This window comes from Ailuropoda melanoleuca, chromosome 12 (assembly GCF_002007445.2).
Source record: "Ailuropoda melanoleuca isolate Jingjing chromosome 12, ASM200744v2, whole genome shotgun sequence".
Classification (NCBI taxonomy): Eukaryota; Metazoa; Chordata; class Mammalia; order Carnivora; family Ursidae; genus Ailuropoda; species Ailuropoda melanoleuca.
In genome coordinates, this window is record NC_048229.1 from 30,763,482 (window position 1) to 30,835,018 (window position 71,537).

Genomic DNA, 71,537 nt, shown 5'->3' on the forward strand with positions numbered 1-71,537 from the left:
GGGTGTGAGTTCCCCTTTCTGGCCTCCAGACTCAATTTTAGTGTGGTTACCCTTTATTATTCACAGCTGCAATCCCAGTAGGTTTCTCAGCTCTCTGAAGTTAAAGTCCATGTCTGTCTTGTTGGACACATATTTAAGGTCTGGGTAGTAGTAGGGGAAGCTTAAATAAGCACCAAAAGTTTGAAAGCAAGAGAAATGACCTGGAAGAACAAGCTTCCCACCTCACCCTCATGTCTAGGTCATTCGGGGCAGTGGAAGCAAAGTGCATGCACCAGCCCAGGGATGCGGCTAAAAGCTTGGCCTCAGGGGCGCCTGGGTGGCTCAGTCGTTAAGCGTCTGCCTTCGGCTCAGGGCGTGATATCGGAATTCGGGGATCGAGCCCCGCATCAGGCTTCTCTGCGGGAGGCCTGCTTCTTCCACTCCCACTCCCCCTGCTTGTGTTCCCTCTCCCACTGGCTGTCTCTCTCTCTGTCAAATAAATAAATAAAATCTTAAAAAACAAAACAAAAAAAAGCTTGGCCTCAGCAGCGCTCGCAGGGTGTTGAGCGAATGGTCTAAAGGGGCAAGGAAGCAGGTAGGCCAGGGCGCTTGCGCGGAGAACAAAGTGGAGAAGAGGGCGTGCGAGCGCATGCGCAATGTAGAAGGGCGTATTGGGGTAGAGGGGCGGAATCCCCCGCTTGGTCAGTAGAGGGTGCGCCCAGGCGGTAGCGCATGCGCAGAGGGACAGCGGGAAAGGCTGCCTCTGAGGCGGAGCGCGGAGCCAGTCGCGAGCTGGCCTGACGAGGCCTGACGGGGCCTGTTCGGTAGGCTTCACAGTTGAGGCTTTTTCACGTTCATTTTTTTTTTCCCCTAGCAGAACACAGAATTGCCCGGGGCCTCCAGGCTGGGGAGAGGGTGACAGCTCCAGGGAGGCCTGGAAATTCATAGATCCGGGGTGTGCGAAGCTGGGCGTCGCTCCTGAGGCTGGGGTCCCTGGAGGCCCCGGGCTCTGAGGAGCCGAGGGATCAAATAGGCCCGAGAGCCCCTCCTTTTTGTCTTTCCCAGGACCCAGCAAACTGGTTTCGGCCCCTTTGCTGTCTGAATCTGACTTGGGGCCTCGGCCGTGGGTCCCCGCCCTACGGAGAGGCCCAGCGGGTCAAGTGCCCGGGCAACGGAAACCCGGGCCAGCGCCATCTTCCCTCGGCCTGTTAGGGACAGTTCTCCCCTGCCCCTTGACGAATCTGACCCCGGCTCCCCCCTTTCCTCCCTAGAAGTGGTAGTTTCAGGGAAGGAGGTACGCCGAGGGGACCCCAAGCCCCCCCTCCCGTGAGGGCATGGGTCTGGGAGGGCGGTTGCTGGGAATGGTGATGCAGGTGGTCACGTGTGGGGCCCACCAGTGCCGCTCAGCCTGGACGGAGGGTCTGCCGAGGGTCCTCGGGCTGTGTAGGTGGCACAGGGGGCCAGTTCGTGCCGTCTCCATTTGCCAAAACTCACTCCTCTCACGGAAGGGTCAAATTTATTACCTGTTTGCCAGAAAACTTGTTTTAAGGAAGACCCTTTCGGAATGTGTTCAAGAAACGTGGCTGTATTTTTCATGAATACAAATTTCCTTCCCTCCCCCAGCAGAACGAAGAGTCGGAATCGGTGTTAACAACACGCGATTGTGAGAGTCAGAAGAGCTCCTTGTTATTTTTGAGGTACGTTACATTTCAGCTGCGGGCAAAATATCTAGTAGTAGTGAACATTTGCGCTTAGGTGAGCTGCCAGCTGTTAACGTAAATGTCTCCAGCTTCCTCAACTTGGTTAACTTTTGAACGAATTGAATTAAGATTTCTGCTTTTCTGCTTACTTCTTCAAGTGTGGGTATTTGGGTTACGGTAGACTTGTAAAATGGTTGGGAAGTGTTTCCTCTTCTGCTTTACGGAAATGACTTATATAAGGTTGGTGGGTTGTTGTTGTTTTCCAATATTTGATATAATTCACTAATTGAAACCATTTGGGCCTGGAATGTTCTCTGTGGGAACGGTTTTGATAAGGAATTCAACTTATTTAGTAGATATAAGACTATACGGGTTTCCCATTTCATTTGATATCAATTTTGTTAAGTTGCATTTTTAAGAAATTTTCCCCATTTCATCTAAGTTGTTAAGTCTGTTGGCATAAATTTGTCATATTTTCTTATTCTTTTAATGTCCATAGCATATTTGGTAATAACCCCACTTTTATTCCTAATATTGGTGATTTACATATCTTCTTGTCTTAATCTGTTTAGTTTACCAGTTTTGTGATTATTTTATTTTATTTTTTATTTTTTTTAAAGATTTTATTTATTTATTCTACAGAGATAGAGACAGCCAGTGAGAGAGGGAACACAAGCAGGGGGCAGGCGCCCCTGTGATCATTTTAAAGAACCAGCTTTGGCTTCTTTAGGCTCGATCCCACAACGCCGGGATCACGCCCTGAGCCGAAGGCAGACGCTTAACCGCTGTGCCACCCAGGCGCCCCTGTGATCATTTTAAAGAACCAGCTTTGGCTTCTTTACTTTTTGCTATTGTCTGTTTTCTACTTCATAATTTCTGATTTTATATTTATATTTTCCTTTCTTCTGTTTTGGATTTATTTTGTTCTTTTACTGAAACCTTTTTGTATGACATTGATTGAACCCCTTCTTTTGTAGGGCCTCCTGGGTGGCTCAGTCGTTGAGCGTCTGCCTTCGGCTCAGGGTGTGATCCTGGCGTTCTGGGATCGAGCCCCACATCAGCTGGGAGCCTGCTCCTTCCTCTCCCCCTGCTTGTGTTCCCTCTCTCGCTGGCTGTCTCTCTGTCAAATAAATAAATAAAATCTTAAAAAAAAAAAAAAAGAAACCCTTCTTTTCTAATAACAGCGTGTAAAGCTATAAAATTCTCTCTAAAATTGTTTTTGCTACATTCCACAAATTTTGATATCTTGTAGCTTTATTATCCTTCAGTTTAAAATATTTTGTAATTTCTTTGTGATCTAGTCTTTGACCTATGGATTGTTTAATAATATATTCTTTAATTTCCAAGTATCTGGAATTTTCTTACACATCTTACTGTTATTGATTTGAAATTTTCTTATATTGTAGTCAGAGAACAAACTCTGTGACTTCAGTGCTTGTAAATTGATTGGTACTTGTTTTATGGCCTAGCCTATGGCATTAATGAAGTATGTATATTCTGCAGTTTTGGGGTTCTGTAAATGTCAATAAGGGCAAGGTTGCTGATAGTGTTTTTGGATCTTCTTTATCTTTACTAATATTTTGGTCTTCTTTTTTCCCATCAATTGCTGAGAAAGAGTGTTAACTTCTACCATGATGGTCGGATCAGTTGATTTTTCCTTTAGCCTTTGTAAATTTTTACTTCATGTATTTTGAGATTTGTTATGTTTGTATACATTTGTAAATACTGGCTTCATGATGAATTGACCTTTTTTTTAATCATTAGTAAATATCCTTCTTTATATCTGGTAATACTCTTTACCTGAAAGCCCATTTTATGTTACATTAATAAGCCCTCTATAGCCTTCTTATGCTTAATTTGCAAGATAGATCTTTTTCTATTCAGTTAATTTCATTTATCTGTGTTTGTAAACTTAAGGTACATCTCTCTAGAAGCTAATAGTTGGGTCTCTTTTATTGATAGACAATCTTTGCCTTTCAATCGGAATGTTTAAACTAAAAACATTCTGTGTAATTATTGATATGGTTGGATTTGGGTCTCCAATTTTATTATTTTTTTAAATTTTCTGTTAATTTTTTGATTTTAGTTCTCTTATCCTTCTTTGGATAGCTTGAACCATTTTTAGTATCCATTTTAATTTATTGTCTTGGTAGCTATAACTCTTTTCCACATTTATTTAGCAGTTTTTCTAAGGATTACAACTCATACTAACTTTTTATAGTCTATTTAGTGTTAATATTTTATCAATTCACATAAAAATGTAGACATTTTACAACCATGTAAGTCCAATATTTGTACCACCTGCTGCTTTTAATATGTCTTACATCTAAAGTTTAGTATAAGACCTACAACATAATTTTTGTTTTAATATTCATATGTTTTAGAGAAATTAAGAAGACAATATAGTTTTCTATATTCACCCACATATATACCATTTCCTACTCTTTATTTGTTCCTAAAGATCCAAGTTTCCCTCTGATGTCATTTCCCTCAGTCCCAAGAACTTCTTCCATTATCATTTTTTGTAATGTGGGTCTGCTGGTGATGAATTCTCTTTGTTTTTCTTTATTTGCTTAAGTTTTTATTTCATCTCGTTTTCTTGAAGGATATTTTTGTTGATTACAGAATTCTGATTGGCAGGCTTTCTGCTTTTCTTTGCTTTAAAGAAGTTATTCATCTTTCTTTTGGCCTTTGTAATTTCTTTTGACAAGTATGGAGCATTTGATATTGTTCCACAGTATGTAATCTGTTCTTTTTCTCTTCTGCTTTCAAGATTTTTCTTTTTATCTTTGATTTCTAGCAGATTGATTGTGCTCATGTTAGACATGTTGCTGTTTGTATTTATCCTATTCTTAGAGCTTCTTTAACTTGAAATTTATGCCTTTCACCAGATTTGGGGACTTTCTGCCGTTATTTCTTCATATATATTTTTCTGACCTATTTTCATCCTCTCCTGTCCTTTTAGGACTCTACTTATCCATTGTTAGGCCTTTTGATTGGCCTCCTAGGTCACTAAGAGTTTGTGACTTTCATCCTTTTTCTCTCTTTCAGAAATTGGGTGATTTCTATCAGTCCATCTTTAAGTTTATTGACCCTTTACTGGGTCCTATCCATTATGCTGTTTAGACCATCCTGTGAATTTTAATACAGTTATGCCCAATAATTTTAAATTTATTTTCTGAAATACTATTATGAGTTGAATTGTGTCCCCTCTCCAAAATGTTGAGGTTCTAAGCCACTGTAACTCAGAAAGTGACCTTATTTGGAAATAGGATTATTACAGATGCGGATAAGAATGGGTCATACTAATATAGAGTGGGCCCCTAATCCAATATTAGTGGTGTCCTTATAAGAAGATGGTCATGTGAAGATAGAGACTAGGGAGAAGAGCAAGTAATGATGAAGGCAGAAATTGAAGTTATCCAGCTGCATGCCAAAGGAATGTCAAAGATTGTCAGCCAACTATTAGACATGAGGAAGAGGCAAAGAAGGATTCCCCTATGTTTCACAGAGAACATGGCCCTGCAGACCTCTTGATTTTGGACTTCAATCATCCACAACTGTGAGACAATAAATTTATGTTGTTTTAAGCCACCTAGTTTGTGGTACTTTTGTTATGACAGCTCTAAGAGACTAAAGTAAATACTGAATCACAGTATCAGGAATGGGAGTTGTGAGTTGTCCGCTTAGTGACTTTGATATGGTTCTATTTAGAACTTACTTGGTTTTTGACAGGATGATGGGACCTTAGTTTCCAGAAGTGTTGCAGATTTTCCCACATTTTAAATTTTTATTTAATTTTTAAAAAGATTTTATTTATTTATTTGACAGTGATACAGACAGCCAGCAAGAGAGGGAACACAAGCAGGGAGAGTGGGAGAGGAAGAAGCAGGCTCCCATCAGAGGAGCCTGATGTGGGGCTCGATCCCAGAACGTCGGGATTACCCCAGCCGAAGGCAGACGCTTAACGACTGAGCAACCCAGGCACCCCCACATTTTTAATTTTTAAAAATTATTTACTTGGGGGAGGACTGTAGTATGACTGGACACTTTATACTCCATATAAATGCTGGGAATAGCAAAGACTGGAGGATACACTAGGAACATAGTGTATCTCCTCATTTGTTCAACTTTTATTTCTTTCGACATATTTTTGTATTTTTAGTAAAAGCTTTGTACATTTTTAGACATCTTTTAGTCACATAATTTTGGGTAGCTTTTTAGTTTTGTTTTGAAGTAACTACATTTACAGAAAAGTTGCAAAGATAGTACAGAGAATTCTCATATAACCCCTTGTCCATTTTGTCTGCCTTAATGTTATCTTACATTACCGTGCTACATTTGTCAAAACTAAGAAACCAGCATTGATACATTATCATTAACTGAACTGCAGGCTTTATTCACATTTCACCAGTTTTTTCATTGATACCATTTTGTGTTCCAGGAGCCAATCAATGATCTTACATCATATTTAGTTGTTGTGTCTGCTTAGTCTCCTCTGCTCTGTGAGTTTTTTAGTGTTTCCTTGTTTTTCTTGACCTTCACAGTTTTGAGGGGTGCTGATCAGATAATTGGCAGAGTGTCCCTCAATTTGGGTTTGTCTGATGTTTTGTCATAATTAGACGGGAGTTAAGGGTATTGGAAAAATACCACAGAAGTGTGGAAGTGCCCTTCTTATCACATCACATTAGATTGAAATTCTCTCTCTCCCACTCCCTCTGCCTCTCCCCGTTCTTTCTAAAATAAATAAATATGTATTTCAGAAAGCACGAACAAGTGGGGGGAGCGGCAGAGGGGGAGGGAGTAGCAGGATCCCCACTGAGCAGGGAGCCCGGACTCGGACTCGGAACTCTATCCCAGGACCCCGAGATCACTACTCAAGCTGAAGGCAGACACTTAACCAACTGAGCCACCCAGGCGCCCCATCAATAAATAAATAAATCTTAAAAAATAAAAAGAAGGTACACGATAGCCACATGACATCACTGGTGATCTTAACAACGATCACTTAACTTAGGGAGTGTTTGCCTGGTTTCTCTACTGTATGCTTTGCAGGAAGTTTTCCCCTTTCTATGTATATCTCAGGTTTTCAAGTTTTATAGTATAATGATTATCACTGATGTTTTATGCAACTCTTTGGACTGAGTCAAGGGAAGAGGCTGGAAACAGGGAAGTCCAGTTATATACTATGGCTATTGTAGTAGTTCAGGTGAGAGATGACAATCATCTGAACTTATAGGGGCAATAGCAGTGATGTATGGAAGTGGCAATGGAAGGATGCATTCAAGCATTTATGGGCAAATGGGTGGTTTATGGTAGCCTTAAAAGAAACAGGGCAAATCAAAGCCACAGTGAAGTACTACTTTACACCCATGATGATGACTATAATAAAAAACTCAGATAATAGCAAGTGTTGTTGAGGCTATAGAGAAGTTAGTATCCTTATATACTACTGGTGGGGTTAGAAAATGGTACAGCCACTTTGAAAAACTGTCGGTTCCTCAAAAAATTAAACATTTTTATCATTTGACACTGTAATTCCATTCCTAGGTACATGCCCAAGAGAAACGAAAACATATGTACACACAAAAGCTATACACGAACGTTCATAATAGCATTATTCATTATAGCCAAATAGTGGAAACCACCCAAAGGTCCACTGACTGATGAGTAGATGAACAATATATGGTATAGTGGAATATTATTTGGCCACAAAAAGGGATGAACTACTGATACACGCTACAGTATAGATGAACTTTGAAAATATTATGCTAAGTGAAAAAAGCCAATCACAAAAGATCCCATATTACATGATTCCATTTATATGAAATGTACAGAATAGGCATATCTCTAGAGGCAGAAAGTAGATTAGTAGTAGTGGTTGCTTAGGGCTGGTAGGGTGAGTAGTGGTAATGGAGGGATTAGGCCATGATGAGCAAATGGTACAGAATTTCTTTTTTGGGGTGATGAAGATGTTCTGAAATTGATGGTGGTTGCACAACTCTGTGAATATACTAAAGGCCCTTGAATTGTACAGTTGAAATAGGTAAATTGGATATGTGCTGTATATCTCAGTAAAATTACTACAAAAAATCAGGGAACATATGGCAGGGGAGCTACACTAGTTCAAACTGCACCTGTTCAAATTGAAGTGCTGGTCAACATCCAGGTACAGATGTTGTGCAGCTGAGAAATGAGTTCGGGACTAGACATATGGTACTATAAATCATTAACAAAGTATTCATTCAACAGAAAGCAAGATAACCTATTCATTTGGTCCAATTTACTAAACACGGTAGCTTTTAATATTTAATCACACTGAGTTTTCAGTGTAACTGAAGACTGATCCTTTATCTGGTATTTAAGACAACAGTATGTCATTGGTGCTACCTGGTGTCCCTCGTAAATTTCAGTTGAATTTCAGTTCAGTTGAATTCAATAGGAAGTGTTGTCCCTTCCTAAAATAAAAGCCTTTACTATAAGCTGCTCTGACAACATCCCTTAAGTAATTTGCAGAGTATTTGGGGATGATTGAAAGTTGAAATTTAAGGTTATAAAATTATTTTTTTGGTATAATTTACAATCTTAAGTGAATTTGGAATTAGTTTATTTCCTCACTGAAGGTAATGAGTCAAGCCATTAAACCTAACTGGCTATATAATTCATCACAGTTATTCTGCATTGCCCTCTATCTATACTTGTCACATCCCTCCCTATCCAAGCCCCAAATTACTTGGTGGTAAACAGTAATTCCACAGTAAGGAAAATGACAGTTGAAGAAAAAAAATAAATGATTCCAATAACTGTTTTAATGATCATGTATCCCCTTTTTTTTTTTTTTTTAATTTGACAGAGATAGAGACAGCCAGCGAGAGAGGGAACACAAGCAGGGGGAGTGGGAGAGGAAGAAGCAGGCCCATAGCAGAAGAGCCTGATGTGGGGCCCGATCCCAGAACGCCGGGATCACGCCCTGAGCCGAAGGCAGACGCTCAACCGCTGTGCCACCCAGGCGCCCCGATGTATCCCTTTTTTAGCATTAGTAAATGCTCAGTTTTAAAATCCCCCCAAAAAGATACTTCTCAAATTACAGAAGATGTAGGACTCTGTTTGCTCTTTTAATTCATCAAAATGTATATTTTTAAAGTAGATTCCACACCCAGCGTGGAGCCCAACAAAGGGTTTGAACTCACAACCATGAGATCAAGATGTGAGCTGAGATCAAGAGTAGGATGCTCAACCGATTGAGCCACCCAGGCGCTCCTCATCAAAATTGTTTCTTGTAGGGAGTGTCAAGAAAGTAATTAATATGGCATATTGTGAGGTAGCGAGTAAATCTTTAATACAGTTGATACAAGGTTTCATTTGGTAGGTCTAAGACCTGACCTTATAGCTATGAAATTCCAAGTTTGTGCTTGAATACATGCATGAAAGAATAAGAATGAATTGACCAATAGGATGCTACCATTTTAATTTTTATTAATGAAACAGAAAACCAAGCTCAGAGTTTGGTTTGTTCTTGCATCTAGTTTGACCATATACTGGAGAAAGGATTCTTTATAAGACGACTTAGATGAACACTGTCAATACATCAGTTCCATCAAAAACTACAGACTGGAATATCTAAAATTAGGTAAATGAAATTGTAAAAGAGAGCAAATTAAATATTAGAAACTGTAGAACTCTCTCCCTCAAAAATCAGGGTCCTTTTTTAATAGTCTTGAAGGTAGCTCATTCACACTCGTAAAAAATTAATCAAGATCAGTTGTATTGCACAGCCCCCAAAGGCAAAAACTGAGGGAACTCATTGGGTAATTTTTACAGTTTCACTGTAAAGTTCAAGAGCAAGAGGATGGCTGGTTATCTTCTTTTTAAACTGGACATAAGACACACACATGATAGTTGCTTTGGCTGTTAGTGTTCCAACTAATTCCATGATTCCAGAGATTTCTTCATCGTGGGGCTCTGTCAATCATTGGTACTATTTTTTTCCGGTGGGTGAATCTTTTCCAAACTTCCAGCAAGACAAACGTGCCAGTTGATGAACTGAGCTAGAATGCTGGCATTGATGCATTGATCCACCATGATTGTGGTACAAGCTGTAGCTGGTTTGAGTAGGGTTTTAAAAATATTATATTTGTTGCTAGAAAGTTTAGTAGACGCTGTCTAAACGATTTCTATTAGTATTTTTTTGTGCTTATCACCAGGCCATTTATATCCTAATTATTATTTTGCTTGATATCTTAGTTAACTCTGTGATTTTTTTTTTTCAGGAAGAGCGAATGTGCATTAAAATCCAAATGTTTCTTTCTTTTTATTTGTCTTTGACTGAAGACAGATTAGTCCTACATTGCTTCTGGTCTAAAATTTGTGTGGCATTACATTTCTTTTTGTACTGCTGTTGATCATCTGATTCTTGGTGTAGAATGCTCTTCTCAGATCTTAAGTCTGAAGGCTCACTAAATAGATTTATATTACTGTTGAGTAATTTAGGTGCCTGATGGAGAGTTGAGGGGGGTGGGACCATGACTAGACTTAACTCTTCATCTCTATAATGTTTCCCAATTTTTTTCCTTTTAACTAAAGATATTGTGCCAGAGGCTGGCTTCTTTACCTAATTTTTTCTTCATCTCTGAACAGTTGTGGTTCGCTCCCTCCTAATGCTGTGGCAGCAGTTTGTCTAAGGGAGAGACCTATTAACTCATTCACTTGTTCTTTGGAATGGCTCACACATCTTTGCACCCTCTGGGACACAGCTTCTGGAAGCTGTTGGTTAACTGGAACAGAAGGGCTCGAGAGAGGGATTGTTTTTATTTCTCCAACAAGCTGCCTGGAAAATTGTAACTTACTTCCTAAAACATTGAACAACTTTATCAGGAAGGATAGATGTGAATTAATCCCTTAATGACTACAGTTTGGTCCTATCTATTGCGTATGTAGCAGAATTTTCTCCATTTTTGTCATGAAGATGGGAACTATTTTTAGAAATGATGCAGATATCCCCATTTTTTAAAAAAGATTTTATTGGGGCGCCTGGGTGGCACAGCGGTTAAGCGTCTGCCTTCGGCTCAGGGCGTGGTCCCGGCGTTATGGGATCGAGCCCCATATCAGGCTCCTCTGCTATGAGCCTGCTTCTTCCTCTCCCACTCCCCCTGCTTGTTGTTCCCTCTCTCACTGGCTGTCTCTATCTCTGTCAAATAAATAAATAAAATCTTAAAAAAAAAAAAGATTTTATTTATTTATTTGAGAGCGTGAGAGAGAGCATGAACAGGGGGAGGGGCAGAGGGAGAAGCAGACTCCCTGCTGAGCAGGGAGCCCAACTTGACTGGGGATCATGACCTGAGGTGAAGGCAGACACTTCACTGACTCAGCCACCCAGGTGCCCCAGATATCCCTATGTTTTAAAATATTTTAAAATCATTTACTTGTTTTTTAGGGGGCATAGGGAGATGGTGGGTAAGTGTGGACATTGGTGTTCATGTAGCCAGGTCTCCTAGAAGGCACTTCTTTTTGTTTTATGGTGAATGGTAGGAGTGGCAGGGAGCTTGCCAGTACTTTTTTTTTCATATGTAAGACTTTATTTTTTTAGGGCAATACAGTATTAGGTTCACAGCAAAATTGAGAGAAAGGTACAGAGAGTTCTGATACACCCCCTGTGCCCACACGTGCATAACCTCCCCCATTAGGAACCTCTCCCCACCAGAGTGGTACATTTGTTACAGTTGATGAAGCAAACTGACACATTATAATCACTCAAAGTCCATAATTTACATTAGAGTTCACTCTTGGTGTTGTTCATTCTATGGGTTTGGACAAATGTATAATGACATGTATCCAGCATAACCGTATCATAGCAGAGCCTTTCATTGCCTTAAAAATCCTCTGTGCTCCAATTCTTCATCCCTCCCTCAGAAACCCCTGGCAATTACTGATCTTTCCACTGTCTCTGTATTTTTTCATTTTCCAGAATTTCATGTAGTTGGAATCATACAGTATTTAGCGTTTATGGGTTGGGCTTATTTCGCTAATTTGCATTTAAGGTTCCTCTATTTATTTTCAGGCTTGATAGCTCATTTCTTTCTAGTACCTAATAATATTCCACTTGGATGTACCACAGTTTATTTTTTCCAACATAACGAAGGACATCTTGGTTGCTTCCAAGTTTTGGCAGTTATGAGTAAAGCTGCGATATATTCATGTGCAGGTTTTTGAGTGGGCATTAGTTTCAGCTTTCTAGGATAAATACCAAGGAGCACAATTTCTGGACCATATGGTAAAAGTATGTTTAGTTTTGTAAGAGACTGCCAGACTGTCTTCCAGAGTAGCTGTACCATTTTGCATTTCCACCAGCAATGAATGAGAGTTCCTTTTGCTTCACATCCTTGTCAGTGTTTGGTGTTATTATTATTTTGGATTTGGTAAATCTAATAGGTGTGTAGTGCTATCTCGTTGTTTGAGTTTGCATTTCCTTGATGACATATGATGTGTGGAACATCTTTTCATACTGCTGTATGAGTATCTTCTTTGGTGAGGTATCTATTGAGGTCTTTGGCCCATTTTTTAATCAGGTTGTTTATTTTCTTACTGCTGAGTTTCAAGATTTCTTTACATATTTTGGATAACATTCCTTTATCAGATATATCTTTTCCAAATATTTTCTCTTAGTCTGTGACTTATCTTCTTATTCTTTTGATAGAATTTTTCACAGAGCAGGATTTTAGTTTCAGTGAAGTCTGGGTTATCAGTTATTTCTTTGATGAATTGTATCTTTGAATTTGTATCTGAAAAGTCATTGCCATATTGTCAAGGTCATCTAGATTTTCTCCTGTATTATCTTGTAGAAGTTTTATAGTTTTGCATTTTACAATTAGGTCTGTGATCTATTTTGAGTTAATTTTTGTGAAGTGTGTGAAGTCTGTGTCTAATTCTTTTTTTGGCTGTGGGTATTCAGTTGTTCCAGCACCACTTGTTGAAAAGACAGTTTTTGCTCAATTGTATTGCCTTTCCTCCTTTTTCAAAGACTAATTGTCTATGTTTATATGGACGACTGTACTCTCTATTTTGTTCCATTGATCTATTTGTCTAACCTTTTGTCAGTACCTTTTTTCTTCTTTATAGTAGGTATTGAAGTCAGATAATGTCAGTCCTCCAACTTCATTCTTCTCTTTCAATATCATATTGCTTATTCTGGGTCTTTTGCCTCTCCACATAAGCTTTAAAATCAGTTTGTCAGTGGCCACAAAATAACTTGCTGGGATTTTGCCTGGGATTACATTGAATCTATAGATGAAGTTGGGAAGTACAGACATTTTAACAATATTGAGTCATCCTATCCATAAACATGGAATATTTCTCCATTTATGTAGTTATTTGATTTTATTCATCAGAATTTTTTAGTTTTCTTCATATGGATTTTGAACATATTTTGTTAAATTTATTTCATTTTGGGGGGTGCTATTGTAAATGTTATTACGTTTTTCATTTCTACTTGTTCACTCTTGGTATATAGGAAAATGATAGAATTTTGCATATTAACCTTGTATTCTGCTACCTTGCTTTAACTGCTTATTAGTTTCAGGACAAATCGATTCTTTTGATTTCTCTACATAGATGATCATATCATCTGTGAATAAAGACAGTTTCACTTTTACCTTCCAAATCTATATGTCTTTTATTTCATTTTCTTGTTTTACTGCATTAGCTAGGACTTGCAGTATGATGTTGAAAAGGAGTGGTGAGAGGGGACATCCTTGCCTTCTTCCTGCTCTTAGTGGTAAAGTTCCTAGTTTCTCACCATTAGGAATGACATTAAGGGCGTCTGGGTGGCTCAGTCAGTTAAGTGTCCAACTCTTGATTTCAGCTCAGGTCATGATCTTAGGGTCGAGATGGAGCAAGCCCCTAGTTGGGTTCTGCTCTCAGGGGGAACTGCTTCTCTTTCTCTCTCTCTGCCCCTCCCCCTGTGCACTTGCACAGTCTCTCTCTCTCTCTCCCTCTCAAGATAAATAAAATCTTTAAAGAACGAATGACATTAGCTATAGGTTTTCTGTAGATATTCTTTATCAAGTTGAGGGAGTTGCCCTTCTATTCCTACTTTACTGATAGTTTTTTTTGCGTTAGATTTTGTCAAATATTTTTTCTGCATCTTTTGATACAACTGTGATTTTTCTTTTTTAGTTTGTTGTTGTGATGGATTACATTAATTGATTTTTGAATGTTGAACCAGCCTTGCATACTTGGGATAAATCCCACTTGGTCATGTTGTGTAATTCTTTTTATACATTGTTGGGTTGGATTTGTTAATATTTTGTTGAGGATTTTTGCTTCTATGTTCATGAGAGATATCGGTCAGTAGTTTCCTTATCCTGTAATGTCTTTGTCTGGTTTTGGTATTTGGGTTTAATGCTTGTCTCATAGAATAAAGTAGGAAGTGTTCCCTCTGCTTCTATCCTCTGAAAGAGAGTATAGAGAATTGGTGTAATTTCTTCCTTAAATATTTGATAGAATTCACCAATGAATGCATCTGAGCCTGGTACTTTCTGTTTTGGAAGGTCATTAATTATTATTTTTTTTTTGGAAGGTTATTTTTTTTCAATTTCTTTAATAGAGACAGGCCTATTCATATTATTTCTTCTTGTGTCAGTTTCAGAAGATTGTATCTTTCAAGGAATTGCTTCATTTCATCTAGATTATCAAATTTATGGACGTAGAGTTGTTCATAGTATTCCCTTATTTTATTTTTATATAGATATATATATTTACTTATTTATTTATTTTTAAAAGATTTTATTTGGGGCGCCTGGGTGGCACAGCGGTTAAGCGTCTGCCTTTGGCTCAGGGCGTGATCCCGGCGTTGTGGGATCGAGCCACATCAGGCTCTTCTGCTATGAGCCTGCTTCTTCCTCTCCCACTCCCCCTGCTTGTGTTCCCTCTCTCGCTGGCTGTCTCTGTCTCTGTCAAATAAATAAATAAAATCTTAAAAAAAAAAAAGATTTTATTTATTTATTTGACAGAGAACAAGCAGGGAGAGTGGCAGGCAGAGGGAGAGGGAGAAGCAGGCTTCCTGCTGAGCAGGGAGCCTGACACCGGGCTTGATTCCAGGATCCTGGGATCATGACCTGAGCAAAAGGCAGACACTTCACCGACTGAGCCACCTAGATGCCCCTTTATTACCCTTTCAATGTCCATTAGGGAGACTTTCTGGGGATCTATAGTGATGTCCCCTCTTTTCATTCTGATATTAATAATTTGTGTCCTCTTTCTTTTTTCTTAGTTAGCCTGAGTGTAGGCTTATCAATTTTATTGATCTTTTCAGAGAATGAGCTTTTGATTTTAATGATTATTGATTTTCTGTCTTCAGTTTCTGCTCTAATTCTTGTTATTTCTTTTCCTCTGTTTACTTTGGATTTAATTTTCTATTCTTTTTCTAGTTTCCTAAAGTGGTAACTTAGATTATTGGTTTTAGAGATTTTTAAAAATATTATATACATTCAGTACCATAAATTTCCTTCTAGGCACTGCTTTTGTTACATCCCACAAATTTTGGTAAATCTTGTTTCATTTTCATTTAGTTAAAAATATTTACAGATTTCTCTTGAGAGTTCTTCTTTGACCCATGTATTATTTAGGAGTGAGTTGTTTAATCTCCATATATTTTGGGATTTTACGGTTATCTTTCTGTTAGATTTCTAGTTTAATTCAATTGTGGACTGAGAGCAGACATTGTATGACTTTTTGTTTTTTGAGTTTGTTAAGATGTTTTATGGCCCAGGATGTAGTCTTGGGAAAAATGTGTATTCTGGTGTTATTGGATGAAGTAGTCTGCACATGTCATTTATACCCAGTTGATTGAAGGTGTTGTTGAATTCCACTCCATCACTGATTTCTGCCTGGTGATGTTCAGTCTTTGTTGTCTTTGCTTTTTAGTTTTGGAGGTTTCTATTGAGATATCCTCAAGCTCGGTGATTTCTTTCCATGTCCAGTCTACCTAGTAAGCCCATCAAAGGTATTCTTCATTTCTGTTACAGTTTTTTTTTTTTTTAAATATCTATCAGTGCTTTTTGGTTCTTTCTCGGGATTTCCATCTCTCTGTTTACATTGCACATCTGTTCTTGCATGCTGTCTACTTTATCTGTTAGAGCCTTTAGCAAATTAATCCTAGTTCTTTCAAATTTCCAGTCTGATAATTCCAGCATTAGTGACTTGTCTGGCTCTGATGCTCACTCTGTCCCTTCAAATTATGTTTTTTGCCTTTTGGTTTGTCTTATAAGTTTTTCCTGATAGCTGGACGTGTTCCTTTAGAACTGCTATAAACAGGCCTTTAGTAATGTGGTGGTGTCAGGGAGGGCAAGTGTTCTATAGTACATCTCAGTCTTGTTAAGAACACAGTGCCCTGGAGTGTTTCAGTATGGTTCCTTTTTCCTCCCTCTGCTGGAAGCATGAGGGGATTTTTATCTGATATTCTGTGAAAACCTGGGCAAGCTCCTGGAAGTAAAACGAGAAAGTGCTCCACCCCCATGACTGGGTCTCCCTGAAGTTTTTAACTCTCAAATTGTCCACACTGAGATTGTCTACACTGAGCCTCCAGCAATTTGTCAGTTACAATTGAGGTTTTCCTACTCTGGCGCTAGTTCCATGGCAGTTTCTCCTCCTGAGTGTCTGCTCCGGTAATCAGTGAGTCTTTGGATTTGCCATCTGTCAATCTTGAGGGCAGTGGTTTGCCCCTACCTCCATTAGGGATCCATGAAGAGTTGTTGATTTTTCAGTCTGTTCAGCTTTTTACTTATCAGGATGGAGTGGTGACTTCCAAGCTCCTAACATGTGAACTAGAAGGTGAAAGTCCAACCCAGCTGTTTTTTAAGTTCCAGTATTACCTTCTTATTTTCATGTAGTTTCAGACTTACAGTTGTAATTTCAACCTTGGCAGTTCTTCCGTCTTTCCTTTTATTCATGACTTTGACATTTTTAATGAATACAAGTCAGTTATTTTATAGAATGTCCCTCAGTTTGGGTTGTCTGATGTTTCCTCATGATTAGATTCTGGTTGTACATTTTTGGCAGGAATATCACTGTAACGATGTTGTGTTCTTTTCCATGCATCATATCAGGAGATAAATGGTATCAGTAGGCTTTCCTTACTTGGTTTAGGTGGTGTCTAACACATAGAGGTACTATTTTTCTATTTTTTGGAGGAGATACATGAATATTGGGCAATTATTTGTCCCCATCAAACTTTCTTGCGTTAGCAACAATTGATGATTTTTACTTGAATTAATTACTGCTCTCAGTGGTTTCCAAATGATGACTTTCTAATTCTATCATCATTCCCCATACATTTATTTGTTTGCATTTTGCTGTAAGGCAGAAATTTTCCTTTTGCTTATTTATATCACTATGGATTCATGGATTCCTATTTTATTCTATGGGTTCTCATCTGTTACTACTGTTGCTTATTTATTTATTGAGAGAGAGAGAGGGGGCACACAAGTGAGTAGGGGGAGGGGCAGAAGGAGAGGGACAGAGAATCTCAAGCAGACTCCACACTGAGTGTGGCTGAGCCCAGTGCCAGGCTTAGTCTCCCGACCCTGAGATCATGACCTGAGATGAATCAAGAGCCAGTTGTTTAATTGAATGAACCACCCAGGTGCCCCATATAGTTATCTATTTGATGCCTTAATTGCCCCATATATGGATGAAAGGAGCTCCTTCAATCTGACTTCTTTGTCTGGTATCATCTTTTTATTTTTAATTTTCATTTATCAATACATATTCTTCTTGGTTTTTGAAGTAATACTTCTTTTAGGCAATTTAATAAAATAAAATCAGAAAGAAAGATATAAAAATACCTGTGTTCTATTATCACCTATGTATTGACATATTTTCTTTCAGCCTTTGCTTTCATTGCACTTTTTTTAACAATTAAATATCTATATTTTTAAGTTTTTATTTAAATTCTAGTTAGTTAACACACAGTGTAATATTAGTGTCAGAAGTAGAACTTAGTGATTCATCACTTACATGTAACACCCAGCGCTCATTATAGCAACTGCCCTCCTTAATATCCATCACCCATTTAGCTCATCTCCCTCCAGCCACCTCACCTCCAGCAGCCCTCAGTTTGTTCTCTATAGATAAGAGCCTGTTTTATGGTTTGCCTCTCTCTTTTTCCGCCTATATTCATCTGTTTTGTTTCATAAATTCTGGGGCGCCTGGGTGGCACAGCGGTTAAGCGTCTGCCTTCGGCTCAGGGCGTGATCCCGGCGTTATGGGATCGATCCCCACATCAGGCTCTTCCTCTATGGGCCTGCTTCTTCCTCTCCCATTCCCCCTGCTTGTGTTCCCTCTCTCGCTGGCTGTCTCTATCTCTGTCGAATAAATAAATAAAATCTTAAAAAAAAAAGTGTTTGTTTCATAAATTCTGCATATAAATGAAATTATGTGGTATTTGTCTTTCTCTGACTGACTTATTTTGCTTAGCATAATAAACTGGCTCCATCCACATCAATGCAAATGGCAAGATTTCATTCTTTTTGATTGCTGAGTAATATGTATATACACACAGTGGAATATTACTCATTGCACTTTTATTTTGTTTTATTTTTTATTTTTTTTATTTTTTTAAAGATTTTATTTATTTATTCAACAGAGATAGAGACAGCCAGCGAGAGAGGGAACACAAGCAGGGGGAGTGGGAGAGGAAGAAGCAGGCTCATAGCAGAGGAGCCTGATGTGGGGCTCGATCCCATAACGCCGGGATCACGCCCTGAGCCAAAGGCAGACGCTTAACCGCTGTGCCACCCAGGCGCCCCTATTTTGTTTTATTAATTAATTAATTTTTTATTATGATATGTTTAGATTTTAAGCTAAAGACCATAGTTAGAGATACAGAAGGACACTATATTATTCTTAAAGGGTGTATCCAACAAGAGGATCTAACAATTATAAATATCTATGCCCCCCAACAGGGGAGCAGCCAACTACATAAGCCAACTGTTAACCAGAATAAAGAGACATATAGATAATAATATGTTAATATTAGGGGTCCTCAACACTCCATTCTCAGCAATAAACAGATCATCTAAGCAGAAAATCAACGAAGAAACAAGAGGTTTGAATGACACACTGGACCAGATGGACCTCATAGATATATACAGAACACTTCACCCTAAAACAACAGAATACTCATTCTTTTCAAACGCACATGGAACTTTCTCCAGAATAGACCATATACTGGGTCACAAAACAGATCTCAACTGATACCAAAAGATTGAGATGATTCCCTGCATATTCTCAGACCACAATGCTTTGAAACTGGAACTCAATCACAAGAAAAAATTTGGAAGAAACTCAAACACTTGGAAACTAAGGACCATCCTGCTTAGAATGTTTGGGTAAACCAGGAAATTAAAGAAGAACTTAAGCAATTTATGGAAAACAATGAGAATGAAAACATATTGGTCCAAAACCTATGGGACACTGCAAAGGTGGCCCTAAGGAGGAAATACATAGCCATCCAAGCCTCACTCAAAAGAACAGAAAAATCTAAAATGCAGTCCTTATACTCACACTTTAAACAGCCGGAGATGGAACAAAAGAACAGGCCTAAGCCATGCACGAAAGAGCAACTGATTAAGATTAGAGCAGAGATCAATGAATTAGAAACCAGAAATACAGTAGAGCAGATCAACAAAACTAGAAGCTGGTTCTTTGAAAGAATTAATAAGATCGATAAGCCACTGGCCAGACTTATTCAAAAGAAAAGAGAAGGGACCCAAATTAATAAAATTATGAATGAAAGGGGAGAGATCATTGCACTTTTAAATGTAGTAGAGATAGAACTAAAGACAGAGATTTCCATCTCAGTTTTGTTTTTTGTTTTTTTGTTTTTTAAAGATTTTTTTTATTTATTAATTTGACAGAGATAGAGACAGCCAGTGAGAGAGGGAACACAAGCAGGGGGAGTGGGAGAGGAAGAAGCAGGCTCATAGCGGAGGAGCCTGATGTGGGGCTCGATCCCATAACACCGGGATCACGCCCTGAGCCGAAGGCAGACGCTTAACCGCTGTGCCACCCAGGCGCCCCTTGTTTTGTTTTTTTTTTTTTAAACTTGTCATTGAATTATAAGCATTTCCTGAGCTACAAAGAATTCTTTCAAAACAGTATGTCTCATAACTGATTATTCCTGTGACCCAGATGCACCAGTGCTGCCCTGATGCCTACCTGTTGCCTCTGCTTTTGGATGGCATGCTCCTTCTCCCTCTGAAAGAAAACTCCAGGTCCCTCTCTCTCCCCCTCTTCCACATCCAGTTTTCTTTTTTCTTTTCTTTTCCAGCACACTCCTTGTCCATTCTCTTATAGAGCATTTGAGGAGCCAGCAAAAGGTCAGAGTGGCAGAAGCACAGAGAGCAGAGAGGAGAGTGACCCCAAATATGAGGTAGAGCACTGTCCTCTTGCTAGGGATAGAGCAGTTGGTGGTGGGGTGGGGGCAGAGACAGACAATAACTAGATGAAAAATCAGTAGATAATCACACCAGGAGGTGAAAAATGCTATGAAGAAAAATGAAGGGGAGTAGGATGGAGAGAATATTGAGGATGGGTAACCGCTATTTTATTTTTTAATTTTAAGTTAATTTAATTTTAAAGATTTTATTTATTTGAGAGAGAGAGAGCATGAGTGGGAGGAGGGACAGAGGGAGAAGGAGAGAGAGAAGCAGACTCCCTGCTGAGCGTAGAGCCCAGTGCAGGGCTGGATCCCAGGACCCTGAGATCATGACCTGGGCTGAAGTTGGAAGCTTAACTGACTGAGCCACCCAGGTGCCCTGGTAGCTGCTATTTTAGATAGGCAGGCAGGGAAGAAATCTCTGGTAAGGTGATATTTGAGCAGAGACCTGGTGTTTTATAGATGAGAAAGCTCAGAGAGGTAAAGCAACCTTCCTAAGGTTATAAGGAAAATGTGGTATTAAATTTGTGGGGTTTTTTTTAAAAGATTTTATTCTTTTAAGTAATCTCTACACCAACGTGGGGCTCAAACTCATGACCCCGAACTTAAGAGTCACACGCTCTTCTGACTGAGCCAGCCAGTCACCCTTAAGTTTGTTTCTTTGATTCAAAAGCCCACTATAAAGGGTACTTCCCTCTGTAGGGAGTATACCTCAGTGTTTCCAGAAATCCTTTGAGTGCGATTCCCAATTATTAGCTTGGCTATTTCGACCCTCATCCCTTGCACCAAAACATTTCTAAGAGGTAAAACTTACGTAAGAGATTTTGTGTGCTTTGAATTTCAGTGGTGGTAGGAACAGAAAAGTTTGCTTTATGTATGTGCTGAGGTTGGTTTGGAAGTCATTTCTTAACTCTGAAATCTAAATCTAGGTTTTTGTGTCTTTAAGGTCTACTCAGGAAGGTGAGTACCCCCTAGAAAAAGCTGGAGCTGCTCCAGAGAGTCTGCCTGGAATGAAGACAGAGGCCCAGGTTTCAAAATCTTCACTGACAAAAGCCTTACCTCCTGAGATAGAGCTTTCTGAGGCTTTACGCAGAAGCCAGACTTGGGAAGATAAGAGAACAGCTAATTGGCCTCCGATGGTCTGGGTTTCAAAATCCGAGGATTTGAAGACCCGGATGGCGAAGGCTCTGGCCTGGGAGATTCAGGCTGGTGAGGCCCAGTGCAGAGCCAGCCAATGCAGGCCAGTTGATGTACTGGAGGTGGAGGCTACCAAAGCGCTGAACCAGAAACCCTTACCTGAGAAGGTGCAAGTGGCAGAGAAGGAAAAGAGTGAGGTCTTCTTTACCCGTCCATGCTGGTCCAATAAGGTTGAGTACATCCTGACTCAGGTGGGCTACTCCATGAAGATAAGCAGTATGTGGCGTTTTTTTCTCCTCTGGCTTCACAATGGAGGTTGTAAGTCTGGGGACCAAGAATCATGGATCCACAGGGGGCTTTAAACTCCAAGGTCTCTGGGATCTGTAGAGGCTGGAAGCTTGGTACTATGAGAATAGGAGTCAGGTGCCTGAACACCTGGAATCATAAGAGGGATAGAGGTACAGGGTATCAGAATGGATGGTGGGGTTGGAGCCTGGGGTCAGGGGTAACTGGGGGTGGAAACTAAGCATCTGGATCTTCCAGGACCTGGGGATCCAAGGGACACCTGGGAGTATGAGGGATGTGGAAACAGTTGATCCCTGATGCCAGTGGCCCTGAGGGAGGTCACTGGTGGGGAATGTATTTTCCCAGATCCCCAAGGAAGTCCAGGCACTGAAAAGCCAGGTGGTTCTCAGAAGCCCCTCCTGACTCCCTGCACAGGCATTTTTCTCATCATCTACATCCTCATGCTGTTCTTGGTCGGGGTTCCTCTTCTATTCCTGGAGATGGCAGCTGGTCAGAGGATGCGTCAGGGCAGCATTGGTGTATGGAAGGTCATCAGCCCCTGGATTGGTGGTGTGGGGTATACCAGCTTCATGGTGAGGAGTCCTGGCCTGCCCAGGCCTACTCTTTATGCCCCATTCCCACCCCAACCCTTGTCCTGGGATGGGTCCCATGACTTTACTTCCACGGGTCCAGTCCCTTCAAGTCCTCCCCAGTCCTCTGTCAGACCCCTCTTTTTGCCTGTCCTCATCCTTCCTCCCCAGCCACCTCCCCCTTGGCCCCCAGGTATGCTTCCTCACCGGCTTGTACTTGAATGTGGTCAATGCCTGGACCCTCTTCTACTTGGGCCAGTCCTTCCACTTTCCAGTTCCATGGGAAAAATGTCCCTTATTGGAGAACTCCAGTGACTTTGGTGAGGAGGAAGTGAAAGAGGAGAAAAAGGGGAAAACAGCTGGAGGGGTATTTGGAAGAAGAGAAAGGAGTGAAGAGGGATAAAGAAGAGGAAAATAGTAGAAAAAAGAAGAAAAGGGAGGGGGAAGGAGTAGCGGGAAATGGGGGAAGGGCTAAAGAGGAGGGGAGGGGTCACCCTGTCTAGCAGGCATGTCCAAAGCCAGATCCCCCCAGATCCCGAATGTGCACGGACGTCACCCTCCATGTACTTCTGGTACCGGGTGACCTTGAAGGCCTCAGACAGAATTGAGGATGGTGGGTCACCAGTCTTCAGTCTGAACCTGCCCTTATTGGTGTCTTGGTGTCTTGTTGGTGCTTTCATGATTAATGGGCTCAAGTCTACTGGGAAGGTAAGCCACCATTGACATTCTCGGATGCCTTAGACCTCATCCAGCATTGTTCTCACTGATCTAATGCCTCATTCCTTCTGGTCTTTGGCTCCCACTAGCCTTTGACCTTTGCTGAAAACTGTCTTCTAACTCCTTATTTCTGACTCAGCACTTTAACAATTTTTTAAATTTATTTATTTTAGAGAGAGAGAAAGAGCACACAAGTGGGGGGAGGGACAGTGGGAAATGGAGAGAGAGAATCCTTAGACTCCCTGCTGAGGGTCGAGCCGTACGTGGGGCTTGATCCCAGGACCCCGAGATCATGACCTGAGCCGAAATCAAGAGTCAGATACTTAACTGCTTAACTGACTGAGCCACCCAGGCACCCCCTGACTCAGCACTTTTGATCCCTGCTGACTGTTGGTGGACCCCCACTGGTACATGGTTGCTGATATGCCCCATTCTCAATTCAGGTAATGTGTGTTCTGGTGCCAGCCCCCTATTTCATCATCCTCTGTTTGCTCTTCCGGAGTCTACTGCTGGAAGGGGCAGCGTTTGGCTTTCAACATTTGTTGCTTGCCAAGGTAAAGTAAATCTCCCTCGTTTCCCCACCAGGCCTTGCAAGACACCCACTGTCTGTTGTTAGGGCATCCTTTCCGCATTATTTACCCGTGTCCTTCCCCCCATTTCTGTTAAGATTTTCCCCCCCTTCTTTGACATTTATCCTTATACTGTCTTCTTCTTTTTAGATATCGGCTATGTACAACATGAATGTATGGTGTCAAGCAGGAAATCAAGTCTTGTTTGCCTTGGGTCTGGGCTTTGGCCCTGTTGTCTCCTTATCTTCGCACATGTACCCATCCACCAACTGTCTCAGTGATGCCTTTGTTGTGGCTCTGGTCAACCTGTTCACCATGCTGCTGGTCACATCTTTTTCCTTCTGTGTCCTGGGCTTCTGGGCTACAATCATCACGCACCACTGCAATGAGAAGTAAGGCCAGCCCCCTTAGGGAGGGTCCCAGCCCCAGGGAACTACAAAACCCAGAAACCCTAACTTTCAAGGTGCTGCAAAGACTTCTTTTCACACCTGGCAACCTCAGGTGCACTTGCAAGCCTCTACTCTCCCCTGGAGCAGAAAACAGAGACAATAGGGGCGCCTGGGTGGCACAGCGGTTAAGCGTCTGCCTTCGGCTCAGGGCGTGATCCCGGCGTTATGGGATCGAGCCCCACGTCAGGCTCCTCTGCTATGAGCCTGCTTCTTCCTCTCCCACTCCCTCTGCTTGTGTTCCCTCTCTCACTGGCTGTCTCTATCTCTGTCAAATAAATAAATAAAAAAAAATAAAAAATAAAAAATAAAAAAAAAAAATTTGAGCCTTCCGGAAGAAACACTGGATGGTTTTTATAAAAAAAAAAAAAAAAAAAAAAAAAAAGAAAACAGAGACAATAGAATCCCTGTCATATATTTTCTTGCTCTGAGCCCTTTCTGGCCCGAGAAATCTTCAAACTCAGAGATTGCTACTGTCCACTTCAGAGTGCCATCACAGAGATAGGTCAAAAGTGGCAAACATTCAAGATTTGGAGAACTTTTATACTTCCTGAATGCCCTCACTTGTAACTTTCAACTCCTAAATTTAGAGATTTCTGTCAATCCGTTATACTTAAATCCCAAAGGGACTCTCAGAACTAGAATCTTTATTGTCTGCTCACCCTTGGTTTTCACTCTTTAGGCACTAATTTCAAAAACACCCATTGGACATTTAGAAAGTACTCTTTGTGTACCACAGAGATGTGGACAGGTAAATCAGACCATAGTTCCTACCTTCATTGAGTTTTCAGTTTTTGAGGGAAGAGGTGGGGGAAATTTCATAATTGGACAGTTGTAAACTCATGATAACTAATAGCAGGGATGATAGGGAAGACAGAAGAGAGAGCCATTAATTCTGATTGGGCCAGTCAGAGACTCCCAGAGGAGGACACCTAAACTGAATTTGTCCCTGGTAATCCTAACCCGTGCAGATAACCACCATTTTCTTCTAGAATAAACCTGGGTATATACATGTGCGTATGTGTGAGAGTTCTCTAGGGTATATACTCAGGAATGGGATTGCTGGGTAAGGAGTACACAACTTCAGTTTTACCGTATATTGTCTCATTACCAAAGTGGTTTATGATGTGTGAGAATTCCATGTATTCTACTTTCTTTTTTTTTTTTTTTTAAGATTTTATTTATTTATTCAACAGACACAGAGACAGCCAGCGAGAGAGGGAACACAAGCAGGGGGAGTGGGAGAGGAAGAAGCAGGCTCATAGCAGAGGAACCTGATGTGGGGCTCGATCCCGTAACGCCGGGATCACGCCCTGAGCCGAAGGCAGACGCTTAATCGCTGTGCCACTCAGGCGCCCCTCCATGTATTCTACTTTCTGCACATTTGATTAGACTTGCTCAAACTTTAAAATTTTTGCCAGTCTGGTGGGAGTATAATGGCATTTTTTAACGTTTAAAAACATTTTATTATGACACATAAATATAGAAACACACATAAAACCAAAGGTGCAGTATAAATAACTATAAAACAAACACCACCCATGTTAAGGGCTGGAATGACCCTAGAAACTCTCAGTGTATCTTATAACCTCTTTCCTCCCAACTACTATCCTGGCTTTTATGATAATTACTTCTTTGTTTTTCTGTATATTTTTTTTTAAAGATTTTATTTATTTATTCAACAGAGAGATAGAGACAGCCAGCGAGAGAGAGAACACAAGCAGGGGGAGTGGGAGAGGAAGAAGCAGGCTCATAGCAGAGGAGCCTGATGTGGGGCTCGATCCCATAACGCCGGGATCACACCCTGAGCTGAAGGCAGACGCTTAACCGCTGTGCCACCCAGGCGCCCCTGTATATTTTGTTATCTATGGATGCGTACTAAGCAATATAGCTTTTTAAAAACATTTTTTAAAAAAAGATTTTATTTATTTATTTGAGAGAGAGAGAGAGCACGAGCCAGGGAGGAGAGGGAGAAGCAGGCTCTCCACTGCAGGGATCCCAGGACCCTCAGATCATGACCTGAGCTGAAGGCAGACGCTTAACGGACTGAGCCACCCAGGTGTCCCTCTAAGGAATATAGTTTAATTTTTATACTTACACAAAGCAATATAGTTTTTTTTTAAAGATTTTATTTATTTATTCGACAGAGATAGAGACAGCCAGCGAGAGAGGGAACACAAGCAGGGGGAGTGGGAGAGGAAGAAGCAGGCTCATAGCAGAGGAGCCTGATGTGGGGCTTGATCCCATAACGCCAGGATCACGCCCTGAGCCAAAGGCAGACGCTTAACCGCTGTGCCACCCAGGCGCCCCTGTTTTGTTTTTAAGTAGGCTCCATGCCCAACATGGGGCTTGAATTCACGACCCTGAGATTGAGTGTTGCAGGCTCTACTGACTGAGCCAGCCAGGTGCCCCTACAATATAGCTTTTTTTTTTTTTAAGTTTTATTTGTTTAAGTAATCTCTATATCCAATGTGGGGCTCAAACTCAAGACCCTGAGATCAAGAGTCACATGCTCTTCCGAAAGATTCAGCCAGGTGCCCCTATAAAACAATATAGTTCAGTGTGTCCATTTATGTGGTTTAATTTGTTCATTTATATGTACATTCTCTTGGTATTCTTTTGTGTTTTTCTTCTTTCATTCAATGAATGTTTGTAAAATTCATCCATATTATGTGTAGCTCTAGTCTGCTTTTAATGCTGAGTGCTCTAGGATATGAACATACCACAATTTATTTATCCATTCGACTAGTGAACATTTGGAGGCCTTCTAGTTTTTGGCTATTAAAACAATTCTGCTCTAAATACTCTAATACATGTTCCTGATGTCCTACATATGTGCACATCTGTCTAGGGTATATATCTATGAGTGAGATTGTTGACACACTTGTTTATTACTGTGTAACAAATCACTCCAAGAGTAAGTGGCTGAAACCAAGAATGAGTTGTTATTTCTTTTTTTTTTTTTTTAAGATTTTATTTATTTATTTGACAGAGACGCCAGCGAGAGAGGGAACACAAGCAGGGGGAGTGGGAGAGGAAGAAGCAGGCTCCCAGCGGAGGAGTCTGTTGCAGGGCTCAATCCCAGAACTCCAAGATCACGCCCTGAGCCCAAGGCAGACGCTTAACGACTGAGCCACCCAGGCGCCCTGAGTTATTATTTCTTATGATTCCATAGATTGGCGGGAAAATTCTGTTGGGCTTGCACTCACAATTCTGCATTTAGGTGGGCTCAGCTGAGACTGCACTACTCTGTTATATATGGTGTTGGCTGGGCTCACTCTAGTGCTCCAGTCAGTTGGCGGGTCCGCAAGGGCTGCTGTCTTCCAGGAGGCCTCTCCATATGGTTAGCTTGGGCTTCCTCATATGACAGTTCACGGGGAACACAGATGGAATCAGTGAAGTGTTGAAACCTAAGCATGGGAATCCTCCTGTTGTTGTTGCTGCTACATTTCTTTAGTCAAAGGAAGTCACAAATCCACCTCAGATTCACAGGGTGGAAAAATAGACTTTACCTCTTGATGGGAGGAGCTGCAAAATACTACGGCCATGTTTCTACCACAGGTATCTGTAGCTTCACCAGATAATGCCAAATTACTTTCCATAGTATTTTTAGGATTGTAATGAACTCTTTTTCTGTCTTTCTGTTTCTCTGTCTCTGTTGCTCTCTCTCTTTCACACACACACAAACACCCCCTCCCCACACACAAACTTGTTTAATCTCCATGGTAGAATGCACAGCAAATAGTTAAAGATTTCCTAGCTCATACCATTGCAAAAACAAACATACTAATCCTAGGGTTCAGTATTTGTTGACGTCTTTTGTCTTTATCCTGAATTTTAGAGTCAGAATACTGTGTTGAAAAATTACTTGGGTTAGTTCTTTTTCCTCCATTCAGTATGATTGTTACTCATGTGAAATGCAGTTATATTAATTTATTTCTGTTTGTATGGAATTTTAATATCCCTCCAAACTTTTATTTTAGTGTTAAACATTAATATGGTTTCAAAAGACAAAATTCTACAAAAGGATACTCAGAGAAGTATCAGTCCTCCACATCACTTCAACCCAGTTCCCATCCATCCCCTGAAGGTAACCAATCTCATTATTTTTTGGCTTATCCTTCCTGTGTTTGTAGAAATAAGGAGAAAGATGTATATTTTCTTATTTACCCTTCTTTCTTACATGATAGGTAGCTTTTTCCTTTTTTCGTGTAATAATATATCCTGGGAATCACTCTTCCACATTCATTCCTTTCTTAGAAGATCTGCCTTAGGCTTGGTGGTAGTGCCTGCCATCCTCTATATCTGTGATCCTCCATTCTTTAGAGTTCTCATCACCCCTTAGTAGGTAAGCCCTTGTTATAGTTAATAATTGGGTGCCACAGGGTGCCTGGGTGAATCAATTGGCTGAGTCCTGCTTTTGATCTCATCTCAGGTCTTGATCTCATCTCAGGTCTTGATCTCAGGGTTGAGAGTTCAAGCCCTACACTGGGCTCCATGCAGGGTGTGGAGCCTACTTAAACAAAAAATTGGATGCCTTAAATATCTGGATCTCTACAAACAGAATATCTCTGGCAGTGGGTCTTGAGGTATGAAGCAGGGAACCGTGATTCTGCGGGCAGATATCGAAAAATTCAAACCATTTTCTCTTTGAAAGTTACACCCATTAAGACAATGAAAATATATGTCCCAAAATTGGAGAAATGTATATATCTGTACATTTATATTCAGAATATGTAAAGAACTCCTAAAACTCACTAAGAAGACAACCCAACAAAAGTGCACCTTAACTTTCTACAGAATTAGAATTGATATTTTACCACTTCAAGTGGAATGTAAAACCTTACCATCATACAGGGCCCTTTGTCCTCCAGCCCTTTATGATATCGTTGCCATATGTACTACATTTACTTATATTGAAAACCCCATCAAACAATGTTACAGCTTTTGCTTTCGATTAACATACATTTGCTTTCAACTGACACATATTCTAAAACTTAAGGGTAGGAAAATATACTATTGTATTTACCTAGAGACTTTCCATTTTTGTTGGTCTTCCTTCATTTCTGAAGTTAGAATTTTCCCTCCTGGATTACTTTCATTCCATCTGAAACCTTTAACGTTTCTTTTATGTTGGCAGGTATTTTGGCAATGAACCTTTAGAGTTCCCTTCATCTGAAAATGCCTTAATTTACTTTCATTCTTTTTTTTAATTTAAATTCAATTAGCCGACATATGGTACATCATTAGTTCCAGATGTAGAGTTCAGTAATTCATCAGTTGCATATAACACCCAGTGCTCATCATATCACCTGCCCTCCCTAATTTACCTTCATTCTCCAAGGATATTTTCTTTGGATAAAGAATTGTAGTTGACAGTCCTTTTCCTTCAGCACTTAAGAAATGTACTGTTTCCTGCTGGCCTTCATATCTGATGAGAAATTCAGTCATTCAAATTGTTGTTCCCATATATGTAGTGTGTCCTTTTTCTCTGGTTGCTTTTACGATTTTTTAATGCTTAGTTTTCAGTTGTTTGATTTTGATGTGTGTGGGCATAGGCTTTTTTAGAGTTTATCCTGTTGGCTGTTCACTGAGCTTCTTGAATATAAAGTTTTATTTATTTTTAAAAGATTTTATTTATTTATTTTTTCTATTTATTTGAAGAGATAGAGACAGCCAGTGAGAGAGGGAACACAAGCAGGGGGAGTGGGAGAGGAAGAAGCAGGCTCCTAGCGGAGGAGCCTGATGTGGGGCTCGATCCCATAACGCCGGGATCACACCCTGAGCTGAAGGCAGACGCTTAACGACTGCGCCACCCAGGTGCCCCTGAATCTAAAGTTTTATGACTTTGGCCAAATATGGGAAATTTTCAGCCATTATTTCTCTGAATATTTTTTCTGCACTGCACTCTGAACTCTCATTCTAGACTCTGATGACAGATCATAAACCCTTTGTTATTGTCCCATAGGTTTCTGAGGCTCTGTGTATTTTTTCCCCCACTTTTTTGGGTCTGTTGTTTATACTGGATATTTTCTATTGATTTATCTTTAAGGTCACTGACTCTTTCCCCTGTCATCTTCATTCCACTATTTAGCCAATCATTTGAATTTTTTGTTATTGTGCTTTTTAGTTATAAATGTTCCACTTAGTTTTTTTCTTACATCCTTTTTTTTTAAAAGATTTTATTTATTTATTTATTTATTTATTTGAGAGAGAGAGCGAGAGAGAGAGTGAGGGAGAGATGAAGCATGAGCAGGGGGAGGGAGAGGGAGAAGCAGACTCCCCACTGAGCAGGAAGCCCCAACATGGGGCTCGATTCCCGGACCTTGAGATCATGACCTGAGCTGAAGGCAGACGCTTAACCAACTGAGCCACCAAGGCGCCCCTTCCTTACATCTTTTGTCTGCTGATAGTCTAACTTTCCATTTGTTTTAAGAGGGTTGTTCTGACTTCCCAGAGTGTGATTTTAATAGCTGCTTTAAAGTTTGATAATGAAAATTCTGTGTCATTTTGGGGTTGGTGTGATTTGATTATCTTTTTCTTTGTGGCTTGTTAAGGTTTTCCTGGTTCCTGATACATCAGGTAATTTAGTACTGTATTCCAGTTATTTTTTATTTTTATTTGTTTATTTTAGAAGTAGGCTTCATGCCCAGCATGGAGCCCATCTTGGGGCTTGAACTCACTACCCTGAGATCAAGACCTGAGGTGAGATCAAGAAGTGAATGCTTAACTGATTGAGCCACTCAGGTGCCCCCTGTATTCTGATTATTTTAAATATATGTGAGACTGCATTTATTTCAGTTCTTCAGAAAATGTAGATTTCTTCTTCTTCGTCTTCTTCTTCTGCTTCTTCTTCTTCTTCTGCTTCTTCTTCTTCTTCTTCTTCTTCCTTCTTCCTTCTTCCTTCTTCCTTCTTCCTTCTTCCTTCTTCTTTCTTCTTTCTTCTTTCTTCTTCTTCCTGTTTTTGTTTTAGGAGGGAACTGATCCAGTTAGATTTAAGGAACATGTTTCTACCCACCTTCTGCGAGCTGTGGTCCTGGTGTCAGTTCAGTTTTCGAAGTCTTTGCAGCACAAAATAACTTGGTTGGATATAATTGGAATTGCTAGAAGTATGTTTTTAAATTTCCAAATATTTGAGTTTTTACCAGCTGTATTTTTATATTTAATGATTTAAAATTCAGTGTCATTGTGGTCAGAGAACATACCCTGTATACTTGGAATTGCTTTACTTTATTGAGAGTTTTTTTATGGCTCAGCATGTGGTCTTTCTTGGAGAGCATTACATGTGCACCTTAAAATAATGTGCATTCTGATATTATTGGATAAAACATCCTATAAATGTTAATTAGGTGAAATTGGTTGATGTTTGGTTCAAGTCTGTATTATTAGTGATTTTGTATACTTGTCTGTCAGTTATTGAAAGGAGGGTGTTGATGTCTCCAACTGTAAGTATGGATTTATCTTCTTTCAATTCTATCAATTTTCTCTTCATGCAGTTTGAATTTCTGTTACTAGGCATATACACATTAGTATTACATCTTTTGGGTGAAAGATGTATCTTTTGGATGAATTGATGCCTTCATCATAATGAAATACCTCTTCATCCCTGGTATATTACTTATTCTGAAGTCTGTTTTGTCTTAATATAACCACCCCATCCTTTTATGATTTGTGTTTGTGTGGCATATATTTTTCATCCTTATCCTTTTAATCTATCCATGTCTTTACAATTAAAATGTATTCTTGTAGGGGCGCCTGGGTGGCACAGCGGTTAAGCGTCTGCCTTCGGCTCAGGGCGTGATCCCGGCGTTATGGGATCGAGCCCCACATCAGGCTCCTCTGCTATGAGCCTGCTTCTTCCTCTCCCACTCCCCCTGCTTGTGTTCCCTCTCTCGCTGGCTGTCTCTATCTCTGTCAAATAAATAAATAAAATCTTTAAAAAAATGTATTCTTGTAGTCAACATAAATAGTTCTTTCTTGATTTTTTATTCAGTATGATAGAGTGTTAGGCCATTTATGTTTATTGTAATTATCAATAGAATTATGTTTAAGTCTACCCTCTTGGTACTTCTTTTCATTGTCCCATCTCTTCTTTATTACTTTATTCCTCATTTTCTAATTAGATTGAGTTTTTAAAAAAGATTTTAGGATTCAATTTTTATCTCCTTTCTTGGCTTATTCCCTGTACCTCTTTGTTTTATGTGTTCAGTGATTGTTCTAGAGCTTACAATACACATCTTTAACTCATAACTATCTTTTTTCAAATAATATTAAACAATTTTGCACAAAATTTAGGAACATTACAATAACGTATTTCTATTCCCTTCTTCTGTCCTTTGTATTATTGTAACACATTTTTCTTCTCAGCACATTAAAAACAGAATACATTGCTACTATTTTTGCTTTAAATAATCAATTTTTTTTCTTTTTTTTTTTAATCTTTTTTTTTTTATAAAGATTTTTTATTTATTTGACAGAGATAGAGATAGCCAGCGAGAGAGGGAACACAAGCAGGGGGAGTGCGAGAGGAAGAAGCAGGCTCATAGCAGAAGAGCCTGATGTGGGGCTCGATCTCAGAACGCTGGGATCACGCCCTGAGCTGAACGCAGACGCTTAACTGCTGCACCACCCAGGCGCCCCTAAATAATCAATTTTTAAAAGAAGTTTTTAAATGAGAAAAAATGTGTCTTATATTTACCGAAGTATTTCCCATTTCCAACACTATTTATTCCTTTGTATAGATCTAGGCTTCCATCTAGTATCTTTTTTCTTCCATAAGAACTTCCTCTAGCATTTTTTTGTAATGCAGACCTGCCAGCAATGAACTCTCAACTTTTGTCTGAAAGTCTGCTTCACCTTTAGTTTTGAAACATATATCCATATGAATATATGAAATATCTTCAATTATGAAAGAGTATTTCAGTGTATAATTTTGGCTTGACAGTTTTTTTCTGTAATTTCTTGTCCTCTTGCTTTTATAATTTTGATGGCTTTCCTGCATTCATTTCCTGCATTTCCTTTGTTTCATTGTATGTGTCTCATTCTTTCCCAGGCTGCTTTTAAAATTTTCTGTTTTTCAGGTATGTTGCTATCAGAGGTCTTTCAGTTTTCTATTTATCCTGTTTGGGCTTCATCGAGTTTCTTGGAACTGAGGGTTTACAGTTTTTATCAAATTAGGAAAAATTTTAAGCCAATATTTTTTCAAATATCCACCCACCCATTCTTTTCCTGGAACTCCACTTGCACATCACTTATTTTAGAGTGTTTGGTATTACCCTACAAGTCATTGAGTCTGTCTTCTTTTTTCAGTATTTTTTCTCTGTATTTCCTTTTGTTTAATTTCTATTGCTATTTATTTGGGTTCATTGATCTTTCTTTCTCTAATCTGCTGTTAATCTCATCTGGGGAATTTTTTTTAGAAGATGTATTTATTTATTTATTTATTTATTTATTTGAGAGCACACATGTGAACAGAGGGAGGGGCAGAGGGAGAGGAAGAAGGAGGAAGCAGACTGCCAGCTGAGCACGGAGCTCAATCCTACAACCCCGAGATCCTGGCCTGAGCCCAAATCAAGAGCCAGACACTCAACCAACTGAGCTACCCAGGCACCACGGGAATTTTTCATTTCAGATATTAAAGTTTTAATTTCCAGAAGTCTCACCATTTTTTTAAAATATTTTTTTGTTTTTCTACTTGTTGGATTTATGTTTTTCTTTAAATACTTTAATATAGTTTTAATGGCTCTTTTAATATCCCTGACTGCTAATTTCAACATCTTTATCATTTATTGCACTATTTTATTTATTGTTTTATTTACCTATTTTATTCCTGATTATAAGTCACATTCCTTCCTTTTTCATTTGTTTATTAATTTTTGACTGGATGCTGGACTTTGTTAATTTTATGTTTCTGAGTGGCTTTTGCTGCCTTCCTTCAATTAGTATTGAGCTTTTTTGTAGCAGGCCATGTTACTTAATGGTTTACTTTGATCCTTTCGAGGCTTGATTTAAGTTTCATTAGAGTGGGTCTAGAGTAGTCTTTTCTCCAGAAATACTTCAGTCCCATTGCTAAGGCATGTCCCTCCTGGCATTCCTACTGAATACCCCATCCAGAACCTTAGATATCTTCTAGTTATTCTTTACACGGACTTGTGGATTTTCACCCTACACATGTGCATCTTAAAATTCAGCGAAGTCTCAAGGGTACCCCTATGTAAACTTTTTCTTTTTCTTCCCAGCTGCCTCTCCTCCAGAATTCTTCCTTGGAACTCCCAGCTGCTTCAGTCTCTCTGAACTTCTTTGTTTCCTCAACTCAGTGAGACTGCCATGCTTTGCTCTGCAGACTAGAATGTACTTTTAGGCAGAAAACCAGGGCCATTGTATGGCACACCTCATTTGTTTCCCTTCTCTCCAGGATCAAAGTCTTGTGCTACCTGTTATCTAATGTCTGAAGACAGTTGTTTTATAAATGTTGTCCAATTGTCTGGCTGTTTACAATGGGAGGGTAAGTTGTGCCCCTTTTACTCAGTTGTGGCTGACAGTAGAATTATTCACAGTAAAGTTTAAGTTTCAGTTATTTTTTTATTTCAAGACATTCTGTTTAGTTTTTTAAAATCCTCATGGCCAATTTATAGTTTCTTTTTCCTTTCAAATATTTCTGAGCTTGTCTTTTATTATGTAAGCACAGCAAATACAGTTGTATTATAATCTTAAATAATTCTAATACTTGAAAGTAACTTTAGGTTGATTTTTATTGTGTTGTTTCTGATGGCTGTTGCTCATGGTGTCTTCTTTTTGTGTACTTCATTGTCTCTATGTCCTATTTATTTATTCGCTCATTATTTGTGGGAATTCTTTTTTTTTTTTTTTTTTTTTAAAGATCTATTTAGGGCCATCTGGGTGGCTGAGTTGGTTAAATGTCTGCCTTTGGCTCAGGTCATGATCCCAGCGTCCTGGGACTGAGTCCTGTGTCAGGCTCCCTGCTGTATTTGACTTTTACTTCAGGGAAAAGTTAAAAAAAAAAAAAGTTGCTTTGGAAGTCCCCTTTCCCCACTGTTTTTGTCTTCAATTTTTGTCTAATAATTCCTCACTTTTTCAATACTTAATTTTTTTAAGAATATTTAAAATACTGGGGCGCCTGGGTGGCTCAGTCGTTAAGCGTCTGCCTTCGGCTCTGGGCGTGATCCCAGCGTTCTGGGATAGAGCCCCACATCAGGCTCCTCCTCTGGAAGCCTGCTTCTTCCTCTCCCACTCCCCCTGCTTGTGTTCCCTCTCTCGCTGGCTGTCTCTATCTCTGTCAAATAAATTTTTAAAAACTCTTTAAAAAAATAAAAAAAAAGAATATTTAAAATATCTTTCAGACTTTTAAGTTATTTACAGTAAGAGGGTTGATCCAAATATTTAACTTACCTATTACCAAGAGGATGTATTTTATTTTCTAAAATGTGATCAAACTATAATTATTTCCCTGCACCTTGCATTTTGCTCTTATCACTAAGGTTTGGCAAGCCTTCCACTGCAGCTTGTATAGAGTAACAAACTGAATTTTTAAGGACTTTTAGGAATTAGTCAAGTGCAGAATGGTAGTGGGGGTGGAGTTGGTCTTAGGCATGAGAGAGCATGGCCAGTCCCGAGTGGTTGAGTCTGATTAGAGCATGAATTGTGCAGAGGGTCATGGGAAGAGGGTACAGTTAAAGATGTCAGCAGGGCTCAGATCAAGAAGTCTAAGAACCAGTTTCTCTCACATAGCACAACTCCACAGGAGCATTACATTAATCTAAGTAAATGGTTCTCCCTGACATTCTGTAATGCAAATCCTAGAAGATTGCCTTCTACCCACTAGTCTAAGAAGAGAGGAAGGGAAAAGGTAGGTGGTGAATAAGAGACCATACTGCAGCAGGTACCCCAGAGTCCCTGCAAAGACGATAGAAAACACTTCTCCTGGGGTTCCTCCATGGTTATAAGTTCTCCAGGCTCACACAAATTCATGATCCTGGAGGTGGGTACCTTCTAGGTTTTATCCCAGGCTCTACCTTACCTAGATCAGTAGTGCTAGGTTAGTGGTGTACTTTCTTTTTTTTTTTTTTTTTTTTAAGATTTTATTTATTTATACGACAGAGATAGAGACAGCCAGTGAGAGAGGGAACACAAGCAGGGGGAGTGGGAGAGGAAGAAGCAGGCTCATATCAGAAGAGCCTGATGTGGGGCTCGATCCCGTAACGCCGGGATCACGCCCTGAGCCGAAGGCAGACGCTTAACCGCTGTGCCACCCAGGCGCCCCTAGTGGTGTACTTTCTTATCTAGAAGATAAAGGAAAAGAAGGCAATCTCTTTAAGGAGCCAGATTGTTCTATGTGATTCAACTCCTCATCCCCAGGAATGCTGAAACACTTGCGAAGCTGGTAACCCTGGGGAAACTGCCTGTTGAGGCCCAGCCCCCTCCAAACCTGGCTGATAACCCGTCCTCCATCTTCAACTCCTGGCTCAGCGGACTTCACCAGCCCATCAAGGACATGGTCCTCAGCTACGTGACTGAATGCAACTTAGAGAAGCAGTTTTTGAAGGTCAGTAAAAATAGGTGAGGAGAGCCTAGAGTTACTCAATTCAGTGAAACAGAAATTTCAGCTTTTGTTAGCACCAGAAAAAAATCCCAAAAGCACCAGGATAACCTGCAGCCCTGCTAAGCAGAGAACTATAGCTTGCAGAATGCCCTTCTGTGGATAATGTTAGGTGGATTGGTTTTCCTTATTAGAGGGTCAGCCCGGAGATCTGATTTTCTCAGTGACCCACAGCTTTTAGAGAGTTTTCCAGGGAAGATAGATAGTATCCTTGTCTGTATTTTTTTAAGTTCAAGGACACTTTAACTCCTACCCTCTCTCCCCTCAACAGGTTAAGGCAGGCCCAAGCTTTGCACTTGTGGCCTTCATTGAAACCATGTCATTCATTCCTGGGTCTGTCTTCTGGTCCATCCTCTTCTTCCTGCTTTTGCTGACATTGGGGCTGAGCAGCATGATAGGGATCATGCAGGGCATCCTTACCCCACTCCAGGACACCTTTTCTTCTTTCAGGAACCATACAAAGCTGCTTACAGGTACTCTGACCAATGCCCTACTCCCACCAATGGCCCTGACTTCTCTGAGACTCTTACCCAGCCCAGGTCTATAACCTCTGCTTAGCCCTTGTCACCAACCAGACCTCTGACCTTGATCCAGATCCAATGTTTTCTCCAGTGGTTGTCTTTGTGCTCATGTTCCTGTGTGGCCTCTTCTTCACTCGACCATCAGGCATCTACTGCATCAGACTGCTGAGTGAATACTGGATGGTCCTCCCCATAATCATCATCATCGTACTTGAAAACATAGCTGTGGGCTGGGCCTATGCGGCCAGGAGGTGATAGCTTGGGTCTATAGGGAAGGTTGACCCCTTTCTTATTGCCTCTGTCATCACCCAACTAGAGCGACATAGGGACCCTTAACCTCAGGGCCTTCTTGAAAAACCTGTTTATTCATTCATTCACTTAACATATTTATTGAGTGCTTATTATGTGCCAGACACTGTTTTACTCACCAAGGTTATTGAATAAAACAAGCATCCCTGTCCTCAAGGAATTTACATTCTAGTGGTTGTGACAGACAATAACTAGATGAACGTATAAAAATGTCAGGTGCTAATAATTGACAGGAGAAAATCAAAGGGTAAAGTAAGATGATCAAGAATGGGAATTAATTTAGATAGGATTGCAGGGAAGGCCTCTCTGATAAGGTGACATTTAAGCAGACTCCTGAATGAAATGAAGGAAGGAGCCATGACAAATTTTGAGCAAGTTCCAAGCAGAGGAAACACTAAGTACCAAGGCAAGAGGACACATCATGACTGGAATTTTTGAGGAACAAGGAGATCAGGTTGGAGTAGAATGTTGGTAGATGAAGCCAGAGAAATAACAGAAGATCATGTAGGACCTTCTAAGCCATTGCAGGACTTAGCTTTTTATGCAGAACTTGAGAGCAGGAGGAATTGAAAGGTTTTGAGTAGGGGAGTACTATCATCAGATTTATTTATTTTTAAAAATACCTATGACTGCTGTGTGGAGAATAGACTTTGAGGAGTCAAGAGTGAAGCAAGGAGAACAGTCAGGTGCTATTGTAATATTCCAAGTGAGAGCTAACAACGGCTTGGGCTAGGGGGCTAGAGGTGTAGGTTGAGTTATGTCCTCTAATGCTGCAAGGAAAAGCCACCATGGAAGAGGGAACAAGATAATCAGGGACAGGGACTTAGTAGACATAACTGTGCAAAGGAAGAATGGGAAAATCCAAATTAAACACAAAGGATTCCTGAGCCTGACTTTTTAAAAGGCTGGTGTGTGGACATCCAAGTGGCATAATTCAGAAGCAGAAGGCTCAGGTGGCAGCATTTTCAGGTGAGAGTGGTTCACTCATTCAGAAAATTTTCTTGGGGCTTTCTCTGTGTCGGGAAAGCCTTGTCATTACTGGGGTACAAATAAATTAGAGTGAGCCCCTCCTCTCAAAAAACACAGAGACCAAAGAGGAAGACCTATATAAGCAGGTAATCCCAATCCAGGTGGTAAGTCTGTAGTCCAGGTAGCCGGGGGCACTGTAGGGCCACCTGGAGAAACCGGGAAGACACCCTAGAGGAGAAAGCGGTTGAGCATAGTCCAGACAGATGAATAGGTAGACAAAGAGAATGGCATTCTAGGCCAAAGGACCCACTTGGATATTTATTATGATTGAGAACATGCAGTAGAAGAGGCTTGATCCATGGGCTGGAAGAAACTAAGAACATTTCCCTGAAGGTCAAGTGTTGCCTTCTTTTTCAGTCTGTGTTGTTCACTATGGATACCCAGCATGTAGAAGAGTCCCTCGCACATCATAAACACTTTCATATTCGTGGAATGAATGAAAGGACTGGGCCTTTATCCTGAGGGAATTGGGTACTCATGAAAGGTTTTGAGCAGTAGAGGGATGTTTGAAAATTTTTTCTTGGGTTGGGATGCAAGACTGACTAGGGAGAAGATAAGAGAGGATGAGGCTTGAGCTGAGGCAGAGGTTTGGAGGTGAAGTAGAATATTTGAAAGATGCTAAGGTCAGTCAGGCCTTGATCCCCAAGGCTGGGTGAGGTCTGACTAGGCCTCCCACAGTCTTGTGGCCCTTCCTCCCAGGTTCCTTGAAGACTTGGCGATCATGTGGGGACCCCTCGCTTCTCCCATCATTCGTTGGCTGTGGTGCTTTCTGTCTCCAGTTGTGCTGCTAGCCCTGTTTGTGATTACTCTGATTCATCTGTCTCTGAAGACTATCACCTATGTGGCCTGGGACTCAAACAGTGTGAGATTCCCTCCCCAGATACCAGACTTGCCTAGGGAGTGGGGGCTGGATCTTTCAATCCACCCATGGCCTAAAGACCCTATCATCTCATTCCCTGACTCCCTACAGACTCAGTCCCATGCCCTGGTTAGCCTCCCACCCTTCCCTTCCACAATCCTTCCTTTTCTGGGAACTTTGACATTCTGAGCCCCTTTCCCATCTTTCCACAGTCAAAAGAGGTGCTTCGACAATACCCATCATGGGGGCTGCTTGTGGTGATTGCCCTTTTTCTCATTGTCATCCTCCCCATCCCCACATATTTTGTATATTGCCTCACCCAAAGGATTTCCTTCACCCCCACAAGTCAGGGCAAGCCTGTGATATCCTCCAAATCCTTACCCTTAATCCAGCCAACACCCACTGAAGAGGTCCAAAAGGAAGAAATCCTATAAGGTGATAATCAAGTTGCTGGTCAACCTGTTGTGTAATTACCTAACTTGATTCATTTGACATCACACATTCCTCGAAACAGCATAATAGGCAACTCTACCAGCTTACAACTGTTGATATCCCCAGACCCAGAACTGCTTTTACTCCCAAGAGTAGAGGCATTATTTGGTGGACTCATGAGGTCTGACTCTGGAGCCCCCTCCCAGCCCCCATCCTCCCTGATTACCACTGTCATTGTGTTTTCCCCATCCCCTTCCTCTGTGTGTGTGTGTGTGTGTATGTGTATGTGTATATGTATATATATATATATACACATCATATACACTATCAGTGTGTACACACTATCAGTAATGCCTAACAAATCTGCTTCTTGACTGATCTGTCCAGCTCCTGGAAGAGAGCTGGAGGAGTAATGCTGTTGGTCAATAAATCAGTCCACTGGGACTACAAGTACTGAGTGTCAGCAGACTTTTTTTTCCTATAAATGTCTTTTTCCCAGAAGTTCTTTCTTTTGAGAGCCAGATGTCCAGCCCAGTGTTCCTGCCCTCTCCTTGCCTTGGCAAAATCAGATGCTCTATTACTAGCCTTGCTTTATCTGGGAATTGGCCTTTAGCCAAGACAAACCTGGGAAATGGTGGCTTCAGCAAGGATGGAAAGAATATTAATGCACTTGCTAATGGGACATAGTAATCCTGTAATGAGTGTAAAAATTATTTTTGAAAAGAGGTTGCAAGACTGTGAATCTCGACACACAACCAGTTTAGGGAACTACCAAACTATATTGCTGAGCCCGCCAGGGCCCCATATCTGTGTGGTAGGAGACATGGCAGGTTTTACTGAATGGCTAAATCAAATGAATTTGCCTAGTGGGTGATGACTGAGTGGGTCTCTCAGAACTTGTGGGAGGGGCGGCTCCACAACTGAGCCGAAGTACTTCCCAAAAGGAGGTGGGGTCAGTCAGTTAGCGACTGGGGATGGGAGCTGTAGCTGGTGGTGGTTGGGATTCCAGAAGATCCAAGGAGTGAGTTTCCCTTAAATGCTCAGAGATCTCAGTATTTTGGATTGCTTAGCTACCATAGGGTGGCTGCCTCTGCGTAACTTTCTGTGACAAAAGAAGAAGCAGACATCTCAACCATTGGCGGGTGGGACTCTGAGGATGGGCCTAGGGAGTGGGAAGACGTGAGGTCCCAAAAGTCTTTGGACCTCTGAAGTTTCTCACTGGGCAAGCTCAGAAGATTGGAGCGAGGGACTGGACGTGAACCTCCCGGTCATCGCCTATTGGCTCTTGGACCTTGTAGCCCCGCCCCCATCCAAACGATCTGTCGAAGCCCGGTGCTATTGAGTCCGGTAAGGTGAAAATCCGACAGGAGGCAGTCTTCTCTTTTTATCAGAGGGTCTGAGTTTTAAACCCCCTTCTTTTGGTGGTGGTCATCCTCCTTTCTGCCTCCCCGTCCAGTTTCTGCTTTGGGAATGGAACGTGTGGGAGAGGGATTGAAAAGAAGGGGCTTACCGGATAAACCGATGGGAGTGGAATGAAACTTTGGTGTGTTTTTTCCCCACTCTAAATTTTTATCTTCTCTGGTCACTTGTTGAATGTCCTTTGGCACCTAACCGCAAGGCTGTTTGAATTGCAAATATCTCACGTTGCTGTAGGGGCTACTGATTATAGATAGAACGACCGATTACTATTGTAGGTTCTTCTCTCCATAGATCTAGGGGTCATTACTGTCCAGTGTTGGGTTTCGTAGCCCCTTTGTGTGTGATGAGCAGATTTTCTTGCTCTTGGGAATCCCTGGCCTTAGACAAAATGGAGCCCCGTCCCTTGGTAGGGTACCTTACACATATCTTCACTTTCCTCACAAGAATAGTATGAGATATAGCTATTGTCATTCTTAATTTTCAAAAGGAGACCTGGAAGAAAGAGGGGTTCCCACAGTGAGTCAGGAGTAGCCTGATAAAGATTCTTGCCTTGTGGCTTCTAGCCCTTTTATTTCGGAAATGTTCAAACATATACAAGAGGATAACTTAATGAATCCCTTTGTACTCATCACCCATCTTGTAACCAACTGGTGACAAATCTGGTTTCATTTTCCCTCCTCCCACCGCAGACCTCCCCATTATTTTGAAGCAAATCCCAAATTCATCTATAGATATGTCAGTACTTATCTCTAAAAAATAATGCTTAAAAAAAACCTGACAAAACTATTATCACTGTTTGTAAAATAAATAACAGTAATTCTTTAATACCATCAAATACCCAGTCAGTAGTCAGATTTTCCTGGTTGTCTCTCTCCTCTTTTTCCTCCTCCTCCTCCTCATCCTTTTTCTTCTTCTTCTTTTTTTTTTTTTTTGTGGTAGCTTTATCTTTTTTTAACAGCTTTGTGGCTTGCTTTAAACTTTTTTTTTTTTTAAGTAATATCTACACCCAGGATGGGACTCAACCCATGGCCCCAGGATCAAGAGTCACATGCTCTACTGACTGAGCCAGCCAGGCGCCCCTTAACAGCTTTGTTGAGATATGAGTCACATACCATACAATTCACCCATTTAAAGTGTACAATTCAGTGGCTTGTAATATCACAGGGTTGTGCATCCATCACCACAGTCAATTTTGGTACATTTTCATTACCCTCAAAAGAAACCCCACTTTCTTTTGCTGTCACCCCAACTACTCCGGCCTCCAACCTCAGCCTTAGACAACCACTAATCTACTTTTGGTTTAAGAAATTTGCTTATTCTGGACATTTCATATAAATGATATCATAAAACGTGTAGTCCTTTGTGATTGGCTTCTTTCACATAACATAGTATTTTCAAACTTCATCCATGTGTAGCATATATCAGTATTTTATTTCTTTTTATTGCTGAATATTCCACTGTAGAGATATACATTTTATTTATCCAGTTATCAGTTGATGGACATTTGTGGTTGTTTCCACTATGGGGCTATTAGGAATAATGCTGTTATGAACATTCATGTAAAAGTTTTTTGGATGAACATATGTGTTTATTTCTCTTGTCATATACTTAGGAGTGGAATTGCTTGATCATATGCCAACTCTATGTTTAACTATTTGAGAGACCATCTCATAATTCTTTTAGATTGTTTGAATCATCATCCAAATAAAATTCGTATGTTGCAGTTTGTTGCTGTATCCATTGAGAAACTTTTTAATCTATAGCTCTCCTTCTGTCTTTTTTCTCTTGCAATGCATTTACTGATGAAACTGGGTGATTTGTTCTGTAGTTTCTAACCATCTGGAATTTGCTGATTGCCTCCCTGTGGTGTCATTTAAGATGCTCCCTGTTCCCTGGATTTCTTATAAATCGGTAGTTAGGTCAACAAGTTGATTAGTTTTAGGATCAATATTCTGGCAAGAATACTTCGTGAATGGTTTTATGTGCTTCTATCAGGAGGCAAAAAATGTCTGGATGTTCTCTCTTTTTGTGATGTGAGCAGCCATGGATGGTTGTTGGCTAGATGTACATACTCATTAGAGATTATAAAATGGTGGTATTCTAACTTTATCATTCCTTCTTTTTTTTTATTAGCTTAATACTTCTAGAAAAAGAAATTTCCAATTACCGAACATTTGTTACCTGAGTATACCGTTTATATGAGAAAAGCAAAGTAAACTTTGTTTCTTTCCCCTTATTTATCAGGATTAATTTGTACACTTCATACCCCAGATCTGAAAACAGCTTTTTTTCCCAAGGATAGCTAGTTCCTTTTGATGGGAAATGATATTTAGAGATCACAATCTTGTGCTAGGGGTGTTCAGTATTTCTGAACAGTCATTGCTACTGTCATTGTTTCTAGGCCTTTTCAGTAAATATAGCTAGGAAATAGTTTCCTAAGATAGAATATGTTATAAATTCATATTCATTTTTTCAATTTTCAATTCATTTTTTCAATTCAATTTTTCTTTCTTTCTTTCTTTCTTTTAAAGATTTTATTTCTTTATTTGACAGAGAGAGACAGCCAGCAAGAGAGGGAACACAAGCAGGGGGAGTGGGAGAGGAAGAAGCAGGCTCCCAGCGGAGGAGCCTGATGTGGGGCTCGATCCCAGAATGCTGGGATCTTACTCTGAGCCGAAGGCAGATGCTTAACGACTGTGCCACCCAGGCGCCCCTAAATTCAATTTTTCAATTCATTTTTTATTTAGCTTCTCAGATCTTACATTTACATATTTTTCTGTCATGTGGCCTGATACCCTTGATGTTCGTTTCTCAGAAGTTGGTGTCCATAAGCCCTCACTCTCATTGTTTCCCAGAATGAGCTCAACATTGTCTGCATCAGTTTTCCCATCCCCAAACCCACAAATCCATCTGTGTTTCCACCTATGGCATAGGGCAGGTGGACCTAGAGTCTAGGCAGGCAAACTGAGGCAAAACCTCAGTTTTAGGACTTTGTGTGGTAGGGTTTGTAGACATCTAATAGAGAAATGCCCAAATGTCTTCTCACTGATTTAGGTGTCCATGGCAGCAAGACTAATCCCAGACCTAATGGTGGGAGTATTGTTACAATCTCTGTCTTAAGGGGCTTCTTGGCCTGGTGGGAAGAACATAGCCTTTGGAGACAAATCTGTTTTTATTATATCAAACCCTTAGGTAGTTCTGTGACCCTCAGCAAGTCACTTTCTCTCTTTAGCCTTAACTTTCTTATCTGTCAAAGGAGATTGGGAAATAATCCCACAAATTTCTTGGGGAAATTAAATTATTAAGCATAAGGGAATGATTCCAAGATTAAAAGGCTAATATAGGGGCGCCTGGGTGGCGCAGTCGTTAAAGCGACTGCCTTCGGCTCAGGGCGTGATCCCGGCGTTTCGGGATGGAGTCCCACGTCAGGGTCCTCGGCTGGGAGCCTGCTTCTTCCTCTCCCTCTCCCCTGCTGTGTTCCCTCTCTCGCTGGCTGTCTCTCTGTCACATAAGTAAAATAAAAAATCTTAAAAAATAAAAAATAAAAAAAAATAAAAGGCTAATATAGATGATAGTATGCCAAGATTCTATAATTTTCCCCTAAATCTGTGCATTTACCCAGATTTTATACACAGATGTTAGACACTCAAATATTCCCCACTATATAAGATATTTTAAGTTAGTAGAATATAAGCTTTACTAGAATGTAGGAAGGCAGGAATTTTGTTTGCTACTGTATCCATATGCCTAGAACAGTGTCGTATGTGCTTCTAGGCCCAAGTAGGTAATCAAATATTTGTTCAGTGGATAGGTTAATCCAAGAAGTTGATATTTTATTTATTTATATTTTTTAAGTTGATTTTTTAAATAGGTAAAACAATTTTATTTTAGGTCTGGGTGTGATAATTCTCCACTTCATACGTTATTTGTCCCTTAATTAGAAAAAAACCCTGGGGCACCTGGGTGGTGCAGTAGGTTAAGCATCCAACTCTTGGTTTGGGCTCAGGTGCTGATCTCAGGGTTGTGAGATGGAGCCCCACATGGAGCTCTGCACTCAGTGCGGCGTCGGCTTGAGATTCTCTCTCCTTCTCCCGCTGCCCCTCCCACTCATGCTCTCTCTCTCTCTCTCTCTAAAATAAATAAATAAATGTTAAAAACACAGACACACCACAACCTTTGAATAGTCTGAGGTAGTAGAGTACAAATATGAGCAGACTTTGTTTTTCCCCAAGCTCTGTGCCTACCTTTATATTATTGACTTTATTTTGCTGAGTTCTAGATCCCTTAACTTCTTTTTTTTTTTTTTTAAAGATTTTATTTATTTATTCGACAGAGATAGAGACAGCCAGCGAGAGAGGGAACACAAGCAGGGGGAGTGGGAGAGGAAGAAGCAGGCTCATTGCAGAAGAGCCTGATGTGGGGCTCGATCCCATAACGCCGGGATCACGCCCTGAGCCGAAGGCAGACGCTTAACCGCTGTGCCACCCAGGCGCCCCTAGATCCCTTAACTTCTGATCATTTTCACTCATTAAAAATCCAGTCTAACGTCTACTTTAAAACTCCAGTCTCATCTGATTCAAAGCTGCTTCATTCCCATTCCTGGACAGGCTTGTGACTCAAGGGACCTGAACTGGAAAAGAGGTGGTCTCTTCTTTTATTCTTCCTTCCCCTTTGATTCATCTCCTCCCCCTTTTCCAAGCCTGTGTTTCTCACCACAAGTCCTCCAATGTTTTCAAACTTAAGACCCCCTCCTTTCCTCAAGCCTGAGTCTTCATGGAAGGAAATAAGGGATAGTCATCTCCAACATTACTGGAGACATGACTACAGTTGTCCCTTGTTGGTGGTCTCTGCTTCTCTGGGACACACAGACTCACCTTGTAGGCCCAGAGTGTAGGAGGAATCTGAATGGTGACTTTCCTGTGGAGGCTTATATGTGAATTCTCCCTGGACAGCGTAATTTGCTGACACAGGAGATTTGACTCTAATCTAACCACTTCACCTCTCATATCCTACTCCAGAGTCAGCCTTCTTAGGTAGTGTACCTGCTAATGAGTTTAAGCTGAATTATTTTCCATGGTGCCTACTTGACCCATAGGGAATACAGGCATCCTTATCACCATGACCCTGGTCAAGAATCAGTATCCCATAAGATCCCATGTGTGCATACTCCAACACCACTACTTCCCTCTTCTCTAGAGGAAATCAGTGTTCTGACTTTTAGGGTAGCTATTTCCTTGCTTCTTTATTGTTTTAGAACCTATGTATATATCCCTATATTGTTTTGTTTTACTGGTTTTGGAGATATTCTCTCTCTCTCGTCTGTATAAAGCTACAGAAACTAAGACAGTGAGGTAAATATGCAAGGATACACAAAATGACCAATGAAACAGAATAAAGGACCCAGAAACAGACCCCCATATATATGGAGATTTAATAAATGGCAGAGTTGACACTGCACATAAGTAGGGAAAGAAAATGCTGTTTAATAAATGGTGCTGATACAATTGGATATCCATATTTAAAAAAAATAAATTTAGATTCACCCCTCGTACCTTATAAAAAAAATCAACCTAAGATGGTTAAAGACTTACATATTACAAAGCAAAAATTTGAAAATTTCAGACAATATATAGAATATCTTTTCAGACAATATATAGAATACAGTTAAATACAAGGGCATTATCCCAAGATTAAAGAGCTGATATCTATAAATATCTATATGTCTGACATCTATCTATACAGAGATTTATCTCTGTTTTAGTTACTGTAGCTTTGTTATAAATCTTGATATCTTCCAAAGATTATAAATCTTTAAAAAATATCTCATTTTAAAATCTTTTTAAAATTGAAGTACAATTGACACACAAGGTTTTCATTATTTTTAAATTAAAATTTCTATACAGTAAAAGTTAACTCCAAGTGTATAGTTCTATGACTTTTGACAAATACATATAGAGTCATGTAATTACCACCACAGTCAAGATACAAAACAGCTAGCTCCATCACTCCCGAATCTCCCTCGTGCTGCCCCTTTATAGTCAAACCCTAACTCTACCTTTAACCCACGGCAACCAGTGATTGGTTCCAGGGATCTCCATCAAGTATAGTGATGGAAATCATTATACTTCTGCCTTTTCTAGTATGTCATTTAAATGGAATCATACTTTATGTAGCCTTTTGAGTCTGGGTTCTTTCATTTGTGTAATATATAAGAAATTCCTGGATGTTGAATGTATCAATATTGCATTCCTTTTAATGCTTTTTGCATTCTATGAATGTACCACAGTGTATCTACTATTCAGTAGTTGAAGGACATGTAGATTTTTACAGTTTGGGCAATCATGAGTAAAGTAGCTGTAAACACTGGCATGCAGGTTTTTGTAAACAAAACTTCTTGGGAAAATACCTAGTAGTGGTATTGCTGGGTTATATGGAAAGTGTATGTTTAACTTTTAGAAGCAACTATGACTCTCTGTGGCTATACCATTTTGTATTCCATTGTTTCCAATTTTTTTAAATTGTGGTAAAATATACATAATGCAAAACTTAAACCATCATAACCAGTTTTAAGTGTACAGCTTAGTGTTATTAAACACATTCATAGTGTTACACCCCATCACTACCATCTGCCTCCACAACTCTTTCATCTTGTAAAACTGAAACTCTGTATACATTAAACAATAAATCTCTATTACCCACCCCCCACAGCCCCTAGCAATTACCATTCTACTACTGTTTGTCTCCATGATTTTGATTATTCTAAGTACCTTATATAGGTAGAATCATGCAGTCTTTGTCTTTTTGTCTTTGTCTTTTCACTTAGTATAATATCCTCAAGTTTCATCCATGTTGTAGCAAATGTCAGAATTTCCTAATGAGGTAAAAATACCTCATTATATGGCTGTACCACGTTTTGCTTATTCATTTATCCCTCAGTAGGCAGTTGGATTGCTTACATGTTCTAGCTATTGTGAATAATGCTGCTATGAACATGGGTGTACAAGAATATCTTTGAGATCCTGCTTTCAGTTACCTTGAGTATATAACCAGAAGTGTAATTGCTAGATTATATGATAATTCTATTTTTAATTTTCTGAGGAACTGCCTTACTGTTTTCTACACAGCAGCTGTACCATTTTTTACATTGTCACCAAAAGTGCACAGGGGTTTCAATTTCTCCACATCTCCACCAACACTTGTTCTTTTCTTTCCTTTTTTTTTTTTTATAGTAGCCATACCAAAGTGTGTGAGATAGTATCTCATTGTAGTCCTTTGTCCATTTTTGAATCAGATTGTGGAGTTCTCTATATATTCTGGATACGAATCCCTCATTAGATACACGATTTCAGAAATATTTTCTTTCATTCTGTGGGTTGTATTTTTACTGTTGACATTAACTTTTGACATACAAATTTGAAAATTTTTCTTTTTTTCTTTTTAAGTTTTTACTTATTTATTTGAAAGAGGGGCGCCTGGGTGGCGCAGTCGTTAAGCGTCTGCCTTCGGCTCAGGGCGAGATCCCGGCATTCTGGGATCGGGCCCCACATCAGGCTCCTCCGCTAGGAGCCTGCTTCTTCCTCTCACACTCCCTCTGCTGTGTTCCCTCTCTCACTGGCTGTCTCTCTGTCAAATAAATAAATAAAATCTTAAAAAAAAAAAAAAAAAAAGAGACAGCTAGAGATGGAACACAAGCAGGGGGAGCTGGAGAGGGAGAAGCAGGCTCCCCGCTGAGCAGGGAGCCCAGTGCAGGGCTGGATCCGAGGACGCTGGGATCACAACCTGAGTGGAAGGCAGATGCTCAACGACTGAACCACCCAGGCACCCTGAAAATTTTTCACGATATCTAATTATGCTATATATTTTTTGTTGCCTGTGCCTTTGGTGTCATATCCAAGAAATCATCGCCAAATCCGGTATCACGAAAATTTTGCTTTATGTTTTTTTCTAATAGTTTTATAGTTTCAGGTCTTACATTTAGGTCTTTGATCCATTTTGAGTTAATTTTTATATATGGTGTTAGGTAAGGGTCCAACTTCATTCTTTTGCATGTGGTTAACCAATTTTCCCAGTACCATTTGTTGAAAAGATTATTCTTTTCCTATCAGATGGTCTCGGCAGCATTGTCAAAAATCATTTGACCGTGTATGCAGAGGTTTCTTTCTGAGCTCTCCATTCTATTTTATTGGTTTATATGTCTGTCTTAATGCCAGTCCCATACTGTTTTGATTACTGTAACTTTTGCATACGAAGTTTTGAAGTCAGAAAGTGTGAATCCTCCATCTTTGTTCTCCCTTTTTAAGATTGTTTTGGCTATTCAAGTCCCCTTGAGATTCCGCATGAATTTTTTATTTGTATTTTTTAAAAGTCACTGGGATTTTGATAGGGATTGCATTAAATCTGTAGATTGCTTTGGCTAGTATTAACATTTTAACAACTTTGTCTTTCAGTTCATGAATATGAGATATGTTTCCCTTTATGTCTTCTTTAATTTCTTTCAGCAATATTTTATAGTTTTCATTGCATAAGTCTTTTACTTCCTTTTGTTAATTCCTAAGTGTTTTATTCTTTTTGATGCTATTGTAAATGGAATTGTTTTCATAATTTCCTTTTCAGATTGTTCATTGTCAGTGCATAGAAATGCAACTGATTTTTGAGTGTTGACTTTGTATCCTGCTACTTTGTTGAATTCATTTATTAAGGTTTTTAAAAAAAGATTTTATTTATTTATTTGACAGAGCACAAACAGGGAGAGCAGCAGCAGAGGGAGAGGGAGAAGCAGGCTCCCTGATGAGCAAGGAGTCCGATGTGGGGCTCAATCCCAGGACCCTGGGATCATGACCCAAGACAAAGGCAGACGTTTAACTGACTGAGCCACCTAGGTACCCCAATTTATTAGTTTTAACAGGGGTTTTTAAAATAGAATCATTAGTGTTTTGTACATATAAGATCATTTCATCTATGAACAGAGGTAACTTTATTACTTCCTTTATAATTTGGATGGCTTTTTTTATTTTTTATTTTTTGGTGATCATATTTATTGAAAGGGTTGGAAAAAATAAAAATGCCCTATAGCGTAAGAATTTTTGAGTTATCTGCAAATCAGTTCATTTCAGGACTGGAAGAATACTTGGTCATTTCTTAATGTCAAAATTTACACAGGTTTCCCTTTTGAATGTCTTCTACATTTAAAGAGGCAATCATATGGAGTCTCCTATATTCCATACATGATAAATTCTTTGTTTCAGCCAGCTCTTAATGGAGGGACAACTAGTACAACACCATCTCTCCAGAGAGCATCAGAATATTCCATTTTCTTCATTTATATATCTCTTTGTATGTTTCCTCAACAATTTCTATAGTAGTCACAGTTTTCTTCCACATATCCCAGTATCATATTTAAATGCTGATAATTGGCATGTAATCTTCCTCAAAGCTCTCTGTCATTTCTCATTTCCACATAAGTTCACTCATCCAGGCTGAGCCTAATAAGATCCAGGGGCTCTTCTACAGTGTTGGTAGTTTGTTGCTGGTCCACATCGTCTGCCATGTTTCAAACCCTGTGCCCTTTCCCTTGGTTGCATTTTATTTCTTTTTCTTACCTAATTGCTCTGGCCAGAACTTCCAGTACTATGTTGACTAGAATTGTGAAAAGAATGAATAGAACAGAATGGTGAAAGCAGCATTCTTTCCTTTTTCCTGATCTTGGAAATCCTTCAGTCTTTCATCATTGAGTATAATGTTTACTGTGGGCTTTTCATATATGACTTTTATTATGTTGAGGTAGTTTCCTTTTGATCCTAGTTTGATGAAATTTTTATCATGAAAGAATGTTGAATTTTCTTTTTTTTTTTTTTTTTTTTTTTTTNTTTTTAAAGATTTATTTATTTATTTATTTGACAGAGATAGAGACAGCCAGCGAGAGAGGGAACACAAGCAGGGGGGGTGGGAGAGGAAGAAGCAGGCTCATAGCGGAAGAGCCTGATGTGGGGCTCGATCCCATAACGCCAGGATCACGCCCTGAGCCAAAGGCAGACGCTTAACCGCTGTGCCACCCAGGCGCCCCAGAATGTTGAATTTTCTTAAAAGCTTTTTATGTATCTATTGAAATCATGATTTTTAGCCTTCATTCTGTTAGTGTGGTGGCATTACATTGAACAATTTTCATATGTTGAATCATCTTTGTGTTCCAAGAATAAATCCCTTTGTCATGGTATATGATCCTTTCAGTATGCTGCTGAATTCAGTTTGCCAGTATTTTGTTGAGGGTTTTTGTGTCTATGTTCATCAGGGAATTTGGTCTCTAGTTTTCTTTTCTTATAGTATCTTTGTCTGGCTTTGGTATCATGGAAATGCTGGCCTCATAAAATGAATTAGAAGGTATTGCCTCCTTTTCAGTTTGGGGGAAAATTTGAGGAGGATGGATATTAGTCTTTCTTTAAATGTTTGGTATATTTCACCAGTGAAACCATCAGGGCCTGGGCTTCTTTTCATTGAAAGATTTTTTAAATTAGTGAGTGATCCAGTCTTCTTACTAGTTATGTCTAGTCAGATTTTCTACTTCTTTGTGATTTAGTTTTGATGGGTTTTGTGTTTCTAGGAATTTGTCTATTTCATCGAGGTTATACAGTTTGTGGGTGTAGAGTTGTTCATAGTACTCTCATAATCCATTTTATTTCCATAGAATGGTAAGTTGTAGTGTCCCCACTTTCATTTCTGATTTTAGTAATTTGAGTCTTCTCTCTTTTTTCCTTAGTCCATCTAGTTAAAGTTTTGTCAATTTTGTTGATCTTTTCAAAGAACCAACTTTTGGTTTCCTTGATTTTCTCTATTTTCCTATTCTCTATTTCATTTATCTCTATTCTGATCTTTAGTACTTCCTCCTTTCTGCTAGCTTTGGGTTTCATTTGTTCTTTTTTTGTAGTTCCTTAAGTTGTAAAGTTAGGTTTTTGATTTGAGATCTTTCTTATTTGTTAATGTAAGCATTTATCACTATAAATGTCCTCCTTAGTATTGCTTTTGTTGTATCCCATAACTTTTGGTATGTTGTGTTTTCATCTTTATTCATCTCTTAAGTATTTTATAGTTTCCCTTGTGATTTCTTCTTTGATCATTCATTGTTTAAGAGTATGTTGTTTATTTTCCACAATTTTGTGTATTTTCCAGTTTTAATTTTGTTATTGAGTCTCTTTTTTTGTCAATTTTTAAAAAGATTTTATTTATTTGAGAGAAAGAGCAAGCAAGAGAGCACAAGTAGGGGGAGAGGGAGAAGCAGACTCCCCACTGAGCAGGGAGCCCCATGTGGGGCTAGATCCCAGGACCCTGGGGTCATGACCTGAGCCGAAGGCAGCTGCTTAACTGACTGAGCCACCCAGGCACCCCTTGTTATTGATTTCTAACTTCATCTCTTTGTGGTCAGGGAAGATATTTTATATGATATCTACCTCTTAAAATCTGTTGAAACTAAATTTGTGGCCTAACATATATCTACACTGGAAAATCTTCTGTGTGCACTTGAGAAGACTATATGTGCTGTTGTCATTACATTGTATTCTGTTTATGTCTGTTAGATCTGGTTGGCTTATTGTGCTGTTTAAGATCTCTGCTTCCAGTTGGTAATCCTATCCGTTATTGAGAGTGGGGTGTGTAAGTCCCCAACTGTTATTGTAGAACTCTTTCTTCTTTTAGTTCTATTTATTTTTGCTTCATGTATTTTTTATGGTCTGTTATTAGGTGTGCAAATACTTACAATTGTTATATATTCTTGCTGTATTGAACCTTTTATTAATATATGCCTTTCTTTGTCTCATGTAAACTTTTTCAGTTTAAAATCTGTTTTGTCTGGGGGCCAGGCGTTTTGGGATTGAGCCCCACATCAGGCTCCTCTGCTATGAGCCTGCTTCTTCCTCTCCCACTCCTCCTGCTTGTGTTCTCTCTCTTGCTGGCTGTCTCTATCTCTGTCGAATAAATAAATAAAATCTTTAAAAAATAAAAATAAAATAAAATCTGTTTTGTCTGATATTGGTATACCCACCCCTGCTCTCTATTTTTATGGTATATCTTTTTTCCATCTTTTCAGTCTATTTGTGTCTTTGGATCTAAAGTGAGTCTCTTGTAGACAGAATATAATTGAATCATGTGTTTTTATCCATTCTAAAAAATTTGTCTTTTGATTAATTTAATCTATTTACATTTAAAGTAATTACTGATAAGAAAAGATTTACTGGTATCATTTTGCTGTTTGCTTTCTATATGCTTTATAGCTCCTCTATGCTTATTTCCTTATTACTGTCTTCTTTGGTATTTGTTTTTTTGTAGTGAAATGTTAAAATTCCTTTCTCATTTCATTTTCTGTATATTTTATACCTATTTTCTTTATGGTTACCATGGTGATTACATATAGCATCCTAAAGTTAGAGCACTCTAATTTGAATCCCTACCAACTTTTCAATAACATAAAAATCTGCTCCTTTATAGCTCCATCACCACACTTTTTGGTTGATGATGTCATAAAATTACATCTTTATATATTTTGTGCCCCAAAACACAAACTAATAATTCATTTCAGTGCACTAGTATCTTAACTTATATAGAAAACCAAATGTGGAGTTATAAACATAGATTACAGTAAAACCAGTTTTTAGACTAATTTTTTTTTCAATGCATTGATTTCTTGAAATCATCTCTTTTGGGACACCTGGGTGCCTCAGTCGGTTGAGCATCTGACTCTTGATTTCAGCTCAGGTCATGATCTCAGGGTTGTGAGATTGAGCCCCATGTCAGGCTTGAGATTCTCTTTCTCCCTCTCCCTCTGCCCCTTCCCCTGCTCTCTCTCTCAAATAAATAAGTAAATCTTAAAAAAAAAAAGAATTTCACGTAGAAAATAAAAAATGGAATTACAAACTGTTGTTACAATAATACTAGCTTTTATAATCACCCATAATTTACCTTTTTTGAGATCTTTATTTCTTCATTTGACTCAAATTACCTTCTAGTATCCTTTCATTTCACCCTGCAGAACACTTCAGCATTTCTTTTTTTCTTTTTTTTTTTTAGATTTTTTATTTATTAATTTGACATAGAGAGACAGCCAGCGAGAGAGGGAACACAAGCAGGGGGAGTGGGAGAGGAAAAAGCAGGCTCCCAGTGGAGGAGCCTGATGTGGGGCTCGATCCCAGAATGCCGGGATCATGCCCTGAGCTGAAGGCAGATGCTTAATGACTGCGCCACCCAGGTGCCCCACTTCAGCATTTCTTGTAGGCAGGTTTAGTGATAATGAACTCCCTTAGATTTTGTTTATCTGAGAATGTTGGAATTTCTCCTTTTTTTTCCTTTTCCAATATAAGCATTTAGTGATATAAATTTCCTTTTAAACATTGCTTTAATTACAATACAGAAAATTTGACATGTTGTATTTTCATTTTTGTCTAGTGCAAAGTATTCTCTAGTTTCCTTAACAATTCTTCTTTGACCCATAGATAATTTTTATGTGCGTAACTTTCAAATGTGGGGGTTTTAAAGTATCTTTGTTTTTTATTTCTAGTTTAATTCTGTTATGGTCAGAGAACATACTGTGTATGATTTTTTTTAAATTGTTATGACTTGTTTTATGGGCCAGTATATGATCTTTCTTGGTGGATGCTGCATGCTGTTGAAAATAATGTATATTCTGCTGTTGTCGAAGTATTCTAGATATGTAAATTAAATTATGTTGTTGATAATGTTATTTAGGTTTCTATGTTCTCACTGATTTTCTCTCTGCTTGGTCTATGAATTACTCAGGAGGAGTGTTGACATTTCAAAGTGTGATTGTGGGTCCTCTGTTTCCCCTATCATTTCTGTCATTTTTTGCTTCATGTATTTGGAGTTCTGTTTTAAGGTGTATATACATTCAGGGTTGTTTGGTCTTCTTTGTTAATTGACTCTTTTAATATTATATAGTGTCTTTCCTTGTCCCTGGGAATTTTTTTTACTTTCTGAAATCTGCTTTGTATATTATCAACCCAGCCACTCTAGATTTGTTCTGATATTTGCATAGGTTATCTTTTTCCATCCTTTATTTTTTATTTTATTTTATTTTTTTTAAAAGATTTTATTTATTTATTTGACAGAGATAGAGACAGCCAGCGAGAGAGGGAACACACAGGGGGAGTGGGAGAGGAAGAAGCAGGCTCATAGTGGAGGAGCCTTGATGTGGGGCTCGATCCCATAACGCTGGGATCACGCCCTGAGCTGAAGGCAGACGCTTAACCACTGTGCCACCCAGGCACCCCTCCATCCTTTATTTTTTAAACAGCTTTATTGAAAGGCACCTGGGTGGCTCAGTCAGTTAGGCGTCTGCATTCCGCTCAGGTCATGATCTCAGGGTCCTGGGATCGAGCCCTGCATTGGGCTCCCTGTTCAGTGGAGAGCCTACTTCTCCCTGTTCCTCTGCCCCTTCCCCTGCTTGTGCTTTCTCTCTCTCAAATAAATAAAATCTTAAAAAAAATAAACAGCTTTATTGAGATAATTCACTTGTTATGAAATTCACCAATTTAAAGTGCACAGCTCTGGTGCATCTGGATGGCTTGGTCAGTTAAGCATCTGACTTTTTTTTTTTTTTTAAGTATGCTCCATGCCCAACCCTGAGATCAAGAGTTGCACACTCTACCGAGCTGGCCAGGTGCCCCAAGCAACTGACTCTTGATCTTAGCTCAGGTCTTGATCTCAGGGTCATTGGTTCAAGTCCCGCATTGGGCTTCATGCTGGGCGTGGAGCCTACTTAAAAAATTTGTTTTTAATTAAAAAGATTAAGTTTTGTGATTTTTAGTATATGCAAAGAGTTGTGCATTATGTAACTTCAGAACATTTTCATTATTCCCTACAAAATCTATCCTTTCACTTTTAACTTATTTATATAATTATATTTAAAGTGGGGGTTTTTTTTATGGACAACCTATAGTTGGATCTTTACCCCCATACCTGATAATCATTATTTTTTTAAAAGATCTTATTTATTTATTTGCGAGAGAGAGAGGGCAAGAGCAAACATAAGCAGGGGAAATGGCAGGCAGAAGGAGAAACAGGCTTCTCACTGAGCAAGGAGCCCGATACGAGACTCGATCCCAAGACTCCGGGATCATGACCTGAGCTGAAGGCAGACACTTAACCAACTGAGCCACCCAGGTGTCCCAATAATCATTATTTTTTAATTGATCTATTTAGACCATTTACATTTAACATGTTATATATATTAATATATTATTGCTATGGTCAGATCTAGGGCTAACATTTTATTATTTATTTATTTAGTTGTTTATTATTTATTGTTTTCTATTTGTCCCCTGTTTTTTTTTTTTTTAAAGATTTTATTTATTTATTCGACAGAGATAGAGACAGCCAGCGAGAGAGGGAACACAAGCGGGGGAGTGGGAGAGGAGGAAGCAGGCTCATAGCGGAGGAGCCTGATGTGGGGCTTGATCCCGTAACGCTGGGATCACGCCCTGAGCCGAAGGCAGACGCTTAACCGCTGTGCCACCCAGGCGCCCCTGTCCCCTGTTTTTTGTTCCTCTGTTTTATCTTTCTGCCTTCTTTTGACTTAAATATTGTGTAGTATTTCATTTTTACATATCTATTGACTTTTTAGTTACGTATTTTTGAATTAAGTTTTTTAGTGATTATTCTAGAACTCATTATATTATGCACGTCTAATTTCACACAGACTACTTAAGCTAATATTTTATCACTTCAAGTAAATATAGAAGCCTTATAACTTTATGGGACCCTTCCCCTTTATATTATAGTTGTCATATGTATGATGTTTATATACATCGAAAGTTTCCCAAACAATTATTAATTTTTTTGCTTTCAACTGCAAACATTTTATTTTTTATTTGTTAAAAGATTTTATTTTATTTATTTTTTTGAGAGAGAGAATGAGTGTGCAACTGGGAGGCAGTGAGGGACAGAGGAAGAGAGAGAATACCAAGCAGGCTCCACACCCAGTGTGAGGCCCAACATGGGGCCCTATCTCATGACCCTGAGATCATGACCTGAGCCAAAATCAAGAGTCTAATGCTTAACTGACTGAGCCACCCAGGTGCCCCTAAAGATTTTATTTTTAAGTAATCTCTATGCCCAACATGGGGCTCAAACTCACAACTGTGAGATCAAGAGTCACACACTCCACCAGCTGAGCCAGCCAGACACCCCACAACTGCAAACATTTTAAAGAAAGTCTATAAAACGAGAAAAATAGTCCATTTTACTTACCCCAATATTTATTATCTCTCTTGTTCCTCTCTCATTCCTGAAGTTCCTAGCTTTCCTCTGATGCTGTTTCACTAAAACTCAGAGAACTTTGTTTAGCTTTTCTGTTAGAGCAGGTCTGCTAGTGGGGGATTCTCTTAGTTTTCCTTCATCTGAGAATGTTTTTATCTCACTTCATTCCTGAAGGATGTTTTTGTGTGTGTGGACATAGAATTATGTGATGATACCTTTTTTCCTGTTAGCGCTTGAAAGATATTGTTCCACTTATTTCTGGCTGCCATCTTTTCTAATGAGAAATCCACAACCATTCTGATCCAGCCTTTTATGTAATCTGTAGTCTTTCTTTGTTTACCTTACAGATTCCTCTCTTTTTCCTTTTAGTAACACAGTTATGATATGCCTGAACATGACTTTGAGTTTTTTTCTATTTAGGATTTGATGAACTTCTTGAATCTGTAAATTTATATATTTCACCAAATTTGGGGAATTTTCAGTCATTATTTCTTCAAATATTTTTTCTTCACCAATCTCTTTCTCCCTCATTCTTGGACTTTTGATACTGTCCTATAGGTCCCTAAGGCTCTGCTCATTTTATTTGCAATCTTTTTTCTCTCTGTTCTTCAGATTGGATCATTTCTGGTGCACCTGGCTGGCTTAGTCAGAAGTGCATGGGACTCTTGATCTCGGGGTTGTGAGTTTGAGCCCCATGTTGGGTGTAGAGATTACTTAAAAGTAAGAACTTAAAAAAAAAAAAAGATTGGATCATTTCTAATGATCTACATGTTCCATCTAATGAATTTTAAATTTCCATTATTTTACTTCTTGGCTATAAAATTTCCATTTGGTTTGGTTGTTTTTTTTTTTTTATAGTTTCTGTTTCTCTGCTGAGAACTTCAATTGTTCCATTAATTTCAAGAGTTTTCACCTTTACCTCATGGAAAGTGGTTATAATAGTTTAATGTCTTTGTCTAGTTTTTTTTCCCTAATAAAATGGTGGAATAGGAGGTTCCTAGTTCACTTCCCCCTACACAAACAACAATCCAGCAGCCATCCACAGACAAAAGTGCCTTTGTGGGAGTTCTGGGATTCTGGTAGGAGGTTGTGAAACCCCAGGAAAGTCCAGGACTAAGGAAAACTGCTTTGAGAAGGCAGGCCCTAGCCCTGGTGGCAGGCCAACCAAATGTGGTCCTGGGTGCAGAACAAAAATTACCCCATCTCTTTATGGACTTGGCTCCAGCCTCACTTGGCTGCAGTGCTGCAACCAATTCCATCCACCAAGGCTCCAAGAGGAGCCATGTCACCCATACCCCAGTATCAGGCCTGCTAGCCATGGACTGAATTGCAGATTCTTGAAGCATCCCTGTGACCAAGTTCCAGCCCCACTCTAACTGCCAGTCTAGAGTCATACCTGCCTCCACAGGGGCCCTATGGGAGACATGCTCTTGGTAACAGTCCTGCCAGCCTTGATTCTGACTTTGGATCCTGAAGCAGCTCTGTGACCTGACTTCAGCCCTGATCTCAGTCCTGCCTACCCAGGGATCCAGCACTGCCTATCTGTGCTCCTCATAGCAGGCCTGCCAACCTCGGTCCTGGCTGTAGACCTTAAAGTCAGTCCCAGCTGTGTGCCTTGAAATGGCCCTGTGATTGAGTGCCAACCCCTCTTTGCCACGGTTGGGGTCAATTCTGACCACCCAGGGAACTGGCAAGAGACTTGCCCCTCTGAGCCTCCAGTGGCAGGCCCGATGACCTAGTTCTTGACCGCAGAACTTGAAGCAGTCCAGCTCGCTCTACCACAGTTCCAGAGTCTGGCTTCCCACCCAGGGATTCGCCCAGGGACATGGTGCAAGTGCAACCAGGGATTGGTGGGAGCTACACCCATCTGTGCCTGTAACAGACCTGCTGTCTGTGGACTTAACTGGGGACTCATTTTACAAGGCCAGCATTACCCTGATACCAAAGCCAGACAAGGAGACTATAAGAAAAGATAACTATAGGCCAATATTTCTGATGAACATAGATGCAGAAATCCTCAACAAAATACTAGCAAAATGAATTCAACAGCCCATTAAAGGGATCATACACCATGATCAAGTAATCCCAGGGATGCAAACATGATTCAACATAAGCAAATCAATAAACGTGATACACCACATTAACAGAATAAAGGATGAGAACCATATGATCATCTCGATAGATGCAGAGAAAGTATGTGACAAAATTCAACATCATTTTATGATAAAATCTCTCAAAAATTAGATATAGAAGGTATGTACCCCAATATAATAAAGGCCATATGGGACATGCCCACAGCTAACATCATACTAAAGGGTGAAAAGCTTAAATGTTTTCCTCTAAAATCAGGAACAAGATAAGGATGAACCTTTCACCACTCTTATTCAACATAGTACTGGAAGTTCTAGCCAGAACAATTAAGCAATTAAGCAAATTATCCAATTTGGAAAGGAAGAAGTAAAAATGCCTCAGCAGATGACTCCTCAAAAAAACTGTTAGAACTAATAAATGAGTTCAGTAAAGTTGCAGTATACAAAATCAACATACAAAAGTCCACTGCATTTCCATACACTAACAACCAACTATCTGAAAAAGAAATTAAGAAGACAATCCCGTTTACATTAAAAAGAATAAAATACTTAGGAATAAATTTAACCAAAGAGGTAAAGGATCTGTTCCTTGAAATCTGTTAAACGTCGATGACAGAAATTTAAGAAGACACAAATAATTAATACTATGTTCATGAATTGGAAGAATTAATAACAAATAATATGTGTCAACATGTTAATATAACCCTAAGTGATCTACAGATTAAATGCAGTCCCTATTTTTATAGGGACTATATTTCCAATGATAATTTTTCAGAGAAGTAGAAAAAAATCCTAAAAATCATATGGAGCCACAAAAGATTGCAAGTAGCTACAGCAATACTGAGCAAGAAGAACAAAGCCAGAGGCATCTCACTTCCTGATTTCAAATTCTACTACAAAGCTGCAGTAATCAAAACAATGTGGTACTAGCATAAAAACAGACATATGGATCAAAGGAACAGAATAGAGAGCCCAGGAATAAACTCACACAGGTTCAGTCAACTAAGGTGTCAAGAATACACAATGGGGGAAAGGATATTCTCTTCAGTAAGTGTGTTGGGAAAACTGGTTATTCACAGGCAAAATAAATTGGAACTTTGTCTCATGCCATACACGAAAATCAACTCAAAATTGGTTAAAGGCTTAAATGTAAGACCCGAAACTATAAAACTCCTAGAAAAACACATGGGAAAAGTTCCTTGACATTAGTCTCGACAGTGGTTTTTTTAGGGTATGACACCAAAAGCACAGGCAACAAAGGAAAAATTAAATGAGTGGGGCTGCCTCAAATTAAAAAGTTTCTGCACAGAAAGGGAATCAACAAAATGAAAAGGCATCCTATAGAATGAGAAAATTTTTGCAAATCATATATCCATAAGGTGTTAATAGCTAAAATACATAAGGAACTCATACCACTCAGTGGCAAAAAATAAAAGCTAAAAAATAAAAATGAGCAAAGCACCTAAATAGACCTTTTTCCAAAGAAAACATACAAATGGCCGATAGATACATGAAAAAGTGCTGAACATCACTAATCATCAGAGGAATGCAAATCAAAACCACATGACAGATCATCTCATACCCTTAAGATGGCTATTATCAAAAAGTCAAAAGATAACAAGTATTGGCAAGGATGTGCAGAAAAGAGAACACTTACATACTGTAATGTAAATGGAATATAAATTGTACATTATGGAAAACAGGATGGTGGTTCCTCAAATAATTAAAAATAGAACTACCATATGATCCAGAAATCCCACTTCTGGGTCCATGTCCAAAGGAAATGAAATCAGGAGATACCTGCACTCCCATGTTCATTGAAGCATTATTCACAATAGCCAAGATATGAGAACAACCTAAGTGTCCATCAACAGATGATTGGATAAAGAAAATGTGACATATATATTCATACAATGGAATATTATTTAGCCTTAGAAAAGAAGGAAGTCCTGCCATTTCCAACAACGTGGATGAACCTCAAGGACATTATACTAAGTAAAATAAGCCAGATACAGAAAGACAAATACTGTTGATCTCAATTATATGTGGAATCTAAAAAAAGTCAAACTCATAGAAACATAGAAGAATGGTTACCAGGGGATGAGGGGCGGAGGAAATGCAGAGATGTCTGTTGGTCAGAGGATACAAACTTTCCATTATAAGCTGAATGAGTTCTGGAGACCTAATGTGCAACATGGTGACTATAGTTAATAGTAATGTATTGTATTCTTGAAATTTGCTAGGAGAGTAGACCTGAAATGTTCTTAACACACACACACACAAATAATAACGGTGAAGTGAGGGATAAATTAACTTCATGGGGTGATCATATCACAATATATACATGTATCAAAATGTTACATATTATGCCTTAATATATACATTTTTTACTTGTCTATAATATCTCAATAAAGTTGGAAAAATATATGCAGTTTTAAAAATAATAAAGTCTTTAAAAATAATAAATTCCATCATCTGGGTCATCTTAGGGTTGACATCTGTTAATTGTCTTTTCCCGTGGGAAATGGTCAGATTTTTCTGTGTGTGTATTTAAGTGATGAATAATTTTGGATTGTGTCTTGGGGATTTTTAATATTATGTTGTGAACTCAGGATCACATTAATATCCTGTGGAGAAAAAAAATTTAATCCTGTGGAGAATGTTGAATTTTGTTTGTTTTATTTGTTTTAGCAGGCAGTCAGCCTGGGTAGGTTCAGATGGCAGGTTTTATCTTCTGTGAGTGTTGGTTGCAATGTTAGTTCAATCTTCAAAGCCTTTGCTGTGCTACGTGGATTAGCATGTGCCACCCTGGGGTCAGTCTATGACTTGGGCAGTGGTTTATATCGTTGTTCAGTTGTCAGAACCTTGCTGCACTTCTTCACATTTGTTCTCTGCTTGTGTGGTTCAGAGGGGAGTCTCTGAAGTGAGAAGGGAAAATTGGTATTCCCCCCACCCCACCCCACCCCATGCACACACACACACACACACTCTCAGGTGCATAGGAGCTTCTTTTCCTGGTCCTTTGGAAATAGGAGGCTTCTCCTGGAATTTCTGCTGTTGGTGCTTGTTGCACAGTTATGTGGTTTGGCTTATTCTTGAATCAGGAAAAAGGAGGGGAAAGAAATATGAAACTCACCCCCTCATTATAAGTCATTATTCAGGTTGTAACTTAACTCCCCAGTCTGCCTTTTTTTTTTTTCAGTTTGCTTTTCAAAGCTCTCGGGTTGTTGTTTCTTATATTATATTTTAGCTGTTATCAGTGGGAGAGACTGATTGTGTATCATTATTTTATTCCATCTTGGCCAGCAACAAAGAACTAGTGGCAGTCTCTTCATTATTTTCAGCACTTTATTCTTCTATATAAATTGTAAAATCTTGTTAACTTTCATGAAAAATTATGTTGAGATTTTGATTGGAATTGCACTGAATCTATAAATCAATTTTGGGGAGAAATTCCATCCTTACAGTATTGAGTATTTGTATTCATGAACATGGAATCTTTCTGCATATTTGAGGTCTCGGTTTAATGTTTAGGTTTATTTCTTGATGCCATTTAGTTTTTGTTGCTGTGTGAGTGCTATCTTTCTTTTTTATTTTTTAAAAGATTTTATTTATTTATTTGGCAGAGATAGAGACAGTCAGCGAGAGAGGGAACACAAGCAGGGGGAGTGGGAGAGGAAGAAGCAGTCACAGCGGAGGAGCCTGATGTGGGGCTCGATCCCACAACGCCGGGATCACGCCCTGAGCCGAAGGCAGACGCATAACAGCTGTGCCACCCAGGCGCCCCTATCTTTCTTTTTTAAAATCTACTTTCTGTTTATTATTACTATATAGAAATCCAGGGTTTTTGGTTGGTTTGTTTCCCTATGTTCATTTTTTTTTTTAAGATTTTTTATTTAACAGAGAGAGACAGCCAGCGAGAGAGGGAACACAAGCAGGGGGATCACGCCCTGAGCCGAAGGCAGACGCTTAACGACTGCGCCACCCAGGCGCCCCCCCATGTTCATTTTTAAGATTAACTTTTTTTAAAGTAAGATCATGACACAGAGATCAAGAGTCACATGCTCTACCAACTGAGCCAGCCGGGCGCCCTTAGATCAACTTTTATTAAAGTATCACATTTGAAGTATGTGCAAATCGTAATTATAATTAGATAAATTATCACAGTGAAGTACACTATCCTGGCTTCTGACACCACGAATTTGTCTTGCCTCTTCTTGAGCTTCATATAAGTGAAATTATATAGTATGTTCTCTTCTGGGCCTTGGTTCTTTCATTCAAAGTAATATTTCTGAGATTCATCCAGGTTGTTGTACATATCAGCATTTTTATTGTTGCATACCCCTTATATGAATATACTGTCACTGTTCCGTTCTGTAGAAGGAGATTTGTGTTGTTTCCAGGTTTGGGCAGTTATGAATAGTACAACTATTAGCATTCTCTTTTTTTTTTAAAGATTATATATTTATTTATTTGACAGAGAGAGAGACAGCCAGCGAGAGAGGGAACACAAGCAGGGGGAGTGGGAGAGGAAGAAGCAGGCTCATAGCAGAGGAGCCTGATGTGGGGCTCGATCCCAGGACTCTGGGATCACGCCCTGAGCCCAAGGCAGACGCTTAACGACTGCGCCCCCAACTATTAGCATTCTTGGACATGGTTTTTGGTGTAGTTATGTATACACTTCTGTTAGATGATCACTTTGGAATGGATTATAAAGTATATAAAAATGTTCAACTAGTTTTTTGAAGTAGTACCAACCTATGCTTCCACGAACTGTGTATGTGAGTTCCAGAAGTTTCCACATGTGCCGTCATTTGGTTTAATCAGACTTTTTCGTATTAACTTATCTAGTGGGTATATAGTAGTCTCATTGTGGTTTCGTCCCAACATTTTATTATGAAGAAATAGGCATACAGAAAAGTTGGAAGATTTATACAGTGACCATCCATATACCCAATCAACCTAGGTTCTACAATTAACATTTTATTATACGCAATTTATTGCATATATATCCATCTATTCTCATTGTGGTTTTATTTACATTTTCTTGGTGATCAGTGAGGTTGAGTAATGACCACCATTTCCAATGGTTATCAATTTATCTTCTTTAGTATATTAGTAAGCTTGTTCAAGCTTTCTCTTCCCTCCCCTCCGCTTTTTAACTTGTCTACTTTTTCTTATTTATTTGTAGGTATTTTTTTATAAATACTGTTTGGGAAACAGCCCTTTTTTGGTTATATATTTTGTTAGTTTCCTACTACTGCTCTAACAGTAACTACAAAGTTTGTGGCTTAAAACAGCATAAATGTATTGTACTGTTCTGGAGGTCAGAAATCTGAAATCTGTTTCATTGGGCTAAAAGGAAGGTGTTAGCATGCCTGTGCTCCTTACATAGGCTCTAGAGGAAAATCCATTTCCTAGCCTTTTCCAGCTAGCATTCCTTGAGTCATGTCCCCTTCTTCCACATTCAAGGTACATCATTCTAACTTCTGCTCTTGCCATCTCATTTTCTCCTTGGATTCTGACTCTCCCACCTCCGTTTTCCCCATAGAAGGACCCTATAATTACATTGGGCCCATCATAGATAATCCAGGATAATCTCATTTCAAGATCAAAAACTTAATCACATTGAAAAGTCACTTTTTTCATGTAAGGTAACATATTCACAGGTTCTAGGGATTAGGATGTGGATATCTTGGAGAAGGGCATTATTCTGTTTACCACGTATGTTGCAAATATCTTCCACTGCTCCAGGGCTTGTCTGTTTGCTCATTTATTTTTTTAAAAGATTTTATTTATTTGAGAGAGAGACAGAGATTGTGAGAGAGAGCATGAACCGGGTGGAGAGGGAGAAGCAGGCCCCCCACAGAGCAGGGAGCCCTCCATAGGGCTCAATCCCAGGATCTCGGGATCATGACCTTAGTTGAAGGCAAATGCTTAACCAACTGAGCCGCCCAGGTGCCCTTGTTTACTCATTTAATGCAAGGTTTTCATTGCAGAATTTTCTATTTTTAATTTAATCCAGTGTGTCAAACTTTTCTTTTATGGTTGGTGCTTTTTACGTCCTATTTAAGAAATCTGTGCCTACACCCAAGTCATACAGATATTCTTACAGGTTTTTCATCTGGAAGTGTTACTGTTTAATCTTTCACATTTAGAACTTCGATCTTCTCTGAATAGATTTTTGTTTAATATGTGAAGTTGGGGAGGCTGGTGTTCGTTTATCTCTGTAGATTTCCAATTGTTCTAACAACCAGTGTTCATTGAAACAAATGCCCTTCCTCTACAGCTTTGCAGTGCCACCTTTATTGTAACTCAGGCATCCATATTTGTGTGAGTTTCTGAACTCTCCCAGTAGTATCCAAAGAACTTTCTGTGATAATGGAAATGTTTGATACCTGTCCTTCCAGTATGGTAGCCATGTAGCTACTGAGCACTTGATATATGGCTAGTATGACTGAGGAATTAAATTGTTAATGTTACTTAATTTTAATTTATTTATTTTTTAAAGATTTATTTATTTATTTATTTATTAGACCGAGAGAGACAGCCAGTGAGAGAGGGAACACAAGCAGGGGGAGTGGGAGAGGAAGAAGCAGGCTCCTAGTGGAGAAGCCTGATGTGGGGCTCGATCCCGGAACGCCAGGATCACGCCCTGAGCCGAAGGCAGATGCTTAACGACTGCACCACCCAGGCGCCCCTAATTTTAATTAATTTAAATAGCCGTATGTGGCTAGTAGCTACCATATTAAACAGTACAGCATATTGATCCATGGACCTATTTATGCCATAGATCCCTGTGCCAATACCATACTCTCTAAATTACTATAGCTTTATAATTAGTCTTTACATTTGATTCTTCTTTGTCAAGATTGTATTAACCATTCTAGGCCTTTTGCTTTTCATGTACATTTTAGAATCAGCTTGTCAATTTCCCCCAAACCCTGGTGTGATTTCAATAAGAATTGCATTGAATTTATAGATGAAATTGGGGATAATTGACATTGTTATATTTCCATTTCACAAACATGTTATATCCCTTAATTTTATTTTCTCTCCATCATATTTTAGTGTGTGTGCTTGTGTGTGTGTGTGTGTGTGTGTGTGTGTGTGTGTGTGTGTGTAAAGGCCTTGCTCATCTTTTGTTAAAATTATTCCTAGACATTTTATGTCTTTGGTATTACTGTAGGTAGTATTGTTTTATTTATGTTCTAGAGGCATGCATATCCTTGGTATGTTTTCAAGGGTTGAGGCTCCATGTTCTTCTCCACATAAGGATGAAAGGGTTTGGGAGGCCTCAGGGGTTCTCGTAGGATGGGTCTTGTCTTTCCTTAGCTCATGTATCTGAAGTCTGTAGTTCTTGATGTCCTTAAGGTCAACAAAGAAGGAAGCTCCATCCCTGCAGAAGCAGGAAGTAGAGTCCACCCAAGATGACATCTGTTAGTGAAAACACAGAGACCCAAGATGAGAAATCCCAGATTTCTAGACCTTTGGATTCCAAATCCCTGATTACTACTACCTCAGCTTCCCAGCTTTTAAAGCCTGATTTGACTACTGAGGAACTGATGGCAGAGGAACAGAAGTTTGACACTGTGTCATCATTTATTTGGTCTGATGAAGATAATGATGAAATACTGGAGACCATAGACAATGATGAGCCAAAGGAGGAAGCCCCCACTGACCGACCATCCTGGGCCAATAAAATCGAGTACCTCCTGGCCCAGGTGGGCTTTTCTGTGGGACTGAGCACCATCTGGCGCTTTCCTTATCTATGTTTTCACAACGGAGGTGGTAAGCCTGGGGACCAGGCATCATGGACCCACAAGGGGGTGAGGAGCCAGAGGACTATCCTAGCTACTCTGGGGTGTCTGAGATATGTAGGGGTGGCGGATTCGGGAACCTGACTAGGGCAGGAGCCAGGTACCTGGAAGGCAGCTGTGCTCACCACTACACCACCAACACTGGAGCCAGGTACCTGAACACCTAGGATGTTAGGTGGGTGGGAGCAGGATATCTGAACATTTAGGTTCATGAGGGTGGTGAGGCTAAAGGCAGAGATTCAGGGTGGGAATGGAAACTAAGCATCTGGGTCTTCCAGGAACTGGGGACCCAAAGGACACCTGGGACTATGAGGGTTGTGGAAACAGTTGATCCCTGATGCCGGTGGCCCTGAGGGAGGTCACTGGTGGGGAACGTGTTTTCCCAGACCCCCAAGGAAGTCCAGGCACTGAAACGCCAGGTGGTTCTCAGAGCCCCTCCTGACTCCCCACACAGGCAGTTTTCTCATCATCTACATCCTCATGCTATTCTTGGTTGGGGTTCCTCTTCTATTCCTGGAGATGGCAGCTGGTCAGAGGATGCGTCAGGGCAGCATTGGTGTATGGAAGGTCATCAGCCCCTGGATTGGTGGTGTGGGGTATACCAGCTTCATGGTGAGGAGTCCTGGCCTGCCCAGGCCTACCCTTTACATCCCACTCCCACCCCAACTGTTCCTTGTCCTGGGATGGGTCCAATGACTTCATTTCTGTGGGTCAGGTCTCTTCACTTCCCCAGTCCTCTGGTCAAATGCCTCCCTTCTGCTGGCCTACGTTTCTTCTCCTGTCTCCAGAATTCTTCATGGTCCCTAGGTGTGCTGCATCGTGGGCTTGTACTACAGTGTGCTCATGGCTTGGAGTCTCTTCTATTTGGTTCAGTCTTTCCAGTCTCCACTGCCTTGGTCAACATGCCCCTTACTGAGGAACTCCAGTGATTTTGGTGAGAAGAGAGGGAAGAAAAGGGCAAGTGGGAGGGCTGAAAAAAGGATAGGGCAGTGAAGAAGGAAGAGGATCATTGAGAGAATAGGGATGAACAGGAAGATGATGGAGATTAGAAGGAAAGGGTGGAGGGGGATTGGAAGAGGGAGGCATGTGGTCTTGCAGTTTCCTCCATGGCTAGTTCACCTCAGATCCTGAATGTGAGCGGACAACATCCACCACATACTTTTGGTACCGGAATGTATTGAAGGCCACAGATGAAATTGAAATGGGTGGACTACCAGTTATGCATCTCAGTGTCTCTCTCTTTGTGACCTGGTTAATTATCTGCATCTCCATGATCAAAGGACCCAAGTCCACTGGGAAGGTGGGCCATCCTCTAACTTATAATCTTATAGGGGACCCCCTAATATTCTCCTAACTTGATGCCTGTAGGTCTCCGACTTCTAACTCCTTCTAATATGACCTTTGACTCTCCATAGTCGTTGATCCTACTGTCCCAGCTTCTGCCTTTGCTGACCTCTATTTCTGAATCATACTCCCTATTCAGATGCTGTATGTCTCAGTACTCCTTCCCTACTTCATCCTTTTCTGTCTCCTTATCCGGAGTCTCATGCTGGAAGGCGCACATTTTGGTCTCAAGAGTTTGTTGGCTGCCAAGGTGAGGTGTCTCCTGCCCTTTGATCCTCTTATCCACATGGGGGTGTCAGGGTCAGTCTGATAGAGGCCCTCCTGGCTCCTTCCTTCACCGCCTTCTTCTCATCTTCCATCATGTCATGGTTTACTCCTCTTCCCTTTATATCCCAGTTTACATGGTACTTCTCCCCAGGTGTCAGCCCTGTACTCTGTGGAAGTGTGGCGCCGGACAGGGAACCAGCTCTTTTTATCCATGGGCCCTGGCTTTGGCAGCTTTACCGCAATTAGCTCATACGTCCCTCGGTCCAACGACTGTGTCATGGATGCCTTTGCTGTGGCTCTTCTCAACCTGACTGCCTCACTGACTTCCACGGTGTTTGTATTTGCCATAATGGGCCACTTGGCCACAGAGAACAATGAAAAATGTTACCTTAGGTGAGCCCAATCTTTCATATGGAGATCATCAAAAAGACCAAAGTCTTAGAAATAGCTCACGGAATTCCAGTCTAGGCCCCCATCCCTCAGGGCTGTTGGCTCAGTCAATATGGGACCCTCAGACAGGAGCCTCCTGAACGTTCAAAACACCGGAATCTTTCCAACTCTCTTTCAGAGCTCCCTTTCTAAACTAGGAAAGGCCCAAACTTGGAGGTTTTCAAAGTTGTGTTCACCCCATTTTTTTTTTGTTTTTTATAATTAATTTTATTTTATTATATTATGTTAATCACCATACAGTACATCCCCTGATTCTGATGTAAAGTTTGATGTAGTTGCGTATAACACCCAGTGCACCATGCAATACGTGCCCTCCTTACTACCCACCACCAGTCACCCCATTTTTTTTTAAAGATTTTATTTGTTTATTTGACACAGAGAGAGTACAAGCAGGGGAAGCAGCAGGCAGAGGGAGAGGGAGGAGCAGTCCCTGCTGAGCAGGGAGCCCGATGTGGGGCTTGATCCCAGGACCCTGGGATCATGACCTGAGCCAAAGGCAGATGCTTAACCATCTAAGCCATCCAGGCACCCCGTGTTCACCCCATTCTTAACTGGGGTCTGCCATGGAAAATTAGGAGAATACCTTCAGCAGAATCATTAGATAAGGAAAAAAAAAAAAAAAAAGACCCACAGCCCCACCAGAGTCCCCATAGCCCATTCCTGATTTTCTTCTCCTGTGAGAGTCATTCTAAAAATACTCCTCAGACATTTATAAAACATCTATCTGGCAATCCAGTGTTGGGTTCTGGAAACACAACCAGTGGTGAAGCAGATCACCATCCCTGCCCTCAGGAGAACTACAGTCTTTTGAGGAAGCAGATACTAAACAGATAATCACAAGGACGTAAGAACTGGTAGTAGGGATGATGAGAAACACAGAAGAGCAAGCTATTAACTTTGTGGGGCAGTCAGAGAAGACTTCCTTGTGGAGGCAATCCCGAGCTCAGTCTGTCTCCTGACAAATAACCACAGCTTTCAAATGTTTCCCATTCATAGACCTACATATATAAACATACCATTAAAAAAATTGGATCATACCATACTACTTTTCTGCAACTTGTTGACTTGCCCTCATGGAAATAGATCTTGAAAAGCTTTCCATGGCAGTAAATGGAGTTCAGGGAGCTGAGTGAGGATTTGTAGGAATTTGCATATGGAGAATGGTATAGTGGTAGAATTGGGGTAGACTGAGCAGGAGCGGAATGGGGGTGGTTCTAGGCAGAGAGAATGTCATGTGCCAAAGATACAAAGATACGGAGATGATTGGGAACATGGCAGGTTGAAGCAGGTTGAATAGTTGAGTGTGGCTGAAGTAGGGAAGGTGAAGAGTTATACGTTAGGAGATTGGAGAGACCAGCAGGTCAAGAAAGCTGAGAAGCTTTAACATGTCCTGAAATTGTCTAGTAGGAGGTATATGTCTTAAAGCCCTGCATGACATTGTACGAAGGACCCCCTCCAGGGCCCCACTTAAGTCAGAAACTCGCTGGCCTCCAGCAGACACCTTATGAAAGTAGGTGTCAGACAGTGAGCACTAGGACCCTGGAGACCTAGGTTTCAGTGCAGATCAAAATTTCTATAGACTAGTGGTTTTCCTTCTCATGTAGAAGAGAAGAGAAGAGAAGTTATCTTAAAGGGCCAAATGGTTTTATGTGATTCTACCCCTGTCCTCAGGAATGCTGAGATAGTGCTGGATCTGATAGCTTCTGGGGTGCTGCCTGCTGAGGCCCACCCCCCAGACAGTATGTATCATGATCCCAGCTCCATCTACTCCAGGTGGATCAAGAGTCTCCCTAAACAAATCAAAGACGTGGTCCTACCCTATGTGACCAATTGCGACTTATCTCAACAATTGAAGGAGGTAGGTAAGGGTTGGGGATGGGGTCCTAATGTTCCCTTCAAAACCCCTAGTGCACCAGAAACTTCAGCTCTCCTTAGGTGTCTCTAGAATCCAGAAAGGCAATTCTTGGCAGCATCCTGGACAACCAAGACCAAGGTTCACAGTACCCTATTGCAATAAGGCAGTTGTAGCCTCTGTAGCACCAGGCATTGGAGTTCATATAAGCCTGTTCATATCAAACCAAAAGAATTGCCAGACCAGCAGCTGTTGTGGGATGAAGTCCTCATGCCTCAAGGCCAGATGAGTTTAACAACGTCTATTAACGGTGCTACAGATCATTTCCTAGGGGAGGGGACGGGAATGCAGTTAGGATTCTCCAGAGTGAGCTCAGAGCCCTTGCCTTTCCTCCCTTCACTCACAGGTTATGGAGG

General features: G+C 40.0%; 3 protein-coding genes and 1 pseudogene across 4 annotated transcripts in view; 3 read left to right on the forward strand and 1 right to left on the reverse strand.

Annotated features, from left to right (window-relative positions):
- Positions 1–749: 749 nt before the first annotated feature.
- Positions 750–41,294, forward strand: SLC6A16 (solute carrier family 6 member 16). The gene is made up of 13 exons (XM_034638565.1): positions 750–803; positions 1,603–1,676; positions 21,059–21,567; positions 21,970–22,127; positions 22,318–22,444; positions 22,657–22,832; positions 23,285–23,395; positions 23,561–23,802; positions 36,232–36,418; positions 36,744–36,945; positions 37,085–37,244; positions 39,031–39,193; positions 39,403–41,294. The coding sequence occupies exons 3-13, from the start codon at positions 21,123–21,125 to the stop codon at positions 39,622–39,624; spliced, it is 2,193 nt and encodes a 730-aa protein (XP_034494456.1). The 5' UTR covers positions 750–803; positions 1,603–1,676; positions 21,059–21,122; the 3' UTR covers positions 39,625–41,294.
- An 8,988-nt stretch (positions 41,295–50,282) lies between these two features.
- On the reverse strand, positions 50,283–50,651 carry LOC109489397 (annotated as a pseudogene).
- Positions 50,652–66,762: 16,111 nt separating this feature from the next.
- LOC109489402 (orphan sodium- and chloride-dependent neurotransmitter transporter NTT5-like) lies at positions 66,763–67,966 on the forward strand. The gene is made up of 2 exons (XM_019798215.1): positions 66,763–67,179; positions 67,663–67,966. Exons 1-2 carry the CDS (start codon positions 66,819–66,821, stop codon positions 67,902–67,904), a joined length of 603 nt encoding a protein of 200 aa, XP_019653774.1. The 5' UTR covers positions 66,763–66,818; the 3' UTR covers positions 67,905–67,966.
- An 85-nt stretch (positions 67,967–68,051) lies between these two features.
- Positions 68,052–71,537, forward strand: part of LOC117795178 (orphan sodium- and chloride-dependent neurotransmitter transporter NTT5-like) — a 4,744-nt gene continuing 1,258 nt past the window's right edge. The window contains exons 1-4 of one of the 2 annotated variants that reach the window (XM_034638570.1): positions 68,052–68,142; positions 68,333–69,212; positions 70,941–71,127; positions 71,528–71,537. The exon at positions 71,528–71,537 is cut by the window's right edge and continues 192 nt beyond it. In XM_034638570.1, coding sequence (XP_034494461.1) covers positions 69,031–69,212; positions 70,941–71,127; positions 71,528–71,537 — 379 coding nt within the window. In that variant the 5' untranslated portion in view covers positions 68,052–68,142; positions 68,333–69,030. Of the gene's footprint in view, positions 69,213–70,940; positions 71,128–71,527 lie in introns of both variants that reach the window. The other variant, XM_034638569.1, reaches the window with a different exon arrangement.

Excerpts from the sequence above, each read along its gene's own strand:
- SLC6A16 (XM_034638565.1), top strand. The coding sequence starts at position 21,123 with ATGAAGACAGAGGCCCAGGTTTCAAAATCTTCACTGACAAAAGCCTTA. Across the intron at positions 22,833-23,284 it reads GGCTCAAGTCTACTGGGAAG|GTAATGTGTGTTCTGGTGCC; the intron begins GTAAGCCACCAT and ends TTCTCAATTCAG. Across the intron at positions 23,396-23,560 it reads AACATTTGTTGCTTGCCAAG|ATATCGGCTATGTACAACAT; the intron begins GTAAAGTAAATC and ends TCTTCTTTTTAG.
- LOC109489402 (XM_019798215.1), top strand. The coding sequence starts at position 66,819 with ATGACATCTGTTAGTGAAAACACAGAGACCCAAGATGAGAAATCCCAG. Across the intron at positions 67,180-67,662 it reads ATGTTTTCACAACGGAGGTG|GCAGTTTTCTCATCATCTAC; the intron begins GTAAGCCTGGGG and ends CTCCCCACACAG.